Source organism: Centruroides vittatus, unplaced genomic scaffold, assembly GCF_030686945.1.
Source record: "Centruroides vittatus isolate TY-2023 unplaced genomic scaffold, ASM3068694v2 contig_391, whole genome shotgun sequence".
In the NCBI taxonomy this organism is placed as follows: domain Eukaryota; kingdom Metazoa; phylum Arthropoda; class Arachnida; order Scorpiones; family Buthidae; genus Centruroides; species Centruroides vittatus.
The window spans coordinates 3,458,886-3,530,974 of NW_027122207.1; the positions used below are offsets into that span (position 1 = coordinate 3,458,886).

Sequence of the window (72,089 nt, forward strand, 5' to 3'; positions counted from 1 at the left end):
AAAATTTGCAATTGTATTTATTATAATTGTAAAAATCATTCGTGAATTATTTGTAGTGGATGGAATCTAACAATACTCAAAATTTAATTCCATTTCACTAAAATTTCAGAATAAATAAAGATAAAGCATAAAGTAACCTATAATTTTGAAGCAAACGTCCCAATATGATTTATTATCGTAACTTTTTTTATGTGTCTCCTATGGATATATGTAAATGAAGAGCCCAGACATATCTATCATAAACGAACATGTCTGAATAGGCAGCCTATTGTAAACGGTCTTCTACACGAATCCAATAGATCTTTAGCGAGTTCACGTAAAGTAAACTAGAAGTTTCGACAGACAATTAGACTGGAGAATTTCATCGGAAATCAATCGATCTAAAAACGAAGAAAAGCGTAATTAACATAGTCACTGCGGGATGTCGTTCCGCACCCTTCTTTATCAGAGAAGCTTGGACGCCATTTTGATCAATCGGGCTGTATTCAGTGGGCTAGCTGTAACTATGACAACCAAACAAACAAATGACTCAACGATTGAAAGAACTAACTCTAACAGTGTTTTTATTTGTCAAAAGCAAAAGAAAATTATCACTAAGAAAATTGACTTTGTTTGTCTAACTGGATGCAAACTGTTAAAAAAAGAACTTTGACGTTTTAAATTGATATGTTCATGACGTAAATAATTTATTCGGTTCTTAAAATGAATAAAAGTAAGAAAAATTAAATTCTAGATAAGAACACTTTCGTATTAATAATAATATAGCACTCTTAATTTACCAAAATCTCTAAATTTTTTCGAATTACTACGAATGGAAAATAGAAAACAATGCATAACTTAAAAATAATAATAAAATAAAATCAATATAACATTAAAACAATCGATGCATTAATGATTAATCTTTTTATTTTTATTAAAAGAAAAAGATATTTACAAGGAACGTATAACTGAATGATACTCTATAGAATATAGAGGAAAATAACTGCCTGGTACACAATATAAGAACTGGTGTTTGTGACGGATCTTCAAATATAGCCTAAGTAACCGAAAGGAAACAAAGTCGAATTACTTCCATTGAAACAGATAAACAACATAGAACCGAGTCGATTTTCTTAATTAAACATGGCAATGGACAAATATATTAAATATAAAAACTTTATTTAATAATTGTGAATTTTAATTAATATATCACATGAAATAAATTTATTAAAATTACACTTAATACTATAATCTACTTAAATTAAATTAATATATAACTTATATACCTACAAGCCTATACAGCACATATATAAGATAGAATTTCCGAAAAGTTTTAATCATAAATTTATTATATTTCATTTTATAAATACAAAATACTATATAAAATAGAAGAAAATGAAAGTAAAAACTTTTTAATACATTTTATTAGTAATTTTATTTTCTAAATACTCATAATTTGTCATTCTTATGTCATTTATTCTTTCTATAAAGTTGGAGTTTGCTTAATAATAATAAAATATAAATATTATATAGGCTACATTTTTTCAAATATAATCAAAATATTTTATTAACGTGAATTAGGCTACATTATAGAAAATATGATATTTTATGAATAATAAGTTTAATAATTATAATAATTAATATAATAAAATTCAATCAAATAGAATTTTTTAAACTAAAATAAAATAAATTTAATATTTATAAATTTCTATTTTTGTTTTCTTGTAAAAATCAATGTAAATAAAGTAAAAATGTATATTTATAAATTATTTTCCTTTCCATTTCTTAAAAAAAAATAAATAATTTAAACCAAATTTGAGTTTAAATTTAATCAATTTGGCTTACAAGGAATCTAAAATTAAATTTGATTAAAATTAAGGAATAAAAAATAAAATAAATAAATAAATATTTACAGATGCTTGAAATATTGTTTACAGCTAAGTTTATCTAAATTTATAATATAATATTATATGTAATTTATTTCCGTATTTGAAATTTCAATGCTATAAATTTTGTATAATCAATTTTTATACAGCATATTATTCCACACAATGCGATGCTGCATAAGTCTAATGGAAAGCATTTGTCAATGCGTGCTACTACAAAATAAAATTTTATTACAGTGTAAATATGCTAATTTGTAAAAATTTTATTATGTATTTTTTATAATTTCGTGACAAATAATCATATATATAATTTTTCTCCTTTTCCCGATTAATATTTACACAAAGGCCTTTATACGCAAAGGATCTTATTTATACAGTGTGTGTAGGTTAAGTTTTACAGTATTTAACAAAAATAAAATAATTATTTTATTTATATTATTTATTACAATAATTTTAAATTATTTTATTTTAAAAATGTGCAAGCAAAATGTCCAACGTTAAAACAAATATTTGTATTTTAGTCGGACTTGTGATGATGTTTAGGGCCTATATATATATTTTAAACAAAGAAAACAGGTGAAAATTTTAGCACAAATAAAACTGTTAATGCCGTACACGTACTAGACTTATAATTTTCGTGAATAAACATATATTTTCTGTTTTAAATCTCAGCTTGTTGTCCACGAGCTTTCGAGAGTATAAAGATTTAAGAATAATCAACGATGCAAATGCAAACCTTCTGGTTTCTATCAGATCTGAACATTACGGCAGTTTTAAGAGAATAAAATCATCCTATCGTTCTACGAAATGAACACGGAGAATTCATTTCCGAAATTGCGAGACAGTTCTCAAAATTAGAAAATGTTAACTCGTTTATTAATAAGTAGCCACTACATAGAAATTAATGTTAAAGATTTACATTTTAAATATATTTATTCTTGTTTATATCAAAATATTCCGTACTCGATCTCCAATTGTTAGTCTGCTCCAAACTTACTCGTAAATGTATACAAATCTCAATTATCTCTCATTCACGCGATCCTATTTAAAACAATATAATCTTAAAAGTTTCAAAAGTGATTTAATCGGTAGAAAATCAATTTATTAAATGACTTTATATACGGATGAGATTTATAAGTATTTTTTTTATGTGGGTTTTTTAAAAGGAACCGACACGGCGATTTTTTTCAATCTCTTTAGAAAAAATCGTAGGTGAAGTTTTATGTATTGACTTTACTTGAAAGTTTTATGTAAGTTATATATATTTATATATATATCCTCCCAGAAATGTCGCTTATAAAATATCAAGAGGCGCCGTTGCACACCAGGACATAGTTTGGAAGGTAACAGAGGTCATATGTTAGCCTCAGGTAGAGTGTTTGCCATACAATGAAGTTTCTGAAAGCCCATGTTCCAGAATGCAATATATTATCATCAGCCTCTGGCGTTATCTCCAACAACTTTCTTCTATTTAAAATATAAAACGTGTTCGTGTTTATATTTAGTACTACATTTGTACGTCTATATATTAATAGTATTATTATAACACTTAACGAAATATAGTGTAATCTATTTTATCTATATAAAGTTTTCTGAGAAACAATATTGTTGTTTTTCCCTTTGGGGTTTGTTGTATAATTGAAGAGAAATGAAGATTGGTTGAGTCTTAAAGAGGTTTACTCTTTTTTTTCGAGTTTTAAGAATCACAACAAAAGAAAACTAACGTAAATGGAAGAACAAATTACGTTAAAAAAATAAAAGGAACATTATTTTAATTTCACAATGCTTATGGGAACTGCTCCAGATGTACTTTAATATGTGCTACTCTTTAATTTATTTTTGGTATATTATAATTAGCATAATTATAATAACACGAATCATTTTTATTATGAAATTAGCATGAGTATAAATTTAAAACATCGTACAATTTATAGATTTTTGTCTATAATTGTCTAAAATAATAAATTAAATTTTTTGTTGTAATAAAATCAATGAAAATTAAACTATTTATATAGCTTTTAATCTGTATTTAGATTTTTTATATGCTTACAACTTAAAAAAATATACTCTAACATGTCTATCTGAAAATAATCGATTCGTGCATTCTTATCTAGAACAAGTAAAAATGCTATAAACATTGCTCTATTATAAATTTAGCACATATTTTATCTTGAAGATAGTTTCGCGAAAGAATTTTAGTTATGTGCAATGGCATCTTTTGATAGTAAAAATCACTAATTCGGTGATGTCGAGTTATCCACGAAATAAGTCAAAAGGTGACCTTCAACGTGTCACGTGAAATTCTTTTTTTTTCCCTTAAATAGTGATAGGTGATGGATAGCGACTTTATGACCTTTAGCCTGTAGTAATAAGACTACCAGACGGTGAAGAGACACCAAAAAGGGTTTGGTTGAGTCTATCAGGCGACCATTTGTTGATTCAGTTAAGTTCAATGTCGACAATCTGACCTTTGAGATCCATAAAGGTCGACAAAGAAGTCAAGTCAAGTATACCAACCCGTATTTTAATTTTGTTTCGGCATTCTTTGATCTTCAAACCGAAATTTGCCAATTATCCAATATCAAATCGGAAGAGCTGTAATATTTTTTTATTATTATTTGACCCTTGATTTTTGACCTTTAAAATACCATAATAGATATATTAGAATTCTATCTAATCACTGAGGATTTTCTTTTCTGTGACAGATAGATATTTAAATGTCATCTTTATTCAACAACAGCCTATTATTAACAACTCTGATTGAGTAATGTTTATATTTTATGTTTATGTATCTCGAAGAGTTTACTCTCGATAAGCCTTTATTATTTTCGAAAATGGATAATAAAAATACATCAAATTATCGTTTTTTTCCTCTTAATAATATATTTTTATCTGTAAAATATGTCACACATTCAAAATGATATAAAGAAGACATCAAAATTAATTTGATGTTATAACAAACAATTAATAATAGAGGATATTATATTTTTAATATCAATCATTTTAATGACAGTAATTTCTTTTATATAATAATTTTCTTTGATTTATGCATAAGATAAAAAATAAGGTATGAAGTACAGTAATTTCATTTAAAAGATAGATCTATATATGGACATACCAATGAAAACTTTATAAGGTTTATTTAAAATTTTATAAAATTCTTTCGTGAAGTAATTATGTTAATTGCGTGTCCGATTATCATCATTTAAATTCATGTATCTTAACAACGATTTTCTTCTCCTCGCTTAGAATCATCTGGCTTTCGTCAATTATCCTTTCTACTGGATTGTCTTCATCACATCTATGTAGTCTTCTCAGACTTCCTAATCTTTCTTTAATTCTATCAGTATAGTCCACTAAATTATAATTTCATTATTTCTATGACGCCACTTGTTCCTGTTTTATTCCATTTTAATCAATGGAAAAGTCAAGATATCGGGTAAATAATTCTTATAAAACCAAGAAAATAGAATGCGATTAAAGAGATATCTCTTCGACTTAAGTAGATATAATTACAAACTAATTAATAATTATTAATTACATTAAAGTGTTGAATGATTTAATTTTAAATATAGACATTACACACATGAATATATATGGTTTATATTTAATATTTATAAAAATTGTCCTGATAGACCTATTAAAATGATATTAACGCTTTAATTATAATAATGAACACTTTATTTTCGATTTACAAATAATTAATGGAATTTTATAACGTTTGCAGAACTATCCAAATTTTAAATAATTATAGTTACATGAAATTATTTAAAATAGTTTGTTCAATTTACTAATCGACTAAGACACGAAGAGCTTGTAGAGTTGAAACAGATTTTTAGTACCTAAAGTTTCTAATAATTATGTTAATTGACATCTTCAATCCATATTTAGGGTATAAGGAATAAATTTGCTTGTACTTAACACCATAATAAAATTTTATGTTATCAAATTGTATAATTGATACCGTGTTGGCTGTCAGTATTGATCGATATTATGAGTACAGTTATTGTTGAGTTAAATCTGGAGTAAAGATGCATACATATGTATATAGTTTTAAAATTTCTCCAACGAAATATTTAGGTTTCCCTGGAGAAAAATTGAAATTCTGCTCATCTGTACATCTTTAATAATGTCGAATTACATTATGGTATGGTTTCCTCTTTATGTTAGTGGTCTTAGTATTTCCCTCCGGATGACTCATATTGAAAGGAAAACTTTTATTCATTTGTGTAGATCCTAAGATATGTTCCCTATGTTAATTCAAATGCATTTCAGTCGACCTAAGAGGTCAGCGGCACAAATCACGTCTCGCATGAAACCACACTTACGCAGCTTCCTATGTAATGTTGGAATTGGTATACAGAGATCCGAACGGAACTGGTCAATGTTGAGGCCCAATCTCTTTGATCCATTAGGACAAATGTCTATCATCTGATAGGTTGTAATCCTAGTTGCCCTTACAGTGTATGCTAGTTATTGATCCAGTTTTCTGGAACCATCTGCAGACTTCATTGCGATCTACATTTAGCCTTTGATTGGCTTGTCTTTATCCTATCTAATCCTGCCAATGACTCTACTCTTAAAGTTTCCACTGTTCTAACAGCGTAATCGTTTGAATTATCTGATATAAATGGTTTTTTCCCAGTTACCATGTATTAAATTGTTATTAGACTTGGTTTATTATTATATATTTTAACTTTATCTCAAGTTTTATATAAAAAATAATAACTTTAGCTACTGAATTAGGCCAATATTGGATTTGAAATTGAATAGAATATTTTTATTATTTTGCCTTTAGTAAAATTTGTGTAGAATTTGTTTACAATTAATAAATTTTAAAAAATCTTATATTAATTAAGAGGAATTTGTCTCATAAAATCTTCACTTTCTAGTTTAAAGATAATTAACAAAATTATAATTAGCAAACTACTAAAGTTTTATTAAGCGGAACATGAAGTATACTACTTATAATAAGTCACTTCTCATTGAATTTCACTAGCATCTAAATTATTTTATAGTAAATTTCAGTTTCACGTCATTTATATTTTTGTATTTAGTATATTTAACAACAAAAAGAATATCATTACAACTCTTGATGATTCGTCTTTGTAATGTTAGAAAAAAGAAAAACAAGCATAGTTAGAGTCTAAATAAATTAATAAATATTCTGTAAGTTATAATAATCGGTTGCTGTAATATTAAATTTTCTTCTATTGAGTCCCGGTGAAATGGCTTGTAAAATATCTAAAATAATTGAATCTCGTCATTGTTCAGAATTTTCTACTTTCTGCGTTTCGAGCTACAAACTTTATCAATGCTATTGATGAGTACAATAACTTAAAAGTTTGGCAGAAGTACAAAATTTAATTTGCCGCTGTACCTTCTTGGGTATAGACAAAGAGAAACTTAAATAATCTACATACAATCTAATTACAAAGCTTGTCTTTATTAAACCACGTAAATTTTCTTTAAAATTACTTTCTCAATAGCAAAAATGCAAAGTTATATTATTATTCTCCTTATTTAGGTAAAGAATATGAAGAAAATCAATTAAATATTTGAAAATCTCTGTGTTCAAATAAACCATTCTAAAATTCTAACCAATAAAAATCATAATTAAGCAGCAAGTAGTTATAAATAATTATTTTTAACTTGATTATTTGATGCAAACCATCCATACTAAACATATTGATGCAACGATCTGAATACTGAGATATGCAGATCGTTTTCTGTTTTATAAATTTGTGATCAAAACACATTAGATATAATTATTTTGTACAAAGTAAAGGATAATTTGTACTCTATCATACATTTTTTTATTTGTGTTTTCCATTCACAAAATAATTTTTGTACCATTTATCAACAAGATAAATCTGTTTAATGCATATTCTAAGTACAGTATATATCGAACCACGCCTTTTAATCTATCATTTTTAGTAAAGTGAGAAGTTTACTATCTTCTCTATTATCTGATAATTGTTTTACCAGTTGACAGATGGCAGCAGCACGCAGGTAACTTTTATTAACTTTAGGAAAAATTACCTCGATTATCAATATGAAAATTTTTCCCAGATCTTATCGAACCAATGAACAAACGTAACTATAACGTCTTGCATAAATACATTAAAAAATTCTTTTAAAAAAATATTATAATTGTTAAAAACTAAAGCGTTTCCCGTAACAATTTCATTGTATTTATTAAAACAATAAAAGTAATTTCAAAATATGCTGGTGAAGATTTTAAAAAATACATCAGTGAAAAATTTCAATATTTAATTTATTTTTTAATCTTAATTAGATTGTTAATAGCGGTCTATTTCTTAGAATTATTTTATTCTAAATTACATGTAAAATTATTTTGTAATTATTAAAAAAAAAAACTGAAGATCATATTTTTTAACATATATAATAGAAATAAATTTATATATTTTATAAGTGCTAAAAATTAAAATATTTCTGCAATAAATATATTATATTATAGCTTTCACGGTATAATATAATATATGGTAATAAGGATAATAATTATAAACACCTCGTCATCAAATATGATAATAAACGTTAATGATAATAAAATTTTTAAAAGTAGTTATCAAAATTTTGTGTTTAAACTTCGCTTCAAGATTAATTTGAAAACAAACCAACTTAATTAACTTTAGTAATTTTTATCAAACAAATTCTGGTTCTCTTCGAACATATATTTTTTTTTAATTTTTACGTAATTTATATCGGATCCTTCTTTGATGTAATACATTATCTACTGATGATGCTAATAGATTAAAGTAGCAAATCAAAATTTAAAGAGAGTCTCTTTCAAATTTACATCATAGTAGCAAAGATATTCATTTATCCTGCAACTAATTAACAAAGTTTAATTCTTCTATATTCTACGTTATTGATTAGTCAAAATGCAGAATTTTCGAAATTAACTGTAACGTAAATTGGTTGGAAAAAATTTAATTCCTTTCTGAAAATTCAACGCACGATAGAAGATTTTTATAATAGCTCAGGTGATCAATTATATTTTTTCTCACCTGAATAATACAAATGAAATTCAGAACGAGCTGGGACACATTTAAATTATTTAAGGAGAGGTTTCGATAAGTGTTCATCAAACCTTTCTCTTTAAAACGAATTTAATTTTCTGAGACGTCCTCACAAGCATTCAAATTGATAATTCCGTCAATAAGCGGATCAACGATACAGAAATTAAAAATTTAAATAATCGTGAAAAATTGCTAAATAATAATCAAAAATTCATCAGAACGAAATGATTAAATATAAAACAAGTTATATGAAAAAAAACAATGTTATGTATACAATACATTAGTGTTTTAATTAAGATCTATATAATTTTATTACTATATAAAAGCTTAAAATCTATTATAAAATGCAGAGAAATAAATTCCAAAGTTCGAAGCTTAAATATTTATTATATTAAATATTTTATAATATTGAAATGAATGCGATTTAAGTCTCTGTTGATCCTTTCCTATTAAATATTAGGGACACTCGAAAATTTTGAAACTTCGGTTTTGAAAGCTACTTATTTGACTTATTCTACAAATTGTCAAGTGGCCACCTTATAACTGTCTTCTGCAACTTGGTCACTTGACAATTCGCATACAGCTTTATAGTCAATCCTCTTAACGCGTGCAGCTGATTCTCTATTTACTGAAATAGAATAAAATTGAAGCAATACAGTAAGACAATAATGTTTTATCAGATTCTCTCCTATTTTTAACAATTTCATTAAAAACTTTTTATTAAATTCTTTAAAATAGAATAGGTTTAAATGACTAATTCATATAGTCAACTGTATAAACAGATGAAGAGATATCAAAAATCAATTAATAAGCTATAAAAGTCAGGTAAAATAAATATTCTTTAAGAAATTTAGCCTATTAAGTTTTGTATGAAGTACTTTAAACTATAAAATAGCAAATAATTTTTCAAAATATTTTAAACGTGATATAACTGTATTCAGTTAATCCCTGGGCAAATTTCGCTTTGACAAATCTCATTCCGTGATTATTTCTCGGCCAATTTCTAGATCAATAAAGTGAGACTTAATCATAGAAGACTTAAATTTTCCTATGCATATAATCTAGAGGATGTAGCAGTTAGTATAATCTTTAAAGAGCTCATTCCAGTATTCGCTTGATGATCTTGAAAGAGCGTGAAAATCGTACATCTCCGAATATCCAAGTGGAAAATTACTGACAGAATGGCATCTGTCAGTAGTTCTCTTGGAAATTGTATCTAACAAAATAACAGATTTAAACAATTCTATCGCTGACAAAGTTTACAACTAGGCCTACTGTATTAACAGAGCTTATTGTGTTAATAAATGGAGATAACAGATGAAAATGAAGCATTCTTCACATTTACACAATTAATTATGCGGTTAGAAATGAAGATAACAATTATGTCGTTACCAAAATTTTATCCTTAACTAAATAGCTTATAGGTAAATTTACATAAATTATTACATTAATATTTAATAAATCTTTTTTCTTTATATCATTCGGAATAAAATATATTTTATTTAAGAACAAAGTGAATATTTTATTTAAATGAATGCTTTCTTTGATATAGTACTTCCTAATTTACTAAATCATTAGAATAAATTTTCTTAATTAAAAATTAATTACAATCATTTTAAATATTCCAGTAACAAATTTTTGAAAAAAAGTATTCTAGAAGGAAGAGGTCAAAGGCCTTAACTCGTGGAGTGTTGAGTGGCAGCCACCGCCTATCAAATATAGTTCTGAGTGGCAACTTTGACAGGTTGCGTGAAGATTGCGTGACAATGAGGATCTTCACGTCACGAATTCCCAGAGGCAAAGCTATTATTTAATGTGCGTTTCCTTCTGTGAACTTATATGTTGAGAGATGATCCTATTAATTGTGATCGACAGCTCGCTGCAGACGTGAATTGAACGTCGGTTCCTTCATCTATGAGAAAGTTGTTGAAACTTCTAAAAGTGAAATCATCGATTGAAAGTACCGGCAACGAGTTAAGACAAAGTTCATTTACAGGGATGTAACTCAGGATATAAAAACACACGAGCTAAAAAGCTTTTAGACTTTGTTCGATATCTTAAAAGCAACGATTTAACATAAAAAGCGATTAAATTCTTTGTTAAAAATTTAAGTATTTCATTTAAAATAGTTTAAATTAAACAAGACGTTGTTTAATTTTTAATATACAAATTTAAATTCAGCTTTTCTTAAGAAAATTTGAAATACAAAAGCAGATAGGAGAAGAAAGTCGATATTTAAATACATAATTCCATCAGATAAAATAGGCTGTACTTGGTGCTATCAGCTGTCTGGATAGTCGCATTCCAGCCACGACTACAACATGGTTTCTAATTAATACCCCTTAGAAATTGGGGATTTCATTTCCCTCTCCCTACTCTCTATCTAAATTTACAGATTAATTACAAACTCCCCACTGGTTCTCTAGATATCTTCACCGGGGAATTATTAATTTTAATATCTACTTTTTAAAATTGCCAATTAATCAGTTCTTTGTATTTCTTTCAGTAGCCTGATGATTCAGCAAAGCTTATTTTTTCTTTCGATTCTTTTATTTTTTCATTAAAGTTATAAAATAAATTAAAATTTATTTTCTTCAAATAAAGCCAATTATTCTGATACTTTTTTCCTCCATATAAAAGTTAATTAAGATATTATAAATTCTCTAATTATTGATATTGTCCAATAAAAACTTTTATTTTACCATTAAAAACGGTAAAAGTACAGTCCCAAATCCCATAAAAATTAATCTTCCGTGCTTATTTGAATTCTCTAAACAACAATTTTGTATTTATCACAAGCAGTTTTTCCTTCTTATATATTTTTCTACTTACATTTATCTTACTAAGTTGTTGTAAATTAACTTAAACAATATCTTACGGAACGTTGCACTGAGTAGACTGAATCAAATAGTATTGTGTTTGTTTCAGAATTCCCATTTTACAATTACAGAAAGAAAACCTTTCTAAAAGTTTGGTCGGTGGTGCGTCAGCGGAAAATCCTGAAGGAATAGGACAGATTCCCAAGAGACACCTGACAAATGATACTTTGCTTCTCCACACGAATCTAACGACACTTTAAGTGTTTTGCCAACATCCAAATTGTTGCCAAATTGTATTGCAACAATTTTGTCTCAATAACGTAAACGCACTTGTTTCTATATCTTTATTTTAGCTAATATATCCTATTTTGGTATAAAACTTCCCCAGACTCTTTACGTTTGCGTATCATTTCCAATACAAATCTACTTCAACAAAAGAGATTTAAGGAAAAATAAAAATAAAAATACAATTCACCGTGTATATGTATCTTAACCAAAGAGTAAAATAAGAAAAATAATAATTTTCTAACGCTACGCGATCTTTATTATAATCTTAAATGTCTGTTTAAATAACGAAATTTTAGAATATTGTAGTCTAATTGTTATCAATAATATCGTTATTGCTTTCTTTCTGATATGGCACGAATTTAAGATATTTTAATTGGAGTATTTATCTACCTGTTCAATTATGACAATGGATTCATTCATTCTTTGTTGGAGCGTTTCATCAACATCATACTGCATGATTAAATAGAATCAGAAACGACTAAATCCTAAGAGATGCAACTTACATTTTAGTCAATTTTATTGTAGACACCGTAACTTAAGTCTTGTATAAATAGGCTATCCAATCCCTTCGTCTGCATGTATAATACATTGTGCAGAAGGACGTTATAGCCGAGTATTCCGACCTCTTCAGTCATTGGGGACCACTCGAATGTCAGTTGATTGTAATCTAAATGGATAGGTAGTCGACACTGTTGTCTTATCTGCGGTAAAGGGACATTATCCTTTTCTAACGTTATCAACATACAGCATTCAGTATAATATATATATATATATATACTACCATGCGGGCATACAAACTTTATAAAGGAAAACTTTGTATATTCTTTCAAGTAGATGATTTTTTAACGTTGTTTTTTATATCTAAATCCTCTTCAGAGATCAAACGAAATTAGTTTTTCTTACAATTATCATAATTTACTTTTTTAAGAGATGAAAGGTCGAACGAAACTTTCACATTAATCGTGAGTTATTTTACGATACGGGTCCTTCTATAAGATACCGCGCGTACCAAAAACCGAATGGAAATATTAATTTTGTAAGGCATAAATGCTGAGGAATAAAAATTTGCAATGTATATAATGTGCTCAATCATAAATAAATCATGAGACGAATTATTTTCTAACACTAGAGACTATACGCAAATGAGATGGACCCTACTCTGAAGGAATGTTAATGATCTGTGATGAAATATGTCGAAGAACAGGTGGAAAGATGATACCTAACTGGGCACGATATTATGATTCTCGAAACCTAATTAACTTTCAAGTATGCTGTTATTGGATCATAATGTATGAAAATGCTCGTGCATTAATCTCAAAGTGATTTTTTCTGTATAAATACGATACCTATAAGTGAATAAAATAAGGTTATTTTCTTCAATTTATTGACATCACGTATACTTAATAAAGGCGCAAGTGCTATAAATATTCTAATTGTTTCTTTTAATTCTTTATATCCACTACCATTTTTGAATATATTAAATTTTTGTAGCTTAAGATATTTATTCAAAAGTTATAATCTACCAATCCTCTTCGGACATAAGACATTAATGCCATGTAAGCTAATTTTTATGTATAATATTCATTTCAATTACCCAAATATTAAATATCTGTTATAAGTTTCAAATTATAAGCCAAACTTTCCTTCTTATTAACGATACGAGAAATGTAATTCAATCATGTTGATATGCTAACAATAATACACCGTGACAAAGCGTGAAAAATAAGTAGTCACGGAGATTATTCATAGTTTTATCAATAAAACTAGAATTAAAATTTAAAATTAGAAGCATTTTCTTTAATTGATTTAATTTTTTAAGTTAAAAAACAGTTTAAAAGAATTTTTAAAAATATATTTTTAAGGCAGTGTATAGAAATTGAATGACTTTTATTCATTTAATGACACATAATAAAAAAAAGTCTCTCTATAAATTTTAGTGAATGTCAACAAAAATTCAAAGATAAAGAGGGCTTCTCACTAAATGTAATTTCGTGTGACCTTTTTAATTTATTGCCATTTTTATTACAGCAAGTTAAAATAATCTGGTCATTTTGAATTTAATACATGTATATCTCTTAATCTATATTTATTTTGACAAATGACCCTATTGTTCTATTGGGACTTTGACTAATTCCGAGAAATATTTAGCTAATGTACGTTGCCTAAAATTTTAACCAGTTTAACGAGAATAATATAATTATGGAAAATAAAGTACTTTAACTGTAATTCCTTCCATGTAATCGAGCTTATACGATGATATATTTGGGGTTTAATAAATAATTCAAATGGAAAAGTACGATTATTTCGAAATTATAAACTTTCCCTGTAAAATATTGTGAAGTTAATTATCGACATAGGTTCTTATATTTATTGTTTTATGTTTGAATGGTTTTCTTAACCGTAAATGAATAGAAAGTAAACCTGTAGAAGAAAAGCACCAACGTCGATCCCTATCCCTAAGTAAAATCTCCGGCTTATTTCGCGAAAGAAGTGCTGCAGACCAGCCTTAAGCGGAGTAAATACTTTACAATCTTGTCATCAACTTGTGGAATCCTTATTACTCAGTTCTTGTTTTTCGTCTGTTAAAAGTGTGTGGATTTTCATCCTTCTATCCACGAAATTGTTGAAACGTGACTTTGTGGCGTCATCACTTTCCTTCTAAACAGGTAAGAATTCGTTTTTCATTACTAACATGTAGTAATAAAATAAAATTAACGGATTATGTGCTTTGTTAACCGTTTCTGACATTCAATAATTGATGATGCCACGTTGTTCCAAAAAAATTCCTTTTTCCTAACTCTACAGCGAAATACCCACTTTTTAAACATTCGACTAATTAGATGTTTTTTTTTTTAATGTTTAGATTGAAAGCAATAACAGATGAAGAAAGAAGAAAAAGAAGAAGTTAGAATGGCCTCGAAATCCATGGCTAAAGATGTAGAATCTACAAGAGATGGAATAGAAAAAGTAGTAAAAATATTTCTGCTCTCAATTTTAATGTGGTTATTACACTAAAAATGACATTGTCTGCATGTTTTGTAGCGAGAAGTAATCATCAGAATGCTGTGGTAAACTATGGATGAGATGTGTACAGTACACTACAGTGATTGGGTTCATGTAGCATGCTCAAGAGCAGAGCAGATGAATATACTGTAATTTTTGCAAAAAAGAAAAAAAATCATTCGTTGATGCATAAGAGTGTTTAAATAAATTATTTTATGCTATAATTTGTACAATTTTTTTTCTTTTTTATTCCGTAAAATTCCATCTATATTTGGGGATCCGAATTTGGAGCACTTTTTCCAACCGTCATTTTTGACATGCATTGCTAAGTTCAAAAATGCTCTTTACAAAAATTCTATAATCGCTTCTAACAAAGGAAATTCTTAACAAAGGAATATTTTAGCGTTAGAAAACAATTTTAGCTTTAATATTATTAAGTTATACTGGAAAATAAATTAGGGGTCTGACCTTAGTGCATTTCCTCTACAATTAAACAGGATTATTCTTAATCTTTCTTATTTGAAAATTTAAACATTCTCTTGTAAATTTTGATAATTTAAACAAAAAAAAATCCTTTCAAATCTATGCATTACTACTACGCAGCTACTCAAATTTACAAAATTAAAAGTTTTTTTTCATTTTACCATTTCTTTAAATTCACTTCACTTATTACATTTCATACAAAAGCATTACATTAATATATATATATTTTTTTCAAAAAAGTCATGCTTTGTTTGATTCCTTTTTAAAACCATTATAGCATTATATCTGATTTTATAAAACATAAAATATTTTGACAGTAGTTTCTGGTAGCAGAAACCTGATGTTGCGCTCCATTCTTCCTTTGACGAGTTCCTCCACCCAAGAGTCATGTTAGGCGTGCTTTAATTTGTATTTCAGATTCACTTTAAACTATATGTTGGGGTTCAGATTGAATCTCTATTTTGGTCAATGCACCCTGAGATTTTTTTTCCCTTTAACTGATATTGTCTGTATAACTTCACGCTATCTTACGGTTTTGGATACGCGCAATTAGCCACTTCATCTTTATAAAACAAAAATCTTTTGTAAATCAATATAACAAATACATTTTAAATGAAATGTTCTTCATTAATAAGTCTATATTCAGTATATTTGTTAAATAAATAAATATTTATAAAATTTTACCAAGTGAATTCAATATATTAACAAGTTTACAATTATATGAAATTAGCTTCTAAAATTCGTTATAAGGTGAACTTGTGTATAGCAGATTTTTTTTCTTAATTCGGAATTATCATTTAAATTATTTCCTTTGATTACTTATTGCAATTATGTAATAAAATATAAATTTTTACATATGCAATTTTAAGATTTATTAGAATAATTAGAGAAATGATAGATAAAGTTCAAAGGAGATAAAATGATATTTCTGTGTAATACAATCTTGCAATTCAATTGCTAAAATAGCATCATTAAAAAATTCTTAATGAAGCAGAACTGGTTGTAAATAATTCAAAAAATATATTTTGTGGGTTATTTATAACCCGTTTTATATAATTTTCTGACAATTTAAAATAAAATTTAACTTAAAATTAAATATATTTTATTTTCTCAGTAGATTTGTGAGCTCTTAATTATCTCGACGTTTAATGATATAATTAATTAGTAATTCCCTGTATTTAAAATCAAAACAATAATATGAAAAATAAAAGAAATTATAAAATTAGTAAAACATTTATTTAAATTTTATTGAAAGTTATAATTAGTCTGAAAATAAATTGAGTGAATCTTACATCAAAGAATATTTAAATTCTTTATAAATTTAAAATCTCTCTTGTATATTATATAATTTATTACAAAATATTATTTAAATATAAATAACAACATTTATTTATTAATGAATTTCATTTTAAACCTTTCATTGTTGATTTAAATACGATTTAATTACTCAAACATTAAAAAAGTAATGTTTTTCGAACATCTTTCACATCTGAAATCGAGCAAATCTAATCATTTTAATTAAATTTATATAAAATTCCTATAAAAATCTCACTGCAGGTACAACTTATATAAATTTTATATATTGATAAATAATGTTCAAATAGTATTTCACAAAATCTATGATACAATATTAAAATGGAATTTATTAAAGTACTTTCGTCTTCTCTAACATTTCAAACTTCCTCAGTAAAATTTAATATATTAGCTTATAAATATTTGTCTATTATTTGCAATAGATGCATTATTGATTTATTTTTAGTTCTGTAAAATAGAATTAAAAATTTATTTTAAGTTAAAATTTATAAAATTAATTAATTTATTTATTATGATATAACAACACAACAAAATAAGCCAATAGTCTTTACATTGAATCATTTATAAGCTTATAATAGTGACATATAGCAGAAAATAACATTATAATCCAGTAAAAATGTCTTTTTATATATTTATTTTTTCAAATTCAGTCTCTACTGAATTAGAATAATCCACAATTATTCGAATTTTAAAGATGTAATTTATATTAATCTTACGTTAGATCTGCCCTTAGTTTCATATTGCCTATTGTAAGCTACTGTAATTCAGTATCAAATGCCCATATTTGATGAAGTTACTATTTCAGTTTTGTTTAAATCGATAAATAGGGAAAACAGATTTGGTTGTCTTAATCCCCTTATTGACCTATCACTCTAAATTCAATATTGAACAAACTATTTAATTCCGTTGTTTGTTCAAGTTCAGTAAATTGCAAGTTTTGTTTCTTTTAAATCGATAAGCATAGGAAACAAATTTTATTTTAATTTTATCTAATTATGAATTAACCATCTTTGTACGTGTCATAAACAATTTACATTACTAAATCAAGTTAATCATTTCTTCCCCACTCAAAATTTACTCGCTGAAATTTTTTCGGGTATTATGTAGATTTGTAATTTTATAAAAGGAAAAAAAAAACAACTTTAATATTGAATTTTATCTATTCAATTTAGATAATGATCAATTAGAAATGATCGATTATTTTCTTCTTTTCCTTTCGATCAATCTTCTTAGTTTTACAAATTCAAATTGAACTTTGGTAAATTTAGCTCTTTCGAGAAATCCAATGCATCGAATTTGCTTTAAACAAGTCGCCGAAGGGAGAAAAATTTGATTTTCGGGAGCTAAAAAAGATTAAAAGAATAAATCTTCAATCGCATACCAAGAGAAACATAAAAACTAAAACACGAAGTTTAGGAAAGTAGCAGCACCAGAGACGTGCTTTGTCTTATAGTAAGTAATGTCTCCCGAGATAGTCTACAAAGAATCTGCAGATCGCTCATTCCCAGGAGAACTAGAGCCTGTTGTGATGGGAGCGAAGAACGTGCGGTTATAGGAATGTTTATCTAGTTCGATTGGGTAACGATGTCTAGCTTCTCAGACAGAATTACGTTGTCAGTCGAGTCAGAACAGAATCAACACTTTCCGTTGTTTAACTTTCATCTGCTGCAAAAGTAAAACACTTGGTGAGGATTTCCTGCCACTGTTTCGTAAACCAGATATCCACACAACCAACAAGCAAACGACCCAAATGCAAAACGAAAACTCTATACTCCCTCTCATAATTTATTATAAGAGCGAAAATTAATAAAAACTAAGTCAAGAATTCATTAAAAATTCGAAAATCTTCTCAATATTAGCTAGATTTTTAGAAAACATTTACATTTTACATGATAAATAACACGATAAAGTTGAATATTAGGTCCACGCTAACGAGATTTTAGAATAATCGAATGTTCTGTTTTGTATAAAAAAATTTAAAATTTCAATGTAAAAATGATCGCATTCTAAATATTTGTTTACTGAATTTATTTGAATAATTTAACAAAATTATTTCACTAAGAAAACCTTCAAAAATACAGAAAATTTTATCAAAATTTATGATAACAAAAACGAACAAATTTAATTTGATGATATCATAATTAATCCGTATTGTACACATTTCATTCTCTTTTATGTACAAAAATTTAATTATAATTTAAACCAATCTATGCTAAAATATACAAAATTCCAACAATAGAAATTCTCGAATACGTTCAATTCTTTTTTCTTTTTCTTTCTTTTTTTTTTTTTTTTAAATAAATTCTGTCTCATACCAGTTCACGTATTTATTGACTAATCGTTAGAATTTTTATCTAAAGCCATCGGAAGAGAAAAAATAAAATAAAAATTTAAATAAAATCTAAAGAAAAACTTGTTATATCTCCGGAGTATGTCAAGATGTCAAAATTTTCGTTACATATAAATTTCTTACCGAGTTAAAAAAATGTATTTTTTTGTGTACCGAATGAATGGCTCGAGTAGTTATAACTGAAATTTCAAATATAAAAGATTCAAAACTAAATGTAAACTTGTTAAAGAAAATCGGAGTAAGAAATTATCTGATAAAATGGATGTTTTTTCATGTCTCCATATGACGCCTCGCCAATGACATAAAGGACAGATGATACCAAAGGAATTGAAGAATCTTGCACAGACTCATCATTTATTATTTGAAATCATTATTTATTTATTTTTTTGTTTTGTTTTCTTTAATTCTTACAAATACAAGAAATAAAATATAATCGGATATAATATTTAATAAAAATTCGTAACTTTTTGCAATTAAAATTAATACGAATTTTATTTTCTTACTAATACTTTCGGTTAAAATAATTATTTAAATGAGATAAACGTTCAAAAAAGTTTTATTTTTATTTTCTCTCTAGCGAACAATAGGTCTAAATGACACAAATTGGGCACTTTATCAGGCCATAGGTAATCATCAGGTATGACCTCAACCAGTATTGTGCTAGTCGCAGAGACGACTTTAATTACACTCCGGTTGTAATTATATGATCTTGGATGAGATCGTAAACAGTCGCAATAAAACGTACAGCCCACCTATAATATCCTAATATAAATCTGTCATGGCGCAGGTTTACACAAAACCGGGTTACAAGCAAAGGGCACCAAAGACACTTAAACAAAGCTTAAACTTAAATATAGCAATTCATTAACGAATTTTTATATTAGAAAAATTAAAACAACCTCTCCCGGTTATAAATAACAGGAAATTTATCATCTCTTTTTCACACTTTGTCATTTTATTACGGTTGTAACTATAATCATATTTCCCTTTAATTAAAAATAAACAAATAGGTTAATATTATATCAAAATGGTTAATATAAAACGATTACATTTTATTATTTGACACGAATTTGTTGAAAGTTATCTTCTTGTTTTTAATTTGGAAGATGTATTAGGCTATACAAAGTGTTTACAAAGCGAAAAGAATAATAAAATTAGAAAAATCGAAACTTTTTCTGACAGTTTTTTTGTAATTTTCATATTGTTCGCAGATTTTATGTAATTTTAAACTTTTTTTTATTACAGACCTATCTAATTAATTTGATTATTTTTCTAAATTCTTTTACTTTTAAGTGTTTTTTCTTTTACATTTGTTGATTTGTAGATTTTTAAAAGACTTATTAGATAAAACGGTCTAAAGGTAAAAAATATTTTTAAAATTTACTATTGTAATTTAGGAAAAAAAATATTTAATTTTAATATATTAATTTATAGAAATATAATGTTATATGTTATATAATATAATATATAACATTGTTTTATGATTATAAAATATGTTATTTTGTAAAGGGATAGTTTTTGTGGTAATTTTTTAAAAAATAATTTAATATTTTATTTCGAATGATCTAATACTGAGAAAATGTATTTATGTATATATAAGTAGAGACGAGTGCATAGCTCAGCATACAAAAGCCATTTATTGAAGTCAATCTACATTATCCGAAAATCAAAAGTTCTATCTAAACAAGTGTTTTCAGTTCCGCTTTACAATTGTGTCATCATTTTCTTGTCCTTTTTTTTCCTTTACATTTTTCCAAGTTCACATGTCGAAGAAGAAATCACATTAAGTCAACGTCCTTTGGTATAGTAATTCAGCTTGTCGATACATCTATAACCCGAGTCAGCGATGTGGTGTGAAGTATTACCAAATGCATATATAATTTACAGGTTGTTTTTGAGTGAATCACGATTCCTTCTTAATAATAGCCTGTATCACAAGTGGGAAATATTTATTAGCATGTAGCAGACAGTGAAGGTCGCATCAAACAACGTTGGCCCAGCAGGAGGATGAGATATTCGTGACATCGATATTACATTTTCTTGGATAGAATCTATCGAATTTACAAGGACTTATAATGTCGTGGTTGTAGCGTGCTATATTGGAGCCCGGTATGCGACCTTGTCCCATTATGTCACGCATCTCTCCGAAGCGGACATAAATCCGACACCAAAAAAAAATTTACACAGCCTCGACTTTTCAGGACAACTATAAAATACAATGTATAATTCTCCGTTTTTCGAGTGGATGTCATAAATTTAGCTTGTTAAGGAAGCGTCGAGTCATCATTTATCATATGTCTTAATCAGTTGGCCTAATTTATTTAGCTGATCCATATCTCCCAAACTGTGGGTTCCACAGGGAGCTGAAAAATCTCGAGGGGAAGAAGAAAGTCGATACGCTATGTACTGTACAGTACAATGTGACATTAAGATACGAGGTAGGAACGATTAAGTTCTTTTCGATGAGAAATGCCGCAAAAATATCAATATTCGACGGCATAATACTGGCATAAAATACATCTAAAAAGACTGGAAAGATTATTATTTTAGAAATTTAATAGGAGAAAATAGCTTTTAATATATTAAAAATTCAAAAAATGGCTCTTTACGGTTGGAAATTTGATTTTTAATAAATCATATTTCAAAAATGAATAAAATTAAATTATAAAGAGTTTTAAAATAACTAAGTTACATGCTTTTGATAAAATGTAAAGCGCATTGTATTCATATTGCAGATGGGTCTGGAATAGTTTATCATCTAAAATCCATTAGCTAATAATAAATTATGGTTTATATAATACAGTAATCTGCTACTCTCTAGTGGCAATGCGCGTAAATATGTAATGTTAAAATAGTGCAGATGCCGATGACAATATAACCTATTCGAGTTTTAATGTTTACATCGTTTTATTCAGCAAATTTTCTCGATTAATAAAGATAATATTTCGAGATTAGACGTAACTTAAGATAATTAGAAACATCGTTTATAATTCATTAATATTTACATAATGTTTTATAAAAATAAATAATTATTTAATTATTAAACATTATTCAATTAAAAGACAAAAGGACAGAAAATTCTTTATTCGATCGAATTTTAAAAAATTTCTGTAGAAAATATGCCAAGAGCAGAGTAAATTCACTATAATTGCTTGAGAAACTAATAATGGATGTTCGAGAAAATTTTTGTTTGATGTTCTAATTGGAAAAGAATGCCTGTGCCTAGATTATTATGAAAGACGTCTACAGAATTCTAAATCCAATAATGACAAAGAAATGCAAACTTTAATTGTAAATGGCGTTATTACTCGCGTGAATATTAATAACTGGCATCTATCTCCAATGATCTAGACATGCTTAAGTAAGGTTAGTATACGAACATGGATAATGATCATCCTTTTTTTTAAATATCACAGATATATATTTTTTTGCTACACGTGCCTCATACATATCACCTCTGGAAAATCATTTTTGTTGCTAATTATTATTTTTGTTTTTTATTCTGTAAGAAAAAGAAAATTATTTTCACCTTACTTTCGTAATTATCAAATAATCTATATTATTTTATTTAGGAAATGGTGTTTTAGAATCTTGAGAAATTGAAAACCATAATTTAAATGATAAGAGTTTATATTAAAGTTAATGTGAATTATCATCAATATATTTCGGAAGAAAGGATTATGTTACTTTAAATTTTCATCATAAATTGTTTAAAAACTCAGTTTTAATATTTGGAAGAATATATTACATTGTTTAGGATCAAAATGGGCTAATGGATTTGAACTTAATAAACTGTAGAGGATTGTAAAGAAGTGTACAACAAAGATAGAATATTTTAGAGAAGAATGAGACTTTATGAGAGATGCAAGGAAATCCAATTTCGTGTTCGGTGTCAATTAACAGAATTTTAATTAAATGTACGCCAGTATAGTTCCCTCGAGTGGGGAAGCGATAGTCAATTCTAATTTCTTCCTTAATAAAGGGTAAATATCGGCTGGTATAAGAATTAATTGCACTATTCTCACTGTCTTTCTGCTTCTAGTATTACAACTTTGATTTTTCTTATTGTTACTTTCTGTAATTAAATAACATCATCGTTGACGACACACTTTTAGATCCGAGATAAGTTTAGATTAATTCCGATCAACACCGAACGGATTATCCTAAGGAAAATTTAGCTTTCGAATTTCGATCGATTAGAATTGAAATGGAAGGTTTAATTCTCTTTAAGATGCTTATTAATTTATTCATAGAGACAATGAGAATTCTCACTAATAAATCCGTCTGTTCAGTTTTAAATATTGGAAAATTTGTTTATATTTTATCTGCCAAGATTTAATTTAAATGTAAAATTTATTAAATATTAAATTATGAAATCGATTATAAAAATTAGACATAATATAGCCTGTATTTAAGATTCTGTACTATATTAAACACATTTTATATATTAATTCCATGTAAACAAACAAATGTTTTGGGGTAACTTCATCGAAAAGTGTCTCTCTGTTAGTTAAAACGCTTAAAATTCGTTAAAAATTATTCAAAAAATAAAATATTATACCGTAATAATTAATAAAATATGCTTATTTTTTAAGGCTGCTTCAGTTACATCTATTAAAGAATTAGTTATAAAAACAAGACTATTCAACGAACTTTACCTAAAGTTCGTAGCAGCATTTAACTGTTCTCTTTTTTTGTTTACCTTATGAGTAAGTATGAGATCGACTGAGTGAACTGGATGACGAGTAGGCCTACGGTTGTCTTTGTTTGAATAAGTCTAACCACTTCAGTCCCTATCGTCAACACCAACTTGTTTTGCTCAATCCCACAAAGTGGCCCTCTGTTTCCTATACCACTTGGAAGTCTTTCAATCAACTTGATTCTCGACTCAAATTCTCTGACAAGTGTCTTATTTCCCAAGATACGGTTCGCTTTCGGTCGTGTTTATCTATCTCTTACCTGGATATCCTTCTGCCAATTAACTGTACGAAGTCAGGTTTAGAAGATCCAACTTTTCGATATAAGTAGCCAAACTCGTTTATGCTTTAGTCAAATATCAATAACCTTTCATCTCTTATTATTATTATTTCTTTTTTCTATGCTATATCATAACTTAAAAGTTAAACACGTTAATAAGATAAAACATATCACGAAGTTCTTACATGAACGAATTGTATGTGCATAAGTGGATAAGTTTGAGCAATGTCTACAGTTATACAAACAGTGACGATTCAATTAAGATAATCGAGACAAACTAGAAAGAAATTTGTACAGAAAATATAATTCTGAATTAAAATAATAAATAAAAAAATCGGATAAAAATATCAAAAATTTAAATCCCATTTATGAATCTAATTCATGTTATTGATTTATAGTGGCTTGCTGAAGTATAAATAAATTCATATAGAAAAGATATTAAGTGTGTCTGGTTCTCATGCATAATGTTATATGAAATGAACGTGATCAATAAGAGGATAGTGTAAGATAGTAATTTCAAAGTGAAATCATAAAATCCGCACCTATTACATATAGTAAATTGAATTTATTTTTAATTCGATTCCCATAAGTCATCATAAAGTAAGAAATGTAACACAAGCAAAACAAGTTTATTTCAGAAAAGTATGAAATATTGATTGGAGCAAAACAGCGATCGTTATCTGGATAAAATTTATCGCAAACTTACTGAAATAACAGCACCTAGGAAAAGACAAGTAAACCAATTACCATGTTTACCTCTTCTTTGTTCCTCCAAGCTAAATTTGGTTATAGTGGGGTCAGAAGAGGGGATGTCGAAAGAGGACAGTATTTATTACTCAGACCGTCAGCTGCCATTTTTCTTCGATGCTCGTCTATTCTTTTACCAAATTCGGAAATTTTATTTCCTCTGTTGGAAATGTGTAATTTGCATTAAGAGATTTCTATAGTTTGACAGATCTTTGGTTCGACAAACATAGCCGAGATAGCAATTCGATTATTCTGTTGGATAGCTGTCACTATGCGGTTCCTTCTTGTCATCTTAATGAACGGAGGCGGCATGGCCGTAATGTACTGTAATTGTTATACATAGACTACGTTTCTCTCTTTTTTTCATTGTTTCTGCCAAGCCATCTTTGCTTTGTTCTCTTCTCTTTCCTTAATTCGATAGCCTATTCAATTTTTTAATACCATAATAATTACATCATTCCTTTATTCGTATTATCGATTAATAATATATAGTACTTATACAAATCTTATAACTGAAAATCGATTAGATATGAAGCAATAAATCATATGTTTTTCTAGAACGATGCTTAGCTAGAGTTTTTATAACTTATTCTTAAATAATTACTGTTTAAAAACCGCTTTAGTTATCATATTTTTAGCATAATATTATTCATATTTAGCTTCGATATTACTCAATTTAATTCTTATTATAATTATATCAATAGAATTAAATTATTAAAGTCAATTTAGCAATGTATCCAAAAGAATGACATTTATAGTGGAATAAAGTAAAAAAAAAAAAAAATTCCTTAAAGATACATTCTTCAATTTTTGATTGATTCAATAACAGTAAAACAATTCAGTTGATATTGATACAGATATTAAATTGGCCATTTAATTTAGCTTTATCTTGATCCGTGTCTTGAAATATTTAAACTCTTGTGAAAATAAAAAACAAAAAAGAAAATCGATCGAAATTTATTGTTGAAGCCATGTAGAAAAATATGACATTTCAAAAATTAATTAATTAAGAATTTCTCTATTGATGATTTATCAAAGGAATCTATTAATTATTTAAAATTCTTCTTTTTTCAGATAATCAAATATTTACTAAATAGAAACAATTTAAAACAAAATAATAATAATAATATTATTTTATTTTATTAATTTTCGATAAAGAATATCTTAAATAATTAATTTTTTAAGTTGTTTAATAATAAATTCTATTCGAGTAAAAATTGACAAAAGACTAAAAAGGATTATCGAAAGACTTTATAAAAATTGAACAAGCAACTCTTTTATTTTTTTATTGTTCAACTAGACAAAAATCTATGGAATATTAAATAAAAGAACCACTTTAATTTTCTTTTAATAAACTTATATAAATTACATTTAAACGAAGATTTCAAGTATAAAAATTATACAAAATTTTATTAGAAGAGTTAAGTAATAAATAATCATTTTAATAAATTAGTTAATAAGTTTTTAAATTTTATTTTTAAAATTCAGAATATACTTTTTCGTACAGTTTTTATTCAAAAATAGTGTCAAATAGAAAGTTTTTCTATATTTTCTGAATTTTACAAGAGAAAAATATAGTGTAATTTCTAAATTTTAGTACATTTCTGCCAAAATATTATATAAAATTTCAAAAACAGAATATAAGTCCATGTAAAATTAAATTGATCTATACTGAAACAGATTTGAATATTCAAAATATAAAAATTAGATATAGAATTTTACTAGAAAAGTTAAGTTGTAAATAATAATAATAATTTAAAACTTTTTGATATATGATTTAACTTTTGTAAAAGTTATTTTATTTATTTATTTTTCTAATAGTAAATTTGACAAAGTTTTATGGGATTTATTGCTTAAAACTTACACGATCATGTTCCTTAAATAATTTATTTACTCTTAAATGTCTACTCGAACTCTTTTTACAAACTTTTATTTCGAAAACTTTTAAAATTTCTAAGTTAAAATCTTCGTGCAGGAAATTACAAGTGATCCTTAAAATTTTCCTGGAGTAGTTACAAACATACAAAAAAACAGGAACCAAGTTTATCTATGAAGATGTACAGTACAGTATATATAAAGTAGACTACATAGAATTTAATCGTTTTAGACCTTTCTAAACATATTTATACACGTATAAAAGTGTCTAAACTCGCTTAATAATTGCCCCTTCTTAGTGATCGATATGCCCATATCATTAATTGAGAAATTATAATTTAAAAAAATGAATGTAATTTTTTATGAGTTTTCTTTTGTTGATGAACTAACTATGGCTAGGGCATAGGTGATGACCTGACATCAAAAATATAGCTTAAGAAAAATTCATTTTCAATACTTTAGTAAAACTAAAGTCATTTATTTCGAACACCAACTAATATCGACAAGAAAGACGTCTGGATAGAATGTTTGGTGTGATATATGAGGTCACAGCTCTGAGGTCTGCTAGTTAATTGCTCACTCTTTATATATTCTTATTTAAAGTCGATACGGTTTCCGTAACTTAGAATTTAAGGGATATTCGAGGAAGGATTTTTCAAGATTTATCTGGTAAAATATAGCTGGATGGAGTCACATTCGTATGTAAATTCAAAACTATAAATTAAAGAAAAGGATAAAAAATTTGAGATTTGTAATTTTGGAATATTTTTTATGATATAGATTAGTTTAATATGTATAATATATGAAGACTATTTTGACGATTCTTTAATACTTAAGCTCATTTTATTGATTTATTTATCAAATAACTAAATAGAGTTTTTTTTAAAAAAAAATAAACTTTCTTTTTAAACTGATGAAACGTTACTGTATTATTAACAGCAATTTTGATTATTGCTTTTTAATATGATCAAACTTTACTATATTATTAATAAAAATTCTAGCCTAATCGAAATTTATTATTCAATGTAAACAAAATAGTTATAAGTTTATAGCAGTTTCGCATTACTAAGAAGCGAGTTTGATCCAATAAGTGTTCCAAAATGTCACCTACGTTTTCTGCTACTGTTCTGTAACGTATATTTCACTTAGTATTGCTTTTGCGGAAGAAAACGTGATCCGTTGACTGAAGTGCCTTCAATCACCGAAATGGCTAGAACAGTGACGTTAGTACGAGTCGTGAAATCGGGTACAGTACATACTCCAAAATCTACGATTTAAAACCTTCTTTTTCTTTCAGATAGACCAATTCTAAACTTAGGTCTACATATTCACTTGCCATTTCTTTAAGAATCTGTATCTAAATTCAAATAAATGCCACAAGCTCTATTATGGTATTAAAAAGAAAAGAAAGATGCATTACTAAGGAAGAAATTTAATGCGAATGAAACGAGATTTACGAATATATTGATCAATAATCAAAACTTTAACATAAAAATTTGATATTCTTATATCATCATCAGCTGACTAATTATCTTAAGTGGCCAATTCACTTCAAGTTCTGACATGAGAAGCTTATTTTAATTATCGGCTGAAAGGACAACATATGCAATATAAACTCGTATAAATTATCATAGATATAACGAGAAAAATTATAAAAGTACTCAGAATCTTATTAAGAAGTTTCGAGATCTTATTCAATAAATTTAAATCGGAAATTTTATTTCGTAAATGCTTTAAAATCCACTCAAATTTCCACTTCGTTAATATAATTCAATTTTTAATATTTCTTAATATATAATACGAACGACGAGAGGATAACCATACTACGTGCTCGACAAAATAGAGTCTTCGAATTTTCAAGCATTCGATAGACAACAAGAACAGTTATATGGCGTAAGTCTAATTAAAATGTAAAAATATTCAAGATCCTCTTTACAGTTCTTACAACAGACATCTTCGGGACGAACCGAAATTAAAATATTACAAAACGAGTCTATACTTAAAACCTTTTCCATCATAAAACTAAAATTATGGCCAAGTTATTCGCTTTTTTCATTACTTCGCACCAATAATTTTCTCTCTCACTAGCTAATGTCAATATGTCACTCTAAATATCCTATTATTGTCATTCTTTTCAGAACTTGAAGTTTATACGACCGACTCAAAAGATTAATATATCTCTTGCTTAAAAAAATACTAGAATGAGCCAACTATTGTTTAATATATGAAGCAGAATTAATAAGATATTTTAACAAACCATTTCTGAATGTTTAAAACTCTCGAATGTTTTGCATTTATTCTTTTTAAAAATGGAGAAAGTAATACAGTAGCAACAGAAGAAAGAAGGGGAAAAAATAACTGGATATGTTTGACTTCTCAAAAATTACACGAAATGAAATCGCTTAGAAAGACGACGAAATTGAAAAGAAATGTGGAGTACAACTTCTGAGAGATAGAATCACAACTAGAGAAAAACGATCAGAGATTGACCGTGTTCCCTATCCAAATTGCGAATGCCAATTTCTGATGCATTAGACCATCAATGTTGCCTTTCAGAAACCCAACGAGAAGTTTTTCCAATAAGATTAAAGATCAGAGGAGGAAAAAAAAAGGCAAACTTACTTCTACTTTTGAAAATTATTTCTCAAAATAAACTATTTCCCTGCCGAAAATCTGGAAACTTAATTGGTTTTCAAGTCACTGTTCATTTATTAGAAACAGGTTTAGAATTACAAAAATATCTTCTTAATATTTAATTCTACGCACATATATATTTGTAGAATTAAATAAATAAATATATAAATCTTTATTAATTTTTTAATTGTAATTACGTTAAAATTAATCGGCTTAGATAAATACAATTAATTTTATTTTATGTTCTGACAAAACTAAATTAAATTTTATTAATAATTAAACGTATAGATTTCGAAAATATTGGATAAAAATATAAAGTTCATTTCTTAAATTAAAAAAGAATTAAAAAAAATAAATTTTTATGTAATTTATAATATTTCTCATTTGTCAATAGAAGATAAGTAATGTCTGGTATGACGTTAATAACTTTATAGCCATTTTTAATTAACTTTCGGCGAGATTCATAAAATAGTTTTTAACAAGTTGTTGTCTAATTTTTAATTAGGTTTCGACCTGTTGAAAGATATTTTATAAACTTCAAAAATATCGATCTTTTCAACTATACTTTACTGTGCAAATGAATAAATTTCAGATAAGAAATAGGCCTATTTATTTGTATTCATATATAGATTCATGCAATAAAATATTAAATGATTTTATAAGATTAATGATAAAAAAATATACGAATAATACACGAAGAAAAAAAATTTTCTGACAGAATTTTAATAATATAAATATTAATTATAATGACATTTTAAATATTTAATTAACTTTAATTCTTGTGAAAAGTTCTCTATAATTCAAACTTTTTTTATTTTTTATTCACTTCTTTTTGTTTTTATTTTTTCCTTTAATATTTCATTTTAAATAGGAACAATTTTTATTCTAACTAATTAAAATTTGCGTTAATTAAATTTAAAACAACATAAAATTGATTCTGTCAAATATCATTCTTTTAAGCTTATTATCTAATAGATATTTTTAAAATATAATTCATAAAAAATAATATTTAACTAAGCCTTTATAAAAAAAAAAATATATTAAATATTTCAGTTAATATTAATTAAATTTTCTGATGTAATGTTTTAATTTTAAATATGTAATTTAATATTTTAATAGACTTTAAAAATAATTTATCAACGGTCCATTGTAATAACGGAAACTGGTTTAGATTCATTGAGCTTTTTGTTAATACAGTATTTGTAATTAGAAACTGCATCGTAGAGGGTGGTAATACAGAAAAAATTGAACACCTGACCCATCTTTAGACTGAGAATCCGCCTTTTGCCCCCTCTCGATCTTCCTATGGGATATCTTTCCTTTGTTATAGCTTGCACATCACAATGGATCTCCTATCTATATTGTTGGTTCGTCGAACTCTGACAGACATATCGGAATAGTGCGAGTGAACTCAGTTCTGTAATGTACAGTAGCCCACGTGACTGGATAGCTATGCCACACTCATCAGGTGACGTGTGAGACAGTGCAGCTGCTGGTTCTACCACCCGGTGCTTGACATAATTACAGGCCACGAATGAAGTGAACTGTGCGACAACTAGTCTTTTGGTCTCGATACTTGGGTGATGGTTAAGCTGTCATGCTACTATTCTCACTTTCGATTTTTCTTTGAAAATATACAAAGATGGAGCGACACGATGTCATCTCATAATTAGATGTCGAGAAAGGACACAGTATATACACAAATTACGGTATTAACTTTCACAGTATGTCTACAGAATCACTCGAGTGGAAATGATAAAAGTTCAACAAATTTATAGAAGAATTTAAATATAATTCTATTTCAAACACGCGGTTTTTTTTAATATTTCTGTTCTTTTTTTTTCTTTTATTTGAAAATGAAATTTAAATTTTAAATGAATATAAACATATTGATTAATATACTTTTTTTTATTTATATTTAATCATTTCATTATCGAAAACAGAAAGAATGTTCTCTACACAGGAATTATTATTTTTTTTATCGATCTTTGCCAGTCATGAAAGTAAGGACGGTTCCAATAACTATTCGTTAGCACAATAGAATGAGAAAAATGCAAGCTATCTAACTGGGAAAAAAGACAAACAACAAGCAAATCTGCATATCAAATCGACATTCTGCCACAAGGAGAAAAATGAACTTCGTTCTGTGGTTAAGAGATTGCTGAGTCGGCACAGCCTCTGGGAATCCCTCTACGCTGAAGAGGATGAGTACAAAACGCCTATCTAACTTATTCTTTTTCATTTAGCTTTAAAATCGGGATATATATAAAAAAAAGAGGGAAATGCGATAGTTACTATCAACACATTTTATTTGCTAATAGAAGATTGCGAACCAAGCAAATTTAGCCGAATCATAATTAAATTACAATAAAAACGCAATAAATAGGGTCATAAAATAGCCATTTCTAGATCATATCAAAAACACATTCGTTACAGACAATAAGAGCTTTTTTTTTACTTTGTTAGAGTATCGGAAACGAGTAGAAATTTTTCAAATTAATCCACTTTTAAATGCCGAATTTTAAGAAGCAAAATATAAAAGAAAAAGAGGGAAAAGTAAGAAAACACGCTTAATTATAAAACTCGAGCAGTTAAAAGTAGTTCGTAGTCAAAAAGCTGTTTGGCATCTCATCATCTCTTACGTAGATGAAGAATTTTCGAGGAAAATCTAATTAATTATTCTTAAGCAAACAATTGTCGAACATAAACACTTTGAAATTCGAAATTTCTGTCAACTGACTTTGCATCTGTCATACTTATATTTTTTCTTTCATTACTTGATAAAGCTGAACAAACAACTCGAGTCGGAAAATTTCTCGTTAAGCAAGCCAGCAATTAAAATCTCTCTTCTCAGTAATATCAATAATTATATTACATTGGCTTGGCTATAATACGTGTCACATATTCAAACGTGATTGTACCGCTTCTCCCTAGAGTAGCTAAGCGAACTTAATTTTATAAGGTGTTTGTCCCTAATTACAAAATGATGTTTCCTTATTAATTATAAGTAAAGGAAAAATGAGTAAGTACGAAAAAATAATGGAAATATAACAAATTTCTCTATTATAAAGCAAGCAACATTTCAATAAACGTGATGATAATAAATAATAATTTTCATGTTAATTTACAGAGTTCATAAAATTTATATGTACAGTATCTGTATTTAAGCTTATATTCTTACAGGTCTTAAAAGAACATAAGCCTATATGCAAATTATGTAAAAAATTATAAAATTATTTTGGTATAAAAATTTGGAATTGCTCATCAGACACGTGAACCACATGCTTTAGGGCCCTGTGATTCGAGACCGCCAAAACTCCCCAAAAATTAAAGCAATTCTACCGTTGCAATTGTATATAATATTTATTAGTTTATGTTGTAAAATTAGTTAGAGGGGCCTCAATTTTTAGGTCAATCAATAGGCTGTCTACGGATCTTGGAAAGTCTTAATAAATCATCATATTCAAGAAATATCAAAGAAAAAAGAAAAGTAATAATACATATTGTTAAAGAACTTTAAATTTAAGAAATTAATAAAATAAAATTTAAAAGTATATAAAGTTTCTTTTAGTTGAGTTATAAAACTGAATAGTTTAATGAAATCAATGTGATATTAAATAATTTTAAAAATATCACGTATATTATTAAACTATAAAATAATGTGATGAAAACTTAATATAATATTTTCTAAAAGATTCCTAAATAAGAACTAAATTACAGATATTTATTTAAAGAAAAAAATCTGTAAATAATTGATGTACTGAAAGTGAATTATATGTTCTTTTTTATGTTATAATATATATACAGTATATGCAGATATTTTTAATTAAAGAAAACTAAACGAGGTTTTCAATTTTTGATGAGAAGTCTTGATTAGTCTTACTGGAAGATGATGTTAACATCTTAGCAGGCGATACTATTTATGCACTCTGCTGATTAGTTTTTCAATTCATTTGAAAGTAATCAAAGAGAAGAGCTTCTTATCTGAATACCCTTTGATTAGATAGTCTAAACATTTAAGTCGTGTAGTAAATTAACTTATAAGTCATACCGTAGTGAAAGCATGTAGAAAACAGTTTAAATTTAAAAGAAGTGGTGAAAGAAATCGATTTTGTTTAAAATGAAATTTGGCTAATGGCTAATTTGACCCGATTTGTTAATGGTTCTTATATAGGTCTGAGTATTAGAAGAAAGTCTCGAGAGCCGAACCGAACCGACGTCTATGGGGACTATTTTAGGTCAGTGGCTTAACATCAAAGATCGATCTACATAGAAAGTCGTTGTCTCCGGTGACGTGAGAAGTGCGTCGTTATTCTGAACTGTTTCGAGTATGCTTTTAACTAAGGTGCAGTTAAGGATAATGGAACTTCGCTCACGACTATACCGGGAATGGCAGTGAGGTTAAACTTAATTCCCATTCACGTCCAATAAAAAGCAAACTGGAGCTATAACGACGCTGGACCAATTAGTTTGTGTTTTTGGAACGACTACTTTCAATCCGGTCATGATTTGCTTCCGAAGGAAACTTTCCCAATCTAAGTGAAGCCGGAAAGACAAATCTTAGCTTCTGATATTGGCTTAACTTCTCCTTTAATTAGAAGATCGTCCACTCCCGAGACGCGAACGAAAACAGCCCCATCCATCAACTATTGTGGTAGTGAATGCAACAGGATCTGGCTTGTAATAGTGATCTATGGTAGAAGTTGTGCTAACTGCTGAGACAGCCCATCTGTTTTTGATTGCCGATGATTGTATCTCTGCATTTACTATCGATCCAACTTTTTTAGCTTAACTTGGATTGAATAAATGTCATTGGGGCCGCGTTCAATGTGTAATCAGATCGCTCCTGGATGCCTTCCATTTTAGAAAAAGAAACAATAAAAACAACTTTACCGAAAAACTTTTCTTTTAAAAGACTTTCTCTAACAAATAAATATCGCACTATTTTTAAAAAATTCAGACTCTTTCCATTCGATTCAAACTATATCGTCGACAAAACTAATATCTTTAAAAGTTCTAAACTATAATATAATTTTAAATAACTTATGTTCTATCACTTATTTTGTTTTTTATTTCGATCAACTTCTAAAAGATTCATTTTTTCTCAAATTATTAAAAACAAATAAATAAATTGCACTATCTCCGATTTTCAACAAATTCTTTACCAATATGCCAATCATACAATTTCATTTATTATTAAATATATACAGTATATATAATACAAATTAATATTTAATTTTTAAAAATCAATAAAATTAAAGTTTTTCTGGCTTTATATTTTCATTTCGGCAACAAAAAAGAGGGGGAAGTTATAGCAGTATCTAGTTCTAGTTTTTTTAAAGAGAAAAAGCTGAAAATCGATTGACACAAAATCTTCGATAATAATTGATCTCAAATCAATAATTATTGTTGGATAAAGTTAATTTTTTTTTTTTTATAAATTCAAACATTTTGCTTTTCTTGCTTAGTTCTTGCACTAAAAATAACTTTAAGCAGTTAATAGGGCGTTTTATATTCGTTAGAAAATGGTAACATGTAGTTAAAGAACGGACTATGAACTCAATTTATTCATTCGTTGTTGCATGTTCGCCATCAGCCTTTGGTTTATTTGTAATTAAATATAGAAGAGACTAAATTAAGCAAAGGTAATAACTTATAAGTGATCTAAAATGATTTGATTAATGTTCGAAAAGTCTTAAATAATTGAAAATTTTGAATCTCCTTATTTAAAAATCGGAGTCGGTCGTACTTAACATTGAACATAATTTTACTTTATTGAAAAAGTATTCACTGAGAGAAGACGTGTAAAATGCTTACAAAACGGAGAGATTAGTTAAATTTTATATAATTTCTTCTTAGTTCATTGATCCAAATGTAACACCATTAATATGAATTCACATCATCTAGAGATGTATTATTAAAGAGTATAAAGCATCCGTGACATTAGACATTCTCTCTACTGACCCGAGAATTCCTTTGGCCTTTAATAGGGTTGATTGCTAACTTGTGTGTGTAAAGTTCTACTAAAACCGAGTAGAGAATTCGGTCAAGTCGGTCCATTCGTCAATCCTGTAATTTGTCTAAGAATGATTAAAATCACCTTGAAAGTTACTAGACAATGACGACCTCGCGGTAACACCAAGCCTCAACACCTAGCTAATATAAGGTCAATGGGGTCAAAGATTAAAGGTGATCTGGTAGTCCATCCGTCACCAAAAAATAACGACCCTCTATCGGATTCCGTACGGTAGCAATTAATTTCCTTAACTGGAATTTCACGTGATGTCACGTGCACTGTCACGCTTTGCACTCATCATAATTGCCGTGATTTTCCTTTCCAGGTGAACAAGGTGTTGAAACTAACTTATAAAGCCAATCACGTCGCCTTTAGGCTACTTGATCTAGCTTTCCTTTGTCTGGTCAGATATTTAATAGAATCGATCTTGTCCGCGGCACAATTCTATGACGTTTACGCTTGAGCGAACGGTATTTCGGAGATATCTGGATTTTTAGGGAATTTTTTGACACGCGGCATTAAAGGACGTTGTGAGAAACAGACATTTATAGTCAGATTTTTTTCTTCCATTCGTGTGTGTTTGGGCACCCGTATGTGACTCGATCTACCGACTTCAAAACGTGTGTGGTCCAGTCAGTTGTCATCTTGTCACTTTGCGAAAACTATTCGTAGTGAGGATTATCTCGGCAAGGGAAAGTTCCCCGTCCTGTGTGTTTACGGTTATTTATGACGTTAGACTTGACGTAAGGATAGCAAATAATAGTCCTCTGCATGACTACTGTGGCTGCAGATAAATGCAGGTTAATCAAACATGAAAACAATAGATGCATTTTTGCTTACAACCGCTATATATAATCACCTAAAATATGTACAATTTTTTTTATATATATATAAAAACATTTACTTTACATATTATATATATATATATTTAAGTCCTTAATATCTAAATCGAATTACTCATACGACTAAAAAGTTTTTAAGTAGCATTTTTTATAAGTTTTTTTATTTATTTATTCTATTTATAGGATTTAATACCATTAAAAAGTTGCAGGTAAAACTACTTATTAATTAGTTCTATCACTAAAATCGATTTTAGAAATGATGACTTTTTTAACTTATCGTATGAAAAAATATATATACGAGTTTGTAGATTTAAAAATTTAACTAAATCATTAAAAGTTTACAAGAATATTGAAGAATTAAGAGTTATATGACAACTCTTAAGTGGATTTCTCTACAGAAAAGAATTGCAGTTTTAAAAAAAATTAAAATATTTAAAAATATAAAAGAAAATACTAATAAATCGAAGCTTTATAACATTTTAAATACATTAATAAGTTTATCTAAAGAATAAATGATTATTTTTGCAATTTTAATCATTCATTCTTAATAAATATGAACGAATTCATTAAAACGTACGTGAAAAATTCTTAATAAATGTATTAATTTGTTATTATTTTAATAATTTAACATTTATTTAAGATTTTTAAAAAAAATCTACATCAATACGTTCAATTTAATGTTAAATTTAATTTTAACCTTGGTAGTTTCTGTTTAAATTTGATAAATTAAATTAATAAATAATTTATCTTCTTCAATTATTGTGTTGTAGAAAGATTTATTTTAAACAAGCTTCTAAAGAAAAATTATCCCGTTTTCCTAATAAATTTAATTTACTTTAATCAGTTGAATTATTAATTACTTGCGATATTTTATGAATAATGATAATATAAACTTGGAAAAAAAACATTATAAGTTAAAAAAATAATAATTTTTCGATTAACTTTTCATTATTAATAATAAAAATTAATGAAAATTGGAATTTATTTTTATTATTTGTCGAAGTTTCCATAAAAATGAGTTTTAGCAAATTAAACGAATTTCAGGTAATTCAATTCCTTCCTTCAACCTACCATAATATCTAATTAGAAAATTCCTCTTTTGCATTTAAATTGCTTTCCTTTCGTCATACTTTGAATTCTACTTAAATAAGCTTTATTCTTATAAGTTAGAAGTTTTATTTTATTTATCCATTTCTTTTAAGAAATTTTTTATATGCAAGAATAACAATTGCGATATTTAAATATACAAATTGTTCCAAAAATCTGTACCTAAAGGTATTTTATTTATTTACTTTCCAGATATTAAAAATGAGCAAACTAAGTACCAGAAAGAAAGTTAAAATGTGCAAGAAGCTCGTAAACATATCAATGATGCATACAAATTATATTTTTAATTTATACCTATGGGCATGAACTTTAATTTTTTTTCTTACAAAAAATACTATTTTCTATTCGAAAATAATCCATATATATATATATATACAAGCTATGATATCCCCTTCTACAATAACATCTTAACCATAAGAAGCTTAACCGATTTAGATAGCTATTCAACTTTGCATAATAATTTTAAATACACTAAAATATATTTCTTATAAAATATTTTAAAAGTAAAAGAAATAAATATAGCTTTTATAAGATTTAGATTCCTGTTGAAGAAAATGCAGAGATAGTGCAATTTTTTTCTGTTAAATTTCAATGGATAAATGTAGACAAAGAATCATTCCCGAGACACCGACTGAGTGCAGTTGGGAAAGTAACAAGTAATGTAAACCCTGCAAGTAAGATAACGAGCTCCAAAAGCTAAACGTTATGTCATCCATGGACACCCACAGAGGTACTGATCGTAAACTTACCGGTGATTCAGAGGAGGATAGGTCTACCTGTGTGTCAGATTTACTACTTTGACTTAGAAAGGATAATTGCAAGGTCTTGTGAACTCTGTCTCGAAAGATGTGACCATAGCAAAGGGCGTTCACCCGCTCCTAAAATATGGTGTCCAGCTTTCTTTGCTCCCAATTATTTTCAAGAAAAATGTCTTTATTAAAAAACATCATCACACATTTCTTCTAAAATAATTAAATGTAATTTACACAATTTCGTACTTATAATTATAAATTTTCATAGATTAACGTCTGCTTAAATTATGGAGAGAAATAACGGCATTATAATGGTTATGCATATTTACTATGATTAAACAAAGTATATAAATACGCAAACTATTCATATTAGAGTATTTATCTTTAGAAAAGTTTGCGAGGCTTTTAAATATTACGTACTTATTCATAGTTTTCATTAAATGAGATAAAACGTTAATGTTTAGAAAGAGATTAAAGTCATAAACCATTTTTATTTGAGTTGTCTTTTGAAACACGATCTAGGTCTAGATAAATTTCAAAAATTCATTATTGAAATCGTTCATCATAAATATGACATTAGGGATCTTGATGCCGACGTCTGTAATATATATTTCCTTAATTATACCAGAATTGTGTGTTTCCCCAACAAATAAAAGTTTCAAAGCTATTGGAATTTTTTGAGATATTACTCATTTTTCCGGTCCAGTTGGAATTTCCGAATTACACATTTTATATCAACATTCAAGACAGAAATTGAAACTTTTGTTACAGAAATTATATTATCGCCTTTAAACAGATTTCCATTCTTGTTAATTGGAAAATTCAATATTTTGAACAGTTTCTCGCTAATAAAAAGATACCGCACTCTAACAATCCCTATCGTGTTTCTAGTTAAAGCCATCGCAATGCTTCCACTCTGGATATCTACTTTGATTGAAAGCATATAAAATGTGCTGTATCCAATATCTATTTGGAGTTGGGGATTAAGTTCGTATCGATTATTCATCTATAAAAATAAACTTACCTATGAAAGTTTTTTTTTTATTTTTTAAATTCAATAAGTTCAAGTTCAATATTATTTTATCTTAAAAAATTTTAAAACATTAGCTCTAAAACAAATTTAAAAAGCCTACATTTATAATAAAATAAATTATAAAAAATATAGAGTGATTTATATTATTATTATACAGATTTTTTTAACTATAAAAATATTAAAACAGTATTTAAAAAAATTATAATTTTAAATCAATTAAAAAAGTATTTTCTTAACTAATTCTGTTTTAAGACTAAAAATAAAGTTTACCACGAAATATCTTTATTTCTAAATTAGTTTCATATGTCATGGGTTAACTAATGTCAAGAGCATCTTAATTAATTAATGTCATTAGTTGTGGCTAATTGATCTCACTCTATTGATCTCCATTCCAAAATATTGATTCCTACACAGTTGCTAGTTAGAACTTTCTTTTCTCTATTCAACATATTTCATTTACAATCTCATTAATTCTCTTCTAATTCATTGCACTTTACTATCTCTAACACAAAACTGTTGCAATTCTCTAAGCTACGAATTTTATCATTTCTATTAAGAAATTTATATTTAATTAAGAAACTGCTTGAGATAAAAATCTATAGTCTTTTTAGTTTATATATTATTGAATAGAATAGAAATAGAATAAAAAAACAGATTTTATTTATCAAATAATAATAAAAAAAATATATTTTTATATATCGAACTTCAGTATATAAGTAAATATTTATAATGATTATAAAATATATTTAAAAATTTAAAATTGAAATGAATAAATATATATTTAAAGTTTCAGATGACACGTGAAGTATTAAAAATTAATCAAACTGACAAAAACCACATCATTATATGATTGAAAATGGCAAAAGTAGTCACGCTAAGCAAAAGTAACGATGGCATTGTGCGTGAAGAATAACGTTCACGTGACCTTGTGAATAGTAGAGGATCGTGGTAGATATACTGTATATATATATATATATATATATATATATATATATATTCAAGATAAAAAATTGAAAGCGAGTTTAGGAAAAATACAAAAAAAAAATATATAATAGAAAGCTTACTACATCTGCATTTGCCTGGAGATTTATTCTCTCGATTTCATCTCTCTTACTCTATAAAAGTTTCATGATAAAATATATTAATTATAGAATTAATCTTCTTCATCCTACGTTATAATATCATAAAATATTTTATAGTTAATTATTCTTTAATAATATAATTAAAAATCTGTTATAAGGAAAAATATAATTAATATAGACTATTAAAGTAATTATAATTAATAAATTGTAGTTAAGATTATTTTATTATAAATTATAACAACATAAATTTTATCCAATATAATTTATGGGATAAGGAGATGTGACAAGTAATGTAGCCATCTCCAAAGATATTCATAACCTGTAAGAAATTTTAAATGGAGAATTATAAAGTATCTATATTTAGATAAACTAAATTTTAATATAAGAAAGAAAACAATTATTTATATAATTAGTTAGTTGGATAATTTTCGAAATTGGAGTCTGGATATTTTCGAAATTGGATCTAGAATAGGAAGAAAGAGGATAAAAGATTTCATGGTTACTTGGATACAATTGGGCCAAATCAGAGGATTAATTGACAGAGAACAAAATCAAAAGCAATTCGGAGCTAATACTAATGTAATAAACTACATTTTCCGTAGATATTTTAAGTCAAATATATTTATTTTTACTGGTGACTCGTATTTTGATGTTTAATATAAAACCATATTTATATTAAAAAAATATTTTAAAATCAATAAAATAACGGTTATATATATACATTAAGGTTTAAAAACTATTTTTATTTATTTTTTCACGAGTTTTTAGTTTTAAATCCTATCTAAAATAAGTTTGAAGAGGGAGCAAATGACAGATTTAACTATATTTACGACAGATGTTTTTAGATAAGTGAGAATGTCATTTTTATGTTTATTTACTCTTACAATTTTCGGGTTAAAACTTTAAATTTAGAAATTGTTTTAGTATTAATCACTTGCTTAATTTTACATTTTATTATTTCCAAATTAAATTAGAAATTAATGTCTCGATTAAAATTTCAAATTTAAAGTAATGAATTTATGATTGTATAATTAAAATAAGAATCCGGGCTTAAAATTTTAGTTATAAATATGGAAATTTGATAATAATAATTATCGAAAAATATAAAAATCTATTTATTAAATAATAATTTCTTTAACTGAAGATATGTTAAGTGTATTTAATATACTGGAAGCATTATATTTATTACTTGAGACTATTCTACAATTAAATTTTTTCAATGCATTATTATATAAAGAACATGTAAACAATGCTATAAAAAACGACAATAAAAACCGATAATAAAAATATAAAAAATGATTGTAGAAATATAAGCAATAAAAACTTTTATTACTCTTTTCGCGAGTTTATATAAGAATTTTCCTTTTATTCTCTAAAAGTTTTAAAAGTTTATTTTTAAATAAAAGAAAAAAAATTAATTCAATTCTTCTTATTATTTCCTTACTTTTTTTCATTTTTTCACCAGTTTAAATCATCGAATATTCAATTTCGAAAAAAGAAAATTCAGACAAAAAACGTTGATAGATAGCGCCATCTTTTGATATAAAAGTTAACAAAATTAGGAACCGAATTTTGGTATAATGTGTGAACAACATTATATTTTCTAAATAATTAATAATTATAACAATTTCAAATTGTTTTAAGGTGATTTATATGTTTATCTATTCGTTTTTTGCTATAAAGATTAATTTAAATGTTAATTTATTCCATTATTTATTTAACTGCATTCGTTACTTTTTTTTGGTAAGAAATTTAAAAATATTCACCATTATTTGCATATTAACTTCTTAATATTGTATTCTATAGACGAAAATTATTTAAATAGTCCAATTCCTTAACCGACAATCGATTACACACATTATTATTGATGGATAAAGCAACTTTGTATACAAGATAATATCTAACGTGAGTCAGTATAAATGCCAGATCCGTCAGGTTGTATTGGCTTACACTGTGGCACGCATCAAGTATTATCCCGTGTGGAACATTGCTGTATTCCACACACAACACAGCTAAAAGAAAGGGAGAAAGAAAGAAAGGAAAAAAAAAAGATTTATCGTTTGTCAGAACGGATTTACTATTATTATAATCTTTAATTATAGTTATCCTTCTTATAATAATACATCCTATTTTACTACTCAAACTGTCTTCTTTAATGCGGGGAACTAAGATAAATAGATTTCTCCCCTCGCCCCTGTAAGGATGTGGCACACTTTGGAAACACAGTTATGGGGGCAGCCATACGAAGGCGTTCGAAGTAATTTGTAACTTAATAAACAAGGAAACGATGCGAATCAAATTGAAAAACATAATTGCGATATAAAGTGTGTCTCGATCGACAATTTCGCGACTAATTCGGCGTAAGGTAGCCGAAACAAGGTAACAGATGCGGTAAGAGAAGTCAGGTCGACTGTTTGATGAGACCGGCTGCTAACTCAGCAAGTTTTGAAACAGATTACTAGATTTTACCCAGAATACCCCGCAGCTTTAACAGAATCACGTGAGTGACCCAATGATTTGTGATTCAATATCGTGTCTCCAATCCCCGCGCATACTTGCTGTTCGATCAGCTCTCTTCTCTTTCCCCCTACTCAATTTCCCCTACGGAAGTCATGTTCCAGGCGGAAACCAGGCAAATATAACCGAGTACAATGACTGCGGTCGAGGAAAGATCGTTCGACAATATAGAGCAATAAAAGTTTGTAAGGAATAGAAGTTTGGTGAATCGCTTCCAGAGTGGAATGACTATCTAGCATATCACTTGTTTTTCCTTTTCTTATTTCAATACAGTATTTTATGGCATTGAGGGTGTTGAAACAAAATAGTCTGATAGATATAACTGAATAATATTCAGTACTCTACAACTGCCAGCGATAAAAAAATAACACAGATAGCTATCTATTTTAAACGCCTCCTGTATTAAACTCCGACTGCAAATGCCTTGCTAAAAATAGAATTATAAGAATGCGTATAAATATATACAATTTTTTTTTCTTTCCAACTTTATTTATTTCTCAAATGTATCGAAAGCAATATATGGATAAGCGCATATATAAGTGAATGAATCTTCTTTATCTAGTGCATAAATATATACAAAGACTCCTAGATTCATTCGCTGTAAATATATTGACGATTGATGTTTTCGATTATAAAAAAAAGGAGGGAGGGAATATATTTACTGGACATCTCAATGCAGATGAAAAATTTAACGTCTTAAAATTTCAACGCATCAAATGTAAATCAGTCTATTTCTTAGACATTACAATGATAAATAGAAGCTAATAATTTATTCAATACAACATAAATTATTGATAGTGTACGTTTGTACATCCTCGTTCGCTACTTACAAACTGCTGCAATGATTGATAATAAAATGGTTCTCCGGTTTTATTATCGATCAAGAACGTTTTTTAATACAGGATATTGCTAGAGATATATAGATAATATAAGTAAAATTTATCTTCATAAAAATATTTGCATGAAATTTTCTTATGAAGACAAACTGGGTAACAGTCTACTAGTTTATATCAACGATCCAATTTTTTCTTCTTAGGAAAACGAATGCTATTTTTAAAACATGATAATAATTATTTATTTATAATATAAGAATTATTAATAAAATTGTTAATGATAAATAAATAAAAAGGATTAATAAGAATTTCTTTTAAAAATTACAGATTTTTAGAAAAAGAAGAAGGAATTTGAAGGAAGTAACCGAGAGTTTTTTGTACCAAAAAATAGGAATTTTCAAGAAAACGTCGAAAATTTTTAAAGAAAAATTGGAAATTTTTCTGAAGGAAATAGAAATTTCAAAAGGAAATTTTTAAAATTTTCAATAATAATATTATTTATTTATTTATTGTGTGTAAAATTTGAAAATTTTAGAAAACTGATTAGATAGCCCGATATGAAAAATGAGAAATTGTAAAAATAAAATAAAATATTTGAAAGCAAAATAGCAATAATTTTAAGAAAAGAAAAAGGTTTAGAGATAATCAGAAATTTTTATAATAAAATTTAAAATATTTTTCAAGAATTTTTAAAAGAAATATTATAACCGAGCTAAAACAATACTTCTTTTGTTTTATATATTTTCTCAAGAAAAAAGCTTTAGAATTTTTAAAGTTCGAAAATAATTCAAATATTAATTTATTAGGAAAAAATAATCATAAAATATAAAGTCGATAGTGGAAAAAAGTACATTGTTTCAATTTATCAATCGATAATATCCGAGTCAAAATTCCAAAAAGCAATGAAATTCATTTTAAAAATTTATTTTCGGCATGAATAAATCCATGCATCCGACATAATCTGTAAGGAAAATAAATTTTATAACGAAATACTCGTATTAAATCCACAACTAATCCTTTGTTCGTTTCAAAATAGAATCGCTGATATCAACTAAGCCAACGATTTTCGAATCTGTTTGGCCATTCGGAAAAGAGTAGTTTTATAGCGAATAAAACCTTAACTAGCGGTAAGAATTGTTTCAAGTAGTGAATATGTCAAACAGAATTTTAATGTTTGTTTTATATAGCCGGTTATAAACCATTTGTGTAGATCTGCAGCGATAAAGAAGCTCTTCTCCATCTCCGAAATACTCGACCATGCAATATACTCCACCAACACAAACACATTCATATTTATTGAACATTAAAAATTCCTAAGAAGCTTTTGATTGTATTTATAGCACATAAGATTACATTATATATCGTCTATACAATGTGAAAACAATGAAATTGTTAACAACCAGAATTTAAAGATTTACTTGTATTTCTGTTTGTACACTTTTAATGAAAATGTTTTTATATCTTCCAAAATCGCTTTTATTATAATATTAACTTCATTTTTAAACGTTATTTTAAGCATTTTTCTTAATTCGCTTGTTTAATGCTTTTTTATATTTGTTGATATAATAAAATTCTACTTGCTAATAATTATATTTTCAATTTCTTATTCCCGTCTTTATTAAGAATAACAATTCTGTTATCTAAAATTAAAATATAAAAACGTCCAAAATAGTTTCGGTTTTAATTATTAAAAAAAAAGAAGGAAAAAACCTGTCCATTAACCTCTTACCATTGAGAGTACTTGCAGAAATCCCTGAAATGGTTTCTTTTCTGTAGATATGCTTGGTTCAGCAGGAAAGCCGAACTCTCTTTAAGAACATTTATTCATTAAACAATGCCAGAGGGTCAAAATGTCGTTACAACATTAAATAGATTTAAAATAAGGCGTGTATCAATAGCAGAAAAAGTTTAGTCCCGCTCATCGGTAGGAAAAAGAAAAATCTGCACAATCTTCTTTCCCTTGGGAAATTGATTGATCCCTTAACTACCAGTTGGCGAATTCCCTATTCTCCCCTCGGGGACCGAATTTCTATTTCTGTCTGCAACACGACAGGCAAAATTACGTCATCCGCACGTTTCCCCTCCCCTAAACTACTGAAATTACCATCTAAACCGGTAGCACGTGCAGTTCCATAGTGGGAAGAACCATAGCACGTGCTCATCAACCTATTGTTCTGAAACTGTCATTTCATTCATCCTTTCACTTACACATGTTGTTCAGAAACTGTATCTTGATTGCTATGGAAAAAAATCTGCCAACTTTTTTTGCTATGCTTTATCACGGAATTATCAATCCGTAACAATTTCATTTATAACTTTTTTTTTCTTTCGACACGTCATAGATTGAGAAGTCAAGTATACAATACTACAACGTGATTAAAAATAATATTCTTGATTATCTATTATTACAAAAAACTGGAAAATATTATTATTAAATCACAACTGTAGAAGCGTATATACACATCGCAATTCTTTTTTCCAATCGGCCAAAAACATGTCCCTTATTATATTACAGGAACTTTTCCATTTCACAAATCGATGCTTAAATTCACCGATTGGTGCATCCGGATAAACTAAAAGAGCACGTGACATCACGACCGAAAACGTGACTGGATGTCAAAGAATACAGGAATATTCCCACCCAGATTAATTCAAAGAACCGGAGGAAGTATGCATCTGGCCCAACATTAGGATAAAGTGACGGGGTGACATAAGCGCATTAACTTATTAGACACAAACGGAAAGAGGAACTGTTACAACGAACTAACGTCCTATTAAGTACTGGGTGGAGGGAACAACCAGATTTCCAAATTGGGAGACTTGTTGTCGCGTCACTAATGTTACTACATTTGATCATTACTTCCTAAAGAGAGAAAATCTTCTAAAATTAATTGATAATTATTTTTAAATAATTAATATTCATTTTTGACTATTTTAAAATCTTAAATGTCGGTTATTATTTTCAATTTCCTATCAATAAATTTTTAAATATCGGATATTGTAGAAAAAATACGGCAGATTAAATGTATTTTTCTTAAATAACATTTACTTACAGGAAACGTATATGAAACTCCCTTGATGATTCTTTTCTAAAATTTTGTTTGACAGCACTCCGAGGCAATATTATACACCACATTTCTGGTTTCTTCTACAATTCGAGTATTTAAGTTTCACCAGATAAAATTATTCTGCATTTATCTTAGATTATATTGTCCAGTTATTGGTCATTTTTTTTCTAGATCGAAATGGCTAACAATTCTTGAGAATTTGACAGAAAAATCTTCCGATATTATTGCTATTCTCGGTCACTTCCTGTTTTTCTAGCGCATGTTCAAGTGTTGATAAATATTGCTATCAACTCTCCCCTCTCTCGTTCATCAGGACGTAATAATTTTCTTTCCCCTGGCAGTATATCCCGCATGTTGTACAGAGGATCTATATATCTTCCACGATATTCCATACCCGAGGATCTTATTTCTAGTATTTTTTCCATAACTTCACCAAATATCACATTCTTGTTATTTATTCATCTTTTGTACATTCTGAAATGCTAAATGTACCCTATTACCCATTTTTTCAAATAACTGTAAAACTCTAACAAATCATAATATACACAAGACAAATAAACAATATTTCAAAAGTATTTTACTTTTGTAAGCTTAAAATTTCCAAAGATATAACCTTGGATAAATTCTTATTTTGAAATACTCTCCTTCAAGAATTCTAACAAATCGATAGAATAGAAATCCCCACATAAGCAAGATATTTTTCAATATTTCTCATCTTATTGTTTTTTTGCTTATTTAAATATATATATTTTTTTAAATAAAAAATTTTACTCCTCTTGTTAACTAATTGTATATATTTTAATTATCATTTTTGTTGTCACAGTAGAGTAGTTATTACTTACTTTATATACCTAATACTCATTATTTAACTGATATTTTCCTAAATTAATAAACTAAATATAAATTATAATAAGATATTCAGATTTAATCGAAATTTTATAAGAAATGAATATATATTTTTTACTATTTTTAATTTATTAATGCGCGAAGATATATTTTTTTTAATTAGGATGGATGAAAGCTTTAAATGAGCACAAATTCTTTAACAAAGTATAATAAATGCGTTCTGTATTTTTCTTTAACCGAAGAAATTCCAAGAAAGAGAAAAAAACTCAAAGAAGAAGAAGAAAAAAAGGGGGGAAATGGTTGAAATGGTAAAACAATTTCAACTTAATTCACGCATTGTTCATTTCGCAATAACACTTTTACTTTTCTCCTTTCTTTCTTAAGCAATTACTCGTTCTTGGTAACAGAAAGACGATTCCTGGATATTGGATAAGAAAACAGTCGCCTTAACATTATTATGTAAATTTTCTCTGATGTTTAAATTTTCTATCTGGCCAGTTTCTACAACAGCAATTTTTTTCCCGTCTCCATTTCAATATTTAATTCCAGGTGTTTCCAATGAAAATATTCGGATGACCGAATCTTCTATTAACGACGAATTTTCCATCTCTTTTTTCCACAGAATAGGGATTGATTGATTTTTAAAAGATTCTTTTTCTAACCTTTTACTTGCCTACATTTGTTTAAAAATATATACTGTGTATAAAAGAAAAGGAACTAACTTCTTAACTTTGATGATTGTTTATAAACATTTTCTCTCGTGCAGAGTTAAATATTGATTTTGATTTAAATTATAGTAGGTTGTATACGATAAATGATTGCATTTTTACCGGGAATCCTATTGTTCCCACAACTCGTTAGCTTGCTCTTCCCCAATGTGTCAGAGAAAGTAAACGAGATTACCTGAGTCGTCCCCCAGAGATTGACACAGTTGTGCAATGTCTGTCTAACTTTAACTTACTGTTGGCACGACTTGGCCAAACTATTTTACCATGTATTTAAGAAATTGACCTATAAATCTTAGTAGAGAAATATGATTTGAAAAATATAATCGTTTCTTCTCTTTTATCAGCCTCTGCACTCGGATTTCTATCGAAAAATATCTCGGATATAATTTAATTAGAAAGTGTTTCCAATTCCGGTATTAAGCATCCATTGTAAGTAAAACAAATCATCATTCAAAGACAGATTTTTATCCGAGAGAAATCAATATTTGAAAGCGGACGATGATTTTTTTCTGTTTAATTCCCCTTCAACCGTCATCATCATATGTCATTTTTATGACTTTGTACATCTAAAAACTCTAACGATGAGCGTGTGTTTAACAATTTGACAGAGTTAAAGATTGCTTAATGCTATTAAACATTGGAAGAATAATGTTTTCCGCTTTTCCTATCTATATAAATTACAGAGAAGTGTCAAATGACTGTGGTGAGCTGGGAATTGTCAACAAACCGCTGTCACTTTCGAAAGAAAAACACAACGATTTTTAATGCATCTTGTACGGCTCGCTTAATCTCTTTAGTCCCTCTCGGGAACCATTAGGGGAGGTCTTTCTCAGTCAGTAGGACGTGTGCATCATCAGAGAAGGTATTTGTTATATAACCGTATCATGAGAGATACTCTTTGTTAGTTCTGTTTCCCTCCGCTGAGAATGTGCTAATTGATAAACTTGGTCATTACTGTCGACTTCTTCTTTACCTCCCATTTTCCAAGTATTTATTTCCAGTCTCTGTTGTTAATTAAACTCAATGAATTGTTCCAGAAAGAAAATGGATATTAAAGATTTTGAAGAATTACACAGGAGGATTACTGGCATTTCGAATAGTTATTGAGTTTACCTCTTTACAACTTACTTGAAAGAAACTCCTGGGCACGAGGTGACTACAAACTTTTAAATTAAATTTTACCTTGCATTCTTATCTTTATGTCAGTCGATTCGTTATAGGCCTGTTCCAAATATGCAAATGGATACATTTCTATGTCAATGATTCCCAGGAAAAATTTAATGTTTTATATAACTATATTTTTCATAATTTATATAGGTCTTAAACTACACTCATGAAAATGTTCATTAGTTTGCTTGAATAACTTGTTTATTAAACTAGGTTCACTTAATGAAAGACCAAAAGAAGAAGAAGAATATACAACTGAGCATGGAAGACATAAGGTTTAGTTTTCTAGTCGAGAACCTGTAATTTGTGTAGATTATAACTTATTCTTTATAAGATTCGATACATCAAGTTCTATATAACTTTCGTAAACACTAAATTATCTCTCAAAATTTTGCTTCTTTAAAATACTGTTTAAGTTGGGATCATGTAGGAAAGATGTTTATCTATTTCAATAAAGACCACGTTAATCTTATTAAGCTTAATCAAATAAAATAAACCCCTGCGATATGAACAGGTCCAATTAAGATCTTCCTTTCTCCAGATATTCAGTCATAAACGTTAGCTACACCGTAATCATTTATTGGGTGCTGCATACAGATGAGATTTAAGAGGCTAAACAGAAAATTATAATTCTTTCTCTCGCTCGTGGAAGCCCACGTCGTTTGCTAGAAAGAGAAATTTGACTTATCTGGAGTAAAATTGTTAAAATACCAAAGTTTATATTTCTATTTTGATTCCTTTCTCTTGGCTCCTATAAGGACGTTAAAGCGAAGACATCAAGTTAAATGTGTTTAAGGCACTTGGTTCAACAAACACATAAAAGTATTGCGAAACATAAAATAAAACCCACAAAAGATCCTTAAAAGATAAGAAATGAGGGTACTTTAAATTAATAAAGTCATTAAAGAGGAGTAATTTAGAAAAGTAATGTTCTATTAGAACAAAGGGAACGAAAGAAGTCGATTTAGAAAGAAAGAAATCATTCGACTAGTTTAAACAATAGGAGCGCCTTTGGGAATTGGTTAAAAAAACAAAAAAGAAAAAAATTCCTGTAAAACGAGCATTCTTTCATACGGTGTTGTTCTCATCTTCTGTGCAGATTTCGGCTGCCTGGGTTGGTACAGGTCATCAAGTTAATGTAAGTGAAACTCCCCAGGATAGGATCAATTAGATGACTGTTGAGGAAAGAATCCCAGGGGATAAAGAGGTTAGGGAAGAGAAAAAATGAGACACAGGAGACACAGTAGGACCGACTTTGTGCTCGGGAGACTTCCGTCAAATGCCCCCTCCTGTCTGCAGTCATTACGTACCTTTGGGATAGCAGTCAGATAGAAAATTGGTAATTGGCCAGTTTGGACATCCTTCCTACCCGAGTCGCGATCGATGTTCACTGGTCCTTTACCGAAACCTAGTTTCCGCTGGCAATTATGGTTTAAACAAAGTCGAAGAGTTCATGAATACAAAATCTTATCTGAATATAGTATATTGATAAATTGATAGCCAATATTGAGTAGACCTTCGGGGATCCGCTTATCGCCATTAATATCCGAGTTATATTAATAGGGCACACACTAAATGCCCTCTTGAAATTTTACCAAGTTGGTGAGAAATTTAAACTTATTTTCCCGGCTTTCCGGATAGAATATCGTCATTTAGATAATATATAAATTATCACCTTAATTACTCAATAAAGATATTGTTAATTTGCAAGTATTGTTTAACAACAATTCCAACCAGTTTAGTTAATACTTAATAGAGTCCGCAATTGAATTCTATTAAGTAGTAAGTAATTTATTCGACTTAATATCAGAAAGATCATTTGTCGTCATCTTCGTCAGCTTTAAAAATTCCTCAACACCCGCTCTAAATTTTTCTTTCTCGTATTTTGAAACTGAAAACAAAATTTTAAACTTTCTCAGAGAAAAAATACACAACAAACAAATTTGCATTACATTTTGTTAGGAAGAAAAACATCTCTTACAAAGACATAAAAAACCGAGAAAATTTCGAAATGTAATCTAAAAGATAATTATTTTCACTATTTGAACGTTAGAAATAAATTCTCCAATTTTTGCCAACAATAGAAAAGGAACTGAACCATCGGATAAATGGTTTTAATTCAGTAGGGTGCTTTCTTTTCTTCGTTTTTTCTCTTTTAATCTGGAACTTTTTATGTTGAAAAGAATATAAAAGCGCAGGAAAAACCTCTGAGGGTCAACCCGATCTCTTCTCTCTTCGCTAATCCGATTACAACGAGAACTATAGAAAATTCACTCGCATTCTGTAAGATTCTTCCTTGTTGACGGCAGACAACAGAAAAGGAAGCTGCAGTTGTCAGCTTCGAGATATATAAAATACATTCTGCAAAAGTATTTCTTCGGTCGCTGCATTCCATAAATCTATATATAGAACGGAAGCCAAGATCCTATACTTCAATCTATTACAGACAGAGCTTATTGTATTAAAAATTTTATTCTTCAAACCTTAAACCGTGAACACAACTCCTTTCGATTTCAATTAATATCAAATATTTTTCGATTTTTAAAATTATATCATCATTATTTTGTTTTCTCCTCGCTGTTTTTCTATATATTTTTTCTTCATTTTTCTTTAAGATCTTCCACGCTCTTAGATCTTAAGCAATGTAACAAATACTGAATATAACTAATATTAGAATAGTTAAATTTAATTTTATATAAAGAAATTTTAACCATAAAATTAATTCTACTCAATAATCTGTGCTCTAATTTTAAAGTAATTCAAAAAACTTGTCAATCGATGCTATCAAAGAGGATCGATAAAAGTAATATAATTTATAAAAAACGTATTTATTTTATTGATATTTTTTGAGTTTTAAGCTTGTTTTTTTGTTTTAAAGATATAAAATGGTCAAATTATCTATAACGAATAAATTATATTCCATATTGGAAAAGTGCGTGAAAGAAAATCAATTTTCAATTTTGGGAATTGAACTATATGAACATTGCCCAAAACTTTTAACGAAAGGAAGAGAAATGTAGTCATTGCTAATGACATTTCTGCTTTCAAAGCTTCTTCTCCCTCATAAAACCAAAGTTTAGTTTTTTCCTTCCTAGAAATCCTTTAATTAAAAGTTGCATACTCTTCATTTATTTCCCTTCTTTCATCTAACGACTTTTTAAAGTTAGATTAATAAATAGATTCAGAACTATAGTGGAAAAATGACACGTGATGCTATTTTCATTATAATTTCCTGTTAACTAAAAAGTTGATTAACTAATGTGTAAAAAAAAGGGGGGAAGCGAATACTCAACTTCCATTTATTTGATATTTTTTCTTGAATTTATTATAATCGAAACAACTATTTCTAAAAATATTCGAAAATTCTCAACGGTATAAAAATTATAATGGCAACTGATACAATCTCCTTTGAGTAAAATTAAACTTTATATTTAATTTTTTTTTTAAATTTAAAAAAGAGATACTTCTAAATCATTAATTTTTAAAATCGAACTTTAATGATCAACCATTTTAGCAAGACATCTTTTTTTTTTTTTTTTTTTTTTTTAAATTACAATTTAGAGATTGATAAGAATTAAAATTAAAAATCTCTCTAAAAGTATAAAAATCTTAAATTTATATTAAAATATTATTATTATTTAGGCTTTCTGTTATATAAAATCAATTTAAATTTCTTCATATATAATCTGTAATCTAAACTGTGATTAAAATCCCCAAATTTCATTTTATTTGTCATTTAGAATATTTTTAACAATATATAATGTAAATATATTTGTTGCATCTCAAGTAAAAAATACAGAAATAACCTCTAAACTTCGTTATCAAATCTGTTTAAAAAGAAAAAGAAACAGTAATGTGTTTAATTATCGCTAATTGAATTTACTTAATTTACAATTTTGTTATTTAAAGAAAAATAAACATTAAATTTTTATTCAAATATCCGAATGTAAAACAAAAGATGAAACTTGAGTATTGTGAAGTATAGAATTATATATGTATTATTTTTTTTTTAACAATTAAAATATTCTAAAGAATTAGCGACCATTATCACTCTTTGTTTTACAAACTTCAAATGGTAATATTACAATAAAATAATGATAATGTAAATATTTTATAAAATTAAATTAATTTCGAAACATTTTTTTCTACTTTTCATTTTAGAAATATTACATTTTCTATAGGACTAAATATCGGTAAATCTAGCACTTTTAACAGATACCTTCATCAAGTTGAAACTGTGGATGATATAAGTTACAGGTCTCCGTATTCGCGATTGAAAATTTGTAACCATTCGCTAAACATTTGTGCATTTACGAATTCCCTTTACAATGTTCCCATAAGAATACAGTACTTTCAAAAAGCGTACATTCTTTAGTCTCCAGTTTTTACATTTTTATATCTAACCGCGCAAAGCACAGTAACTATCAAAGTCACCGCATTACAGCAACAATGCTTTTTGCCAAATCGTAACTCACAAATTTACGTTACAATTATGTAAATAGAATATATACTGTAATTACATAGTTCTAAACATTAATAATAATAAATAATAATATAAAAGATGGCAAATCATATACTCGGCGAGAGGTTTGAGGACTTGAAAACAGAAAATGCACTTACTATACCAGATAACGAACAAATGAGAAATTGGATTTGATGGTTATAGAAAATTTACACGACAGAGAGGAAAAAATGCTTCCAATGACAGCTTCCAAGCTTTCAAAAGTATACAGAACTGTTGATAGCTTGTGCAAAGGGTTGCAAGAATCAGACCGTATTCCTGAGCGCAATCTTAGTTTTAAGAGAGCTTTGGAAGCAGCCTGGCTTCCGTACGTTGAAGTCTTAAAGAACACGAATAAAAGAGTCGGCCAAGTAACATTAACCCAATTTTTCCAAACTATTGTAAATCCTCCACAATCGTCATAAAATGTAATACTAATGTTTTTAGTATAATTAAACGTATGAATAAAATAAACTTTAGTTGTTATCATTGCTTATTGAATCATCTTCAAATGTTTAAATATTCTCGAGAAAGCCTTCCTATTTGGTATTAGCGAGATTTCCAAGGAACCCAATTCTCACAAAGATCGAGAGTTACCTGTAATTGAATAAATGTTGTTTTTCTATTATTAATTTCAAAAATCTCTTGTTTAGATACTTATCGCAATATATTTTATGATGTTTTCCTATTTTTATACATTTCCAATTCTCTTACTTATCTCTGATAATATATTTTTTTATATCAAATTATTTTTCTTTCATTTATTAAATTTATTTTTTATATATATTTCCTATCTATAATATTAATTTATAAATCAACAATTGATTTCTTTATTTTCTTTTTAATCTTTCTTCTTCTTATATTTTTCTTTTATCTCTTGGATTGCTGTTGCCCATACCAATCATTGTGATGGATGCTCTTAAGCTTTCCAACAATTGCTTGTCTTAAATAAATATATATACACATTAATATCCTTCAAAAATATAACGGCGAGATTTCTTCTAATCATATATAAAAGATTAAGAATATTATAGAAAATATCTACCAATCGAGCCAAACTATTGTTCGATGATTTATGAAATTTTCAAAATAACAAGAAGAGAACCGAATCATACGAACTAATAAAGTATGAGAGAAAGAGCAGACTTTATGAAATGGAGGATTAATATAAAAGATATAGTCTAAACTGTCTTTGGCAGAAGGTTATACAATAATCGATCACAATAAGAGGACTAAGTAGTTTGATGAAAACATAAAATACAACATAAACCTTATGAAAACAACATAATAAATCGAACAAATAATATAATGTTACTGATATGTAATTCTGTGGAATCGTACTATGAAATGTACAGTTCTTATCTTCTGAAGAACTTTATATTTCATAGAATAATTCTTCAGAATAGGGTGGTCGAGAGAAGCTGGGGATTTTTCCTCAGACCCTGAAAAAATTTAGTTGTCTGTTGTGGTTCCCATTCCTATAGATTAATTAATATTATATTTACTAACAAAAAATATTTAATACATTCTGTGTATTTCATTTTTAAAAAAAAAAAAAAAAAAAAAGACAAAAGGGGTCTTGTAATGGGTCCACTTTACCCCCAGGGCCCATACCATATCGACGGTCCTGGTTCTGAATCACATATGAGTACTATTACATTATTTTCTCTATATGTAATGTTGTTTGAGTAAAAAAAATACTTAATTATAACTTTTAATTTAATTTCAAATAAAATTTTAGTAAAACACATATATATATAACCCTAGCAATATTAAATTTATTTATTTTTTAACAATTATTGATTGATATCTGGTTGAGTGCTCCTGTATTGTAAAGGCCTATAGGTATACGACAATTGAAATCATCTGTACAATTCATTGACTACATAGAAAAATATTTTAGTTTGAAGCGAGAAAAAGAAAAATAATTTCGTATATTTTTATTAGATAGTTAATTTAATTTAAAATAATTATTATTTCTCTGTTTGTTTAATATTAATAATAACTGGAATGATTAAGAATTTGAATGAATTTGATTTAATTACAAGATTTCCAATAATAACAATGATAGTAGAACCGATGTATTAATTAATTTGAAAAGTTTTTGCTCTTCGAAATGAGAATATTTTTATTTTATTTAGAGAAAGATTTCGTTGTTTTCTTTGAAAACTGTTTAATGCGTTAGTTAAGAGATAGAATAATAATAATAATTGATGAAAAGTCAACACGGATGTAGTTATTTTCTGATTGATCTGAAAGATCAATGAAAGCGAGGAATGAGCAAACTTGTTAGGAGTAATTTCATTTGCATAATATTGGCAATTTACTCAACTTGCAAATGATCTTCACAAAGTTTTTCTTTATTAAAAAAGGCAACTAGATTAAAAACATATTCTATCTTTATTCCTTTCATAAACAGAATTTACATTAAAAAATGATTTAATGATTAAAAATGACGTTAATGTTAATTAATTTTCTCGAATTATTAAAAATTTAAAATATTAAAAATTATAATTTGTCTCACTACTTTTTGTTCTTTTTGAAATTTTCCATTTATGTTATTGTTATTTAAATCCAATTAAAACTTGTTATTTATACTTTATTTAACTTTATAATGAAAGGGAAATGATAAATTTCTATTTGTAATCAGTTCCAAAAGCGTTTCTTTGGTATAAACTGTAAATCTAATTCATTCTACAATAGGGAACATGTATTAATTATAATAGGCCTCAGAAGCTACTTGCGAATTGTATATAACGAGAGTAGAAACTTAGTCGTCTCGCGTGTCTTTCATCAACAGTGTATAGACACTGATTTCTCTATTGTGACAGTTGGACGTTGTTCCGACCTATTAAATTACCTTTGTCCCGAGATGGCGATATATCACATTGTTTGTCCCACATGATTCCCTACATCACTTCAGGTGAGACTCTTCCTTGTCACATGATCCGAAAATGTTTGGCGCGATTAGGGCATCGGTTGGCTAGGTGAGAATCCCTAGACTATACACTCAGTTATATATTCTCCCGATGGGTACCACCGTGTCACGTGATTTGCCAAGACTTTTCACATATTGCACAAGTTAATGTTTAGATCTAGAAGTGTTAGTCGCTGATAGGAAATTCTTTAAGAATTGTAAAACTAATAATGACAGAATACAATTTACTTTTAATTTACAAAATAATGATGTTATTATGTTTTTGTAAGTGTTTAAAATTAAATCGACGATGTAGATCTATATTTATTTCTTCAACAAAGATATTAAAGTATAATTAGAAATAATATTGACATCTGTATTGTGTGTTATATAATACAAAAAAGTCATTAGGAAGAAAGAAAATTGCTGTAATTATAAACTTTTTTCTTCTCTGAAGTAAATAATTCTAGGAAAGAAGTGCCAATTCACTCGGACAAGTAGTTACGCTGGTGATTTACAACATATTTTCAAATCAAAAAATAAACTAGGGGATAGTGTACGGTTAAATATTTTCAGTTGAGAGAGCGAAGAACTATTGCCTGAATTGGAACAAAGGAAGAGGTGCGCAAGTGGGGAATACAGAACTGTTGGCGATGATATATAGCGATAATCAACAACCTGTCGGAGAAGAAAGGAAATTCTTAAGGTGAAAAAAACCGTCTTCAACCTTCTATCAAGGACACCAACGAAGCATGTGACGAAATCATGCAGAACGTCATTACAGCGGAATAATTAAGTCTATAGAGGACAATCTAGAACGAAATTCTGGTTACTTTAATATGTCTCCGTTGTACCCGTTTAACACAATCAAATCCGAAATAGCATAAAATTATGTTTATGAAATGTTCAGAAGTATGTAATTTATTATTAAGTAGCTATAAACATATTATCTGTTCGAAATAGCTTTTGTAACATTTTAGTAAGGAAATATCAATATTTAATTTCGAAATTCTTTTTTATTACAGACCGACACGTTATGATTTTACATAATAAGCTAATCATTTGGTCGTTGTCATTCTTATTTAAAAGTCAAACTAAATCTCTTCTTTATTTTTTATTTCTTGGGACGATAACATAGTTTTGAGTCGAATAAATTATCTTATGATATATACAATAACAGAGAAGACATTGCTCAAAATATAAAGTAGTTCTATTTGTGTCGATGCTCGTTTATCTTTCACCAGATATGAAAAGCGCATCTAATAATGTTTCTTATGAAAAATGTCAGTCAACAATTGAAAGAATGTCAAAAAATTCTCGCCTAAAGTCATAACAATTCGACTGGCACCGTTTTTATTTCATTTTTTTATTTATTTTATAATTCAACTTTCACGATTTTTATGCGTTAGCATGTTGAATATAATCCAATCCGTGATCCACTTTGAATAATCGTTCGGCGTATATTAATTCAAACAATAGTCATAAGAAAACATATCCAATGTAAATTTGATATAACTTATTCAAAAATGTATGGATTCTATTCTATTAATTCAAAACGTGCAGCGATAGGTAAGATCATTTAATAGGAATATGGCTCTTTCTATCTCGTTAGTGATCATTCATAGCAGTCACGAAGATATCGAGTGAAATTATAAAGTTATTCTAAGGAAAATTATTACTTACAGAATTTAATTTATCCGAAAAAGATTTTGATATAATATTTGCATATAAAATAACTTATTTAAGGAAAATAAATGATTGTATACTATATCTGGGATCAGGGTGATTTTCGACATTGACGCATGATGTCTGTTCTGAACTGTTGTTCATCTGGATATTTTGATCATGTTGATCTGCTGGATTTTTATACTTTGCATTTGTGTTTTACTACCCCGAATGCAACCAGATTATTTTTTTCTCCAGTTTATCGATAATCTTAGCAGAATGTGAAAGGAATTTTTTAAAGTCAATAAGATGATATTTTTTATTTATTTTTACGTGGTTTTAGTTTTCAAATATATATTTAAATTTCCGTTTCATCTTTGAATATCAGATTTTTCAAGTCTTGCTACTCGATTTTCACATAAGCTTTAGAGAAGAATACTTTCCTCCAAACTGTACAACTTAGTGTTTAACAGAGGTTAATTAACATTTCATTTTATTAATTTTATTTAATTTCTAATTTTTAATATTTCATTTTGATATAACTATATTTAGTTTTCTCATATGTTTATTCGTACAGTATATAAACATTAGGCCTATTACGTATGTGATAGTAAACACGATACGTCTACTTTATACTTGTTTAATTTATACGTACGCGTACAGTACGTGTAGATTCGTTCTATAAACAGCTGATATTTAACCTTTATACGAATTTACAATTATAACCTTTACAACTTATTCATGTATATAGAAAAAAACTGCAAAAATTAGATTACAATTTTTATTTTATTTAAATGAAAAATATCATTTTTCATTTAAATAATTTATTATTTAAATTTATTATAAATACATAAAAATTTATTAAAGTTAGGCCTATATATAAATTTGTATGTTATATTGATATAAACAGAATACATTTCAAATAAAACAGCATGAATATATAAATATTTGTATTTTTTTAAATATTAACAAAATATAAACGAAAATAACATTTATATAAACATGTTATCTTATATAATATGTTTATATAAATAGTTTCTTTCTTATTAACAGTGAATGATTTAAAATTTTAATCGTGTTGTATGAATGCTCATAAATATTTTAGAACTATTTTCATTTTAGTCTAATTTCTTTATCATATTTGACTATTTATTTTTATTTACTTGCTATTATATTAATGATATATACAATAAGACAGTATCACCACTCATAAAGCACAAAAAAGAAACGAGAAATTATCTCGCTCCACTTGCATTTATATTTAAATTCTTACACAGTTATTTCAGCTTCTATACAGGTATTTTAATATAAATTAAAAGGAATTTATGTAAATAAAATTGTATATACATTTGAATATGTAAATGTTAAATCTTTACATACCCATAGACAATATTTGCTACATGTTTTATAAAGATGAATATTAAACTAAAAACAAACTACTTCAAAATTATTTATATAAAATGTAATTTAACAAAAATGTTGTCTTTAAATTCTTAATAATTTTAATTTAAATATTAAAAAAAATTATAAAAAAACGAATATTTAAAAATTGAGGAAGAAGCAGAGCGTGTTTTAAATTTATCGCATCTCTCAATATACTAAAATATATTTAAATTTGACATTTATTGCATGCACTTTTCTTTTTTCAATTTCGAATATGACCCAATTTATTAATATAAGTTTTAGCACGCAAAAAATTCTTTGATCCTTCTTCTTCTTCTTCTTCTTATATGGCTTTTTGCAATTTACAGATTAGTTATCCGCTTTTCTTTCATCGTCGGAAATTTTATCCGAAGGTTTTATTTTTCAGAAAAAAATATATATATAATAAAAAGAAAAAAAAAATCCATCTCTGCAATTAAAGATGAAGAATTCTTTTAAAGAAAAATCGCAATTTTCTGCGAAATTTACGTCAGATAAGAATTTAGTTTCGGTTAAATTAATCTTCTTAAAACCATGTAATTGTGTTTTCGTACTTCAAAGAATATCAGTATGTACTGTATTTAGTAAAGTTAATAAATAACAATGCTCGTTACAAAGCTTCCCTTTCCGGAATTCGTCACAAATATGAAATTACATTTTCTACCTATTTCATCTAAATTAAATCTCCCAAAACTAGCAAAATTAGGTAATTAGTTGGTTACAATACTGAAGAATATTTATGGCTATTTTTATGGAAAATTTAATTACTATAATTTTGTTTTAAACGTCGTAAAAGAACGTATTTTATCGCAATCGACTAAATTTACCTATTTAACGATATTAAACTTGTAAATAATTGTTAACTATGATTAAATGTTTTTTTTTTCGAGTTATCCGCAACCATATGAGAACTTTAATTACTTTCATTTTAACACGCTAAGAATAATTTACGTATTTTATTTTTATTTAAATATTATAGAATAATATATAATTTAAAATATACGTAATAATTTAATTTCTAAATTAATTCGATAATTATGTTTTAAGCCACGTCGCGGGCATGTCAAAAAGCGAGACCTCAGCGCCATCTGCCGATCATTAATATTAACAACTTTCAGTTAACGGATTTAATCAACATAAAACTTTCGATTATTATTATTATTTTTTTGTTATTTTCTGCAAACCTGTTAAATAATACATGAGATTAATTTATTATAGCAAATAAATCATATTTTTTTCTTTTTTTTAACGAAAAATCATTCACGAAAGTATTTTTGTCACGTCAACAATAATTTTCGGGCGAAAGTTTAGAGTATGAAAAGAATGTAGCCCCATTCACCTTCGAAAAATGTACAGCTTGTATTCGTATGAAGAGGTCTTCGAAGAGGGGGAAAAAACCTTTAATTTTAATCGTTCAGCCGCCCACACAAAATTTTAAATTGAAAACAATTTTGCGTGTGAAACACTTTGAGAGGAACTGTATGACGTCGAGAGAATGTGTGAGTCATTCAGTGACAGTTTGATATATGAATATGTAGAATACAATGGTGTCGTACACATGTACCGACCGATTTTCACTTAGTAATGCGAGGTTATAATGGCTTTATTTATAGACACGGCAGACATTTCAAACAATACCTTGACTTAGCCAAATGTGGCAGATCACGTAGCGAAATGCGTGATCTACGAAAATCAACTAGACTAATTTATGAATCTGAATTTTTGATCTATAAATATATCTTTGCTATATTTTTCTTCTAAACTTATCCATCAAAACTCTTGGCATTATATAGATCTCGGGCTATTACATGTGGATATAATATTATTCTTTCTCTTTCTGACAGTTAAAATCGCAGCTTTTTGTGATATGAATGAATGGATATGTACTATTTCATTTAACGTGTTAGTTTTGATTGATGTCTGCAGTTCTACATATATTAATTTGTAATCTAAAGCGTCGAGATTGAAATAAGCTTTTTTTTTTTTTTTTTCTTTCTTTAAATGTTATTTATATGAAAATACTCGATAATTTTTATTGAATTATGAAGTGAAGGTTTTATTTAAAGCATCGAAACACGATTCGTTATGAAATTATATACTTAGATAAAATAAATATCTAATGTCTGTCAACTGCGTGATAGATATATTTTTTAGTAATCAGTAATTATTTTTATTTTAAAACTTATATTCAAGAGAAAATTTTATTTCAGTCAAACTAAATCATTATTTCGAGAGCGTAATATTTCAAAAGTGCAGTTATTTTTTCTCGAGACAGTTAAGAAAAAAAATTATATAAAAATTTTGAAAATGTTTAATGCTTTTATTAAAATTGCATCTGCATATATAAGAAAATCAAAAATTTATAATTTTATTATAAATTAAATTATAGAAATGGGAAGATTTATACACATCTATTTTCATATCAGCGTGCGTGTGTGTGTGTGTGTTTTTTTGTAGAATAATAAATATATATATATATATATATATTTTTAAAATCTGCAACTTTCTTAAGATAACTTTTAATTTATCATTAATCATGTTTTAAAATGCAATGCTATTCATGGTTTGAACATAACTTAAACATCATTTATGTTTCCATCTGTCTGGTAGGTAGTGCGAGTCTAATTTCCACTCGGATTGATCCTCCCAGCAGTTCTGTAATCCTCAACATCAATACTTGTATAGGCAAAGACGGTTTTTGTACCAGAAATCAATATACATGACCCACGACTGTCAGCCATCAGACAGAAAGAGGCTAGATACGAAGCGAGAACTGCCAATCATCCATCCAAAGACAGGAGATGGTGCACTATCGAACAACCGAACATGACCACTTTGACAGTCGATAAAGGCCTCACCAAACACCGATACGATAAAGTGCCCAACACAAGAGACAAAAGACGCCTTTGTTCAAAAGAATGGAATGCCTACATGCGCAAAACTTGTCCACGGATACGGAAAAATGTTATTTCTCTTCTCTCTCTTTTTTTTCTCCTGTCATTGCTTATCTCCACAGAATATATTCGATATCAGAATATCTGATAACCTCAACAATGCCAAAATATACGTGCGACAAAGGATCATAAAGTAAAATTTAATCTTTTCTTAACTTCTTCTTCGTTAACAAACTAAAAATCGAGCTAGTTATTTTCAATATCCTTTTATTGTTAAAGAAACTACATTAAAACTGACTATTTTTTTTTCGTAAATTGAATTATAATTCAAATCTAGTTAATAATAAATAAATACAATAAAATAAAATAATAATTTATGTACTTATTTAAAAATATCTTAAGTAGAATTAGAAAATGGATGGATTAAAGGGAGGAATTAAAATATATAATTGTAACGTTTTATTATTTTTATATCAGTTTTATAAGTTATTTCTAAAAATTTTATTAGTGTAATATATAGTATAGTATAGTGATAGGTTGAACTTTCTATTGATTTATCACCCGTAAGTATTTTCTAAGGAAATCCTAGAATATCTTCAACTACCTCATTGAATTTTTAAAAAGTTTCGGAGTTACTGTATCTTTTATTTAAGATTTTTTTTATATCTAAAGTGAGTGGTTTTTCTAATTTATAAAAATAAATAAAAAATTCTTATGAAAAATGGCAATTTAGGCCGGGTCAAGATTTTTCTGTGATTTTTTTTCGTTCATACATTTCTTTGATGATATTAGAGAATTTTCTCCCTCGCTTTGATAAATTAAGAAGTTTAATTGATTAAGTCAGTTATTTTTTTATTCTTATCTTATGAAAATATCGAATAAATAATACGAAACACGACAGAAAAATTCGATTTTTGATTAATTTTTCAATTTATAAAAATGAAATATATTCGATCATCGTAAAAATGATATATTTATCAAATAATATATTCCGCTTTATTAGTCTTCAATAACTCTTCCTTTCTGTTATATTAAGGTAGATTTTAGCACGTTTATTTATCATCGCAAGAGGAAACTATTTATACATTCAAGAGTGGAAAATACGATCACTCATTCTTTGGCAAATATACTTTGTCAGACAAGTAAAACTTTGATGTAAAACTCTGTTTATTCAAACTCGTATACCTTCTAGAAACAAGAATTAAATGTATACTGTTGGGCTTTTATGAAATATATAAGTTGATATTCTATAAATCAGTCGTTTAGCTAAATTATAATAAAAATACGATAAGATTTATAGAAGAGATTAACGCGAGAATTTCGTTTGGAAAATTTGCCATAGAACGAAGTAGCAGTTTGCACTGAGGCTTATTATACAACTTTATACGATAGCGTACAAGCTGACCAAAGTATCAGATAGGAGAGGGCCAACCACGTACAGGTGTCTGCAGATTCTGAGTGTCACGCCGACCTCATTCATCACCGTTCTTCTGACAGTTTGACGCGGAGGGAACTCATTGTTGCTACGCCAGTATCACCATGACAACCGGTAAAGTGCAGACTGTATTTTTGTAAACTATTACAATAGCCTTCTTCTATTTTAAGTTTCCGTGTTGTTATGTTGATATTTGATTTAATGCCACCCTCTCTCTTAGGTGCGTTCAACTCTCGTATAGAAAATGTTAACCTCTTTCCCTCTTCTTCCACTCGTCTTTCCTTAGTTATAAAATCGTGAAAACTCGAAAATATTTTCGTAATTTTCGACCAATAAATTTTATTTTTATTTCTAAAGAACATTCCAAAAGTCGAGCATGAATTGATAATAATAATTATTACTTTAACACTTTTGGCAAGCACCTCGGCAATAAATCATTTATGATAAATTGAAAAGTATCGGGGTGTTGTTAACGTTTATTTTTATTTTCTTTATAATGAATAATGCTTAAAATAACATCGAAAGTCTGTACGAGATGATAAATAAATGATGCTGAATCATAAACGATTAATACTTGGGATCTGAATGAAACTCGAAAATTATCTTCAATCATTTTCCTAGCTTACTTAGACCAGACACTTTCTATTCCTTATTGCGATACTTTCCACGAATATAAGCTAATAAATTACTATTTTTATCATATTTTCTATTAAGCTAAGTTTAGTCGGCGAATTATCAATGAGGTTATTAATCACTAATCAGAACTTTAGAACGTGTTTTGTATAAATTATGTTTACTTAACGATGGAAAAAACTAGGAAAAATACAATCGATAAGTTCTTTAATTTTATTTATTCATGTTTTATATAATTATATAAATTCTATAAAATTAAAAAAAAGAAAGAACAAGAAAGATATATAAAACGATTCAATTGAAAATTGCTTAATGAATTATAAAAGACGATTTATTATTTCAGATCCTTTTTATTTATCAATTTCTATTACATTTTGAATTATTTATTACTCAACTTTATGAAATATAAAATAATAATTTTTATCCAAACTTCATATAATAAAATTTTAATTAAAAAAATATATATAATATTTTAAATATTTAAATCTGAAATAATTAAGAAAATTATCGTTAAAAAAGTAGCAAAACATTATGTAGAAAATTGATGTCTAATACTTGTTGGGGGTTAATCATTGGCATTGAAAATTTCAAATAATGATAACAAGAAAAGAAGCTTATAACTTATATGTTCATTAATGAAGATTTATGGATTGATTTTGGTTTATGGCGTCCACCTGCTTCTTTAAGCTGATCATTTTGGAAGATAGTAAATCAAATTTACAACGAAAACTTAAGCTTCTAATTTATTATTTTAGACGGTTTATTTAAAAATTAATACGAACAGATCCAAAAAAAAAACATAAGTTTTTGATGTTATTTTTGAATATGAATAAAACAATCTTATTCGAAGCAACCCTACGCTTTCACTTCTAGCATCGGAATAAGCATCAAAATAAAATAAATAAAAAATATAGGCCTACATTTTGCTGTTTTGCGTGATGTAAAACCGCTCGATTTATCTAACTTTAGGAATTTAAACATTTAAATAGCAATTTTCTACTTAATCCTTCCCAGAAATGAGATTTTTCTTTTTATTTGTGTGATGTAACGATATATTAATTTAGAATAACCTACATAATAACTCGATTGTATCTAATCGGAAACAATTAGTAATTTACTATTAATTAACGAATAGAGAATTCAAGTGTCACAACAAGGAATTAAACAGTTAAAATAAGCCGATTGGATAATAATGAAAACAGAAAATGGTCCAGACAGTTTAATTTACGTAGCACAAACGAATCTGAAAGAGAATTATTATTATTCCATTTAATATATTATAATTCTCTTGAATATCAGTTGATGAGCGTTTACATTAAATTTTAATCCAAATAAGTAAATTTTACATTCAACATTTAACTTGTACTAATATTCTAAAATGCAAATTATAGTTTTTGAAATCATTTCGTATAAGTTATAGTGTTAAATATCCCTTTCATCCTTTATTAATGCCTCGTTAAGGAGTAGATTTCACTTAAAATAAACTGAAAATTTAAATAATTAAATACACTATTTCTTCCAATTTTCATCTTTTAATTGAGAAATAATTTTCTTTATTATTATTGAAATAAATTAACAAACTTTTTAAAAATTATTTATTATTTTTTTTCATTTATGCTATTTTATTATGAAAATATTTTTTAAAAGAATAATTTTAATATAATTAATTTATAAACAATTTCATAATAAAATCGTAAATTTCAGCGTGGAATTTTAGAAATTTAGAAAGAAAAAATAATCTGTAATTATATTTTACAATAATCTAAGAAAGGATTCGAATTAATTTCAATATTTAAACAGATGCCGAATGAGAATTTGAGTTATAAATTTCGAAATCAGATTAAAAGTCTCTGGAGATATCATAACTTTATTGTAAACATTTTAAAGTCTCAAAATGTTAATTTAAAACAATATAAAGTCCATTGTTAAGGTATTAATTTATAATACTATAACATTTGAATAATTAAATAATTTTTCTTATAGTTTGAGTTATAAATTAAATAAACATATAGGATATAATAAAATAATAATTGTATTTAAATTCATATTTATACATCAGTAGAGAATAAAGAGAATAGAACCGACTTGTTTTGTAAATATAATGTTTAGTCGGCAGAGATCTTGCAGAAACTATTCTCTGCTTTAATTAAATGTAAAAGTTACTAAATCTGTTCCATCGAGATCCAAATGCATCGCTAGTTACAATTTAAATGCGATTTTAATATTTATTCAAATTAAATTAATCATACGCCTACTTGCAAAGAACATTAAAGATTATCTTCTTGTTTATGAACTGCAGATGGAATTAATGTTAATACTAGAAGAAAATTCAACAGATGATGATTAACTCTAAAATTGATTTTTAAATAGTTAATTAGAATTCTTTAAATATAAAATATTTAGGTCTATATGGCTTTTTCTTTTAAATAAAAGGATTTGAAATTTGCTTCCTTTTATGAAGAATTTTTTTTCCTAATTACTCTCTTTTTAAAAGTTTAATTAAAAGTCGCTACGAGTAGAACATTAGCTTACAGTTATATGTGAACCAATATATATATAATTCTTTAAAATATCTTTTTAGTACTATCTGTGCCATGTATCGTAGAAGGGGAGTCACGAATTTAGCGAAATTAAACTAACCGCATCGAAGCAAATGTCTGGATATATCGGGACATCGTTACAAATGGCCAAAGATATCTTATCTGTACCAATAGATGACGACGGTTTAGTTCCTTTTTAGAATAGGAATTTGTTTTAGAGGGCAAAGGACTGATGTTTGGATGGTCGCTAGGCAACCGCTGATTGTCGCTATCAACAAAGGCACGGTAGTACTGGCAGCGATTGACTGTAGCCCGCTCTGATGCACAGTGATTGCGATCTTTCCTCCATAAATCAGGCAGATTCGCCAACTTGCGACTGAAGAAACGTTTGCAATTTAGCCACTGAATTTTAACTACTAGCTTCTCTTGATGACATTATTACGTTAAATATGGCTACTATGTAAACTCGTATTTTACACTAGATAAATGAGTATTCGGAGCGATTAATAAAAATGTTACTTTATAATCCGTAACTATTAGTCCGTATTTATTTTTGGAGGAAAAAGAATGAAGTAAATCTCTGAAAGAATCTCTTATAAAATTCAATTTGTGGATGGTTGCGATTATATCTTTTTAATGAGTAATAATAAACTTTCGGCTTTTATTATTAAATCTTATCTTCTGATAATAATAATCCCATTAAGTTATCTTATTCTTTTCTGACCCACTTTACAACAAAGACGATAAAAATATTGCATCTTAATTAGAGAAACTCGATCTTAATCTTTCCGGCAACGAATTAAGAAACAATAAAATTATCTCCACAATTCAGCAGTTTAAAAAGTTTACAAATTATTGCCCAACTCCTCTTCTAAGTATCCATCACGAGTTCTAGACACCAAATTGTTTATCGTTATGATTTATGGTAAATGTTTGCCACAGCCGCAATACAAAAGAGCTCCGAGAAAGTTTCCAATTAAGGGTCCTTAATTACGCTTTCTACTTTTTAAAGGTGGTCTAAAGTACCTCCTATCTTTCTCGTACGCCGATGAAAAATAACCCAGCAGGTATTTAATAACCCGCAAATGGACGGTTTAAAGATGGTTGAACTATAGAGATAGGCTCGTGATATATCTATGGCTCGGTTGCTGAAACCGTGACCAGAATCTCCAACTTCTTGTTGGAAGTCGACACTTTGGCCTCCTGTCGTTTGTATTCAGTGTTAGATGTCCCTATTACAGTCAGAAAATAAAGTAACCGGACGCAAGGTCTGCTATCAACAAGACCGTTAACGTTTTTACTAACGACTTTTCTTTTTAAAGCAGTCGCCATTATCGGCAAGAAGTAATCGATTTTTCATTGCCGAAAAATTAAGCATTTAATAATGAGAAGAGAACTATAAAACCTATGTTTTTATTATAAATACGTAGCCTAATAAGTTTTCTAACTTGGCCAACGTCGATACACGTAAATTAATCTAACAAGAGATAATTTTTTTACGAAACTTTCTTACTATATCTAATTATAGTTAGGATGGACGAAAACATAGATATTAATCACTATGCCTGGGTTATTATTTTCTATCCCAGCACACTTTGTTGCAGTAACAAAATTATTGCACATCAAACAGACAAGGGAAGACAATTTAGTCGAGACCACCTCGGTGGTTGTCAGAGCGATTTGTCCTGCCAATCAACAGTATGATGTCGACATAATGGTGTCTAGATCTAAGTCGACCTTTACTGTCATCTAATCTCTGATATCGAAGTCAAAACGACAAAAACTATTTCCAAAATGTCAAATTCGTGCACGGTTTTAAACTGTAAGATAAAATGTGACCGGCTTATAAAAATATCAATGGAGAAATGCTCTAAATAACTGTTGTTTAAAACTGGAAGTAATTATCCACTCTTTTGTCTCAACTGTCAATAAGCTAGTTTGCATACAAGAATCTCTTAAAAGATTAAAACCGCTATTCTGACCTTAATGCATCGCATAAACATGCACACCACAGGAAATGACTCTATTGAATTCAAATCACCTTTCTCACATGAAAGGTAAAAAAATAAAATATATACTGCAAGTTCCCTGAATTATATTTAGATAAGTCACGAACAAAGAATGTTAATGAAGCGGCCTTTTTTTTATTTTTTATTTTATTTCAGAATAAATCTTGAACACCATCTTTTGCCTAGACTCATACGGAATGTAATTTAAAATTATAAATTTTGTAAAGTTTATAGATTTACACTTTTTTCTGTTATATTCAAATGTCGAAAGAGTAATTATGTAAATAATACAGAGCTGCGATCATCCTCAGTTTTAAAAAAAGAGGTTTAACAGAGGTTAATTCAGAAGAACCAACGTTTGATCTCGCGTAAAGTCCCAAGGACATGCAAAGTAACGAAGTATGGACAAGTTTGAGGTAGAATTTTTATAGTTTTTAAACCTCAATGTCTTTTCCTTAGATTATTTTTGTAAGAGTTAGAAAAGTTAGAGACTACTTGTAAGTCACAGATTTAAAAATTGCCATACCCACAAGATTTAAGTTTAAAGTATTAACGATAATGTTAACAACCGAAAATTATACCTTCGTCTACAGCCTATAATGATTACAGTTGAAAATTAAAAATTAGTAATTAAAAATATGCTATTCGAAGGAGATAATGGCCTTCTTAAACAGTGAACGTTTTAAAAAATTGTATGGAAACTCCGCATCAGCGAAGCCATAAGAGACTTCACAGCAGGACTTTACAGTATAACTTTAGAGGATATCGCATGTAAAACACTTTAAACGATTGACTGAGATGTTAATCTGGCAGAATTTTAAGAATTCGCTGCACAGACATATAAAAAAAAGGAGGGGAAAAAGGTTGTTAACAAAATTTTCAACAAAAGTTGCAACCAGATTGAAAAACCGATAGAGTGGTTTCCCCAATGGCGGGGACCAAGGCTGCCGCTGTGGAAGAATATAATTGATGAGCTGACAATGCGCATGCGCTTGTCAACACGGCTGTATCCTGAATTTAAATGGAGTCTGGATGACAGGTATTGTTTTATTGGTCATTTCCCAGGACGAGGCTATTAATCTAGAACCGGGTAAGAGAAAAATGATAATGCCATCCACCATAGACAACTGGAGACAGGACATAGGAAGGATTAGTTAGGGTGTCCCCCACATCTTATGGTAATTTATTTAAAAACCCCGACGATTGATTATACAGCCGGATTTTCTAAGCGATGGTTATTTTTCACAGTCGTCTTTCCTACTGTAAACGCAATCTGTTGGCTTATGTTCCATTTCGTGTCCTGAAAGATCCTTCAGATATCTCAAGTTCTGATAAAGTCGACCTCCTCTTCCTCCTCCCTCCCTGATTTCCTAGTCCTATATAAAAATGCTTATGTAGATTAAATTGCGTTCGATAAAACCTCCTCTTCGTTCACTTTTTTCTTATCTTTTTTCAGTAAAATTAATCGAGTTTCTGTTTTGACAAAGACGTCGAAGAACTTGTAAAGAGAATTAATTCTCTCGAATGATTTTCTCGGGGTGATGAAGCGGATTGTTAGCTTTGATGTTAGCGGCGGTAATTGCGTCGATGCTTTAAGATGGAATGATAATTTTATCGAAGAACAAAAATAAAATAGAATTCAGTTTCTGCCAGACTCGTCGCTTCGGTAACGTTACTGCTGTGGCGCGGAAAATGCTTGGTGTTTGTCGGAAATGACGTAATAGTTGCTTCCTGTTGCCGGAAATGACTTGTTTTGACAGAATGTCGGCGACAAAAATACTCCAAGAGATTTAGCAGAAAGCGATGATTTGGAACAAATGGATTTTTCTAACAATTTGTTCGCAATAAACTATAATAATTTTCTTGTTTACTTTATATTTGCAATTTTTAACTGCTCAAAAACTATTTTCAGCTAATTTACTAGCATTCGAAGGCAACGAATCGTTTAAAATATGAATTTGATCACGTACACGTAGCGAATCTTATGGCAGAAAATTCGCACCTACAGTTGATACTGGTAATCATTAAATAAGATTTTCCTCTCGAGAAGCGATAGTTTCGACTACTCAAAAATTGTCCCGAGGGTTATTTATCACGTGTTACAGACATCAGGTGTTCTGCTCTTCAACCTCGACGGAATAATTATCAATTATTCGGAAATTCAATCCAGCATCCCGATGGAGTTTAGCTCGTTTGTGCCCCGAAACCACCCACGTTGCACCTCCTACAGCACAACAGGAGATGTTTGATATAACTCGCGATGTACAAAACATATTAATCAATCCGACTTTCGTGCAACAATTAAGCTGGAAAAAAGAGTAACAAGTGGAGTTAAACGGAAGATACCATCGTCAGAGATGAAATTCTACGTTAAAGTTGAATACTTATACTAATTTATAATTTATAATAGCATAAGGTGTTTAATGTATTAAAGAAAGGGCTTTAGACAAGAAAAAACTTTCATTTCTTTCGGTTAAACTGAGAAAAATACCACAACGAAGTATAAAGAAAAACGATTAAACAGCCAAATCACTTGTAAGTTAAAAAAAGAAAAAGAAATTCGTAACGAGTGTGAAGAAGGTTCCAACTTAAAAATCGATTCTTTTTTCACTCCATCTTGTATATCTGTCCAAAAATAATTAGATAACGAGGAAATGTTTCATTAGGTAAATTGAAAAGAGTGG

At 27.7% G+C, this 72,089-nt stretch overlaps 1 long non-coding RNA gene across 1 annotated transcript; it reads left to right on the plus strand.

Moving 5' to 3' along the window:
* The first annotated feature begins 337 nt into the window (after positions 1–337).
* On the plus strand, positions 338–11,034 carry LOC136975944 (uncharacterized). The gene is made up of 2 exons (XR_010880848.1): positions 338–677; positions 10,537–11,034. It is a non-coding gene; the product is annotated as an uncharacterized lncRNA (long non-coding RNA).
* Positions 11,035–72,089: the final 61,055 nt, after the last annotated feature.